The sequence below is a fragment of the Tyto alba genome, unplaced genomic scaffold (assembly GCF_018691265.1).
Source record: "Tyto alba isolate M040663 unplaced genomic scaffold, T.alba_DEE_v4.0 Super-Scaffold_20000042, whole genome shotgun sequence".
In the NCBI taxonomy this organism is placed as follows: domain Eukaryota; kingdom Metazoa; phylum Chordata; class Aves; order Strigiformes; family Tytonidae; genus Tyto; species Tyto alba.
Window position 1 is genome coordinate 493,290 of NW_024881293.1, and position 71,146 is coordinate 564,435.

Sequence of the window (71,146 nt, forward strand, 5' to 3'; positions counted from 1 at the left end):
CTGGCTGCACCCTGGTTCCTCAAAAGGCCCTTTGGGATGGTGACACCTCTCCACAGCACTTCCTCTCTCTCTGCATGGGCCACACGCATCTCTCCTGCCCCTGGCTGCATAAATGCTTGGCACCCAGTTCTTCTCCACCCAAAACCCCTGCATGCCACTGAGCTGTGCTGGCCCAGGGACGTGGCTCTCCCCTGGGCTGTGTGACCAGGGCCTGAAGGGCTATGCATGGCCATGGGGAGCCCACACAGCCCAGCAACCCTGCTGCTGCCCCGGCCCAGGGGCTCCTGTGGGCAAGATCCTCAAAGGGACTGAGGAAGAAAGGAAAGATCTCCTGCTGCCACCACATGTCCCGCCGGAGGAAAGGACCAAGGATATAGAGCCCACGGGGCTGTTAGCACACTCAAACAACCACTCATGAAGCAGAGGGGAGCCAGGGAAGGCAGCCAAGCCTGTCCTAAGGGTGCCCATCCCTGCTCAGGAACAGAGCACATCTGGGCCTCCTTGTTGTCCGCTGATGGGAGGGAGCATGATGGCCCCGTGGAAATGCCATTGCTAGTGCAGAACTTGCCAGGACACAATGCAGAGCTGCACAGTGGAACCTCATCGACACAGCGGTGCAGGGCCAAGATGACTAGTGTGGCCAGGACAGTAGTGGGAGCTTGCAAGGATGCTGTTTTCATCAGTGCAGTGCTCCCAGGACAAATGTTACAGCACAGAGGTAGAGCATTGGGAAGATGCTGTCTCCAAACAAGTGAAAGTCTCTTCCTCGATGGGAGAGATGGGGACAAGGTGGAGTGGAGGGTGAACCAAAGCAATGGGACCAACTCTGAAGACTGGAAGAAATAGCTGCAGATGCTAAATGTTGGAATGCATCTCTGAGTCCAAGCCAAATCCCAAACCAGTGCCAATACATAACAGAAAATACACTCCTGCCATTGCTGCTGCTGGGTGCAGGCAGGAAGCAGCAGCAACAGCACAAAGAGGTGCCCAGAGCAGGCCCTGCCAAGGAGCAACCTTCAAACTGAAAAGAAGCTGTAAATAATGCCCGAGTGCTCTTCTGTGGCTCTTAGCAATCATAAACTTGTTATTATTTAGCAAAGGTCCCCAGCTTTTCCATGTGCTGTGGGATGGCACAGGCCATCCCTGTGTTTAAGGGATCTGTTGTTGCAGCCTTGCTTCAGTGGAGAGGTATCAAGTGAAAATACTGTTAGATGGGACAGCTAAACTGCACCTACATGGCTCCCCCCAGCAGCCTTGAGCCATCAGAAGCAAAATGTGTTTGATTCTGGTGAAACTGCAGAAAATAGTCTAAAAGCAACAGAGGTCCCTTGCACAACCCAAGCCAATAGAGATTGTTTTGGACAGCAGGTTTCTAGGCCAACTTCTGCTAGAGAAGTAGAGGCATCTTCTAGAGCCAGAGCAGTTCTTGTCTCCAGGTGAAGAGCCCTGTCCTGTGATGCTGGACCTCAGCCCATCTGGGCGGGGAAGAGGGAGAGCAACATGTATCAAACCATCCAGCCGTATCATTTGACCCTCACTAGCTGGGTACCGTATGTCCCCCCATCATTTCAGAGATAAAGGAAGGAGACTGTCTCTTCCTCCTGAAAGATGAACGCCTCCAGATTGTAGCCACTCGACAGGTCCACTGAAATTCATCAGTTCTGACTTGAAATGAAAGCTGTAATAAATCTCCCTGTTGAATAGGAGATCAAAGGCAGATCATTAGAGCTCTTGGATTACCCAGTGAGAGTGCACTTCTGTCAGCTGCTGTGCTGCTGGTTCCCCCGTGTCCAGAACGACCCCTCCGATGGTGGAGCTTTGACTGTAAAGAAAAGGACAACATCCCTCAGAAGTCTGGGCTGTGTCCCCCTTCTCTGCCCACCTCTTCCCTGACTCCTCTCAGAGCTCTGCATGGCTCACGGCCATGTCCTTGGCAGCCACACTGGCACAAGCTGCTGCACAGCACAGCAGGGGACATTGCTCCACCACAGAAGAGTTCAGGGTTGGCCCAGCCCACGGGGGAAGCTTTTCCCCACATTACAAACCTCCTGCATCTTCCCAGGGAAGGAAAATCCTCCCCAAGCTCTGAAAACTGTCACAACTCTGTTGCCCTCCTTTAATTAAAGACAGACCTCAAGCTGCAAGGTAGAACCCTACAGTATTTCAGTGGGATCAAGTGTCCGTATCACCCCTGGCTCTGGAGACAACTCTAAGGACGTTGTGCTGATTTCCCACTCCAGTCCGTGATGAGTCTCAGTGAAGAGTTTACTGACCTGTGTCCACCAGGGATCAGGAGCAATCCCTATCGCACCCTCTCCAAACCCATTTGTTGGCAGCAGCCTACAATTTGGCCATGGTCTTCATGGGCTGCAGAGGGAAAGTTGTCTCCCTTTTCCTAAATCTGTGTGGGCTAACCCCCTTCTCTGTTTGGACAATGAGATTCCAAACTCAGCCAGTTCCCTGGGCTTCGTTCTTCCCTCATTTCAACCTCAGTAGCCATGCAAATTGGCATCCACTTGTGGGTGCAGGGGAAGGCTGTGTAGCAGGAGCAGAAGGTAAAGGAGGCTTCAGACTGCAGGTGGTGACATCCTCTCAGCCATACAGCTGCTTGTCCACCCTTCCTGGCTCCTTGGTCCTGCCAGGGATGATCTTCTCCCACTCTAATGCTGATCTGGTGAGACAGTTGCGCCTGAGCCAGCTGGAGGGATGCTGGAGAGCAGATACACCAGGGTCAACCCTGATGCTCTAAATGATTTTATTTCTCTAACAGCGTAGGGCAAATTGGTCTTTCCAAACGTCCTGGCCTGTGGACCAACAGATTTTCACCAGAACAAGATGGCAAACATCATCCGACATCCCTCACTCAGCACAAGTGGGACCCACCACTATGCTCCAGGTCTGGGCGCAGCAGAGCCGGGACCAGGCTCGCGGGCTGCCTGCCCAGCCCGCAGAGCTGAGGAGCACGTCTGAGGGACCGGTCCATGCAGAAGCCACACAGAGGAGTGAGGTTTATCGCCGTGCAAAACGTGTCACACTTGACAGAGTGAATTTAATTCCTGGAGAGATATTTTTTTTCCACTGAGACCAGGTTTGCTGAGCTTAGCTCTGAAATGAGGGACCATAATAAGTCCATTAGCTTCAAGGTGTCCTCCTGAGCACACAGTTCAACTTGCAATCCCTCATTTTACAAAGGGATAAAGGCAGAGAGGATGTAGCGGTGGAAGTGAGAGACCCTCTGCCATTTCACACCCAGGAGGACTTGGCTGTGATGTGAAAATCAGTACTGGGGGTGAAAACAGAGTTGTGTGGGACTTATTTTACTGTCTGAAATGCATGGTCCTGGCAACTGAGCTTCTCACGTTATAGCTGCCCTTCTGTACTGCAGGATGGGGCATGGGGTGTCTGAAACTAAAGGGTGTCCAGAGACACAGGGTGCATGTGTTGGGGGTGTCCCATGGTGTAGGGAGTCCTGCAGTTGGGTGCCCAGTGATATACCCAACAACATGAGGTTCCTCAGATACAGGGTACCCCACAGTGTGGGAAGTCCTGAGGATGTGGGTGTTGCTACACACCAGCCAGCACCCTGAAAAGAGGCACTCTGTCTTGATTTTTACTAGGTACAAGCCTGGCTGGCTGCAGGGAAAAGTCTGCAGCTGGGAAGAAAACAACAAAAAGGGTCCTAGTGCTGGGGCTCTGATAATGAAGAAACAACCCTGCAATTTGTAGCTGAGCTCACAGTTTTGGAAGCCCATCTCACGACTTTTGAAGTGCAAACCGGCACAACACCCCCCCATTGACCAGCTCAGTGCAGAGAAAAGCCCACAGGCTTTTGTGTCATCTCCATTGCAGGAGGTTTCCTGGACCCTGAGCAAAGCCCCCGCTGGACACTCGTGCAGATGAAACTGCTGAGCAAGATCAAACACGAACCATTCCCCAGGCTTCCCTCCCGCCTCCTCCAGCTGCCCGGATAATCCCCCATATTCAAAGGGAATCTGAACCCTGAGTGGTTTCATGCAACGAGAAACAGAGCTGAGCCCCCAAACCCTCTTTGTGCTGAGATAATGGTCATGGTGCCTTACATCCCTGGGCTGTCTTGCTCCCCACCAGCACCGGCCGGGAAGATGAGCTCTAGAGCTGTCACTGCTTGGAGCTTCAATCTGGCATAAACCAAACTTTTTGTTTAAGGTAGTAGTTTAAAAAAAAAAAAAAAAAAAAAAGGAAAAAAAAAAAAAGCAGTATATGTCTTTGATCTTGAATAAAGCTTTTATCATAGAACCTTCAGTCCTAGTGAGCAAAGGGGATTATCTTTCTCTCACACAAAAGTTCACCTCCTGGTGCAGGTCACAGGAGGAAGATTTCACTGGAGTGGGAGGCGTTTTTGCTGGGGCATTCACCCCAAGTCCAGCAGGCAGCCTCTCCCAGAGAAAGCTTTATATGAGCTAACCTACTGCCTCAAATCCTTTCAGATGCAAAGGGAAGAGGAAAAGAAAAAAAAAAAAAAGAAAGAAAGAAAGAAAGAAACGGGTGCAAAAGCCCTGACAATCGCTGCCAGCCTCATTTAGCAGGGGAGACCTCAGCCCAGCATCCTGCCATCCAGCCTAACTACCAGCAAACAGCCAGGACTCAAATAAGTCACTTGAGGCTGTGTCCTGACCCAAAGCCCAGCCTGCCTGCAGCCAGAGCACGGGCTGAATTTAGTCTTGTGCGGGGTATGGTCTGGATCTGGCTGCTGGCCGTCCCCGCGAAGCCACTCACTGTGCAGGGCAGGCTGGAGCCACGAGTGTCATCTCCTTCCCCACCAACGGTTTAATGAAAACGGTGCTCGCTGCCCACACCACAGGTAATTTTTCTCATTACTGATGCACTGGGCAGCCTCCCTGCCCTCACCTCCCCTGCCCACGCGTCAGGCAGTGCAGTATAACAGGATTTATCACCAGTGCCTGGAAGCTGCCACCTGCTCCCAGGACTCGGCAAGAGGCAGGGGCAGGAGGCAGCATCCCAAGTGTGTTGCAGCCCACCCCGGGAGGGTACGCACGCATGGCAGGGCTGCCCAAGGTGCAGCACCCACCTCTGCCCTCCTGCAACAGCCAGAGCCGCAGAGACCTGAGTGCTGCTGGCCGCCTCCACGGCCCCAGTGGGGAAGGAAGGTTGAAAGGGAGGGGAGTGACAAGTTCCCAACTCCCGGGACATTAATCGAAGTGACAAATATACCTTGACATCAATTATGCTGCTTTCTTGTTCAGCCAAGAAGTAATTAAGTGAAGCAATTAGGTAAACTTATCAAGTGAGGTTTGCTGTACCTTAAGCAAACAGCTAATTGGGCTGTGAAAGGAATGGGGATAAAAGGGGATGGGGGCAACACACCCAAATGAGGCCTGGGGGTCCCCAGGGGCTGAGGCTGCTGTAGACGTCAGTTCAAGGAGCAGATCCTGCGATGGGAATGTCTGGAGTGAAACATCCCTCCTCTCCTTTGTGCCTCCAAAACACCCTGCATCCAGTGCAGGTCGCACTCCCCCCTGCCACAGTCCCTCCTGCTCGTCTCAGGACGCAGGCACAGAGGAAAAGACGCAGCCCCAGGGGTCTCCTAAGAGCAGAGGTAAGAAATAAAACGATCGATGGGGAACCTCGCTGTGTACAGGAGATTCAGACAAACAGGTCTCAAAGTGTTTGCTGACAATAGCAGGTGAGGCAGAGGATGGAGACGGATGCTCAGTGATGCTGGATTCCCTGCAGGGACAGCAAAGACACAACTGCATCTCGCTCCCAGCCTCCTACACCAGAGGAGCAAGGGGAAGGGTTGGGATGGTCTGCTGGGACAGACGGTCACAGGGCAGCGTCCCACGGGGAGGTGGGACGGTGGGACAGAGAGGTGCTGAGCTAGGAGCCCTTGTCGGCCAGAAATGCTCCTGGAAGCCCCCTTGCTTCCAGGGCCCAGCACGCTATCAGAGACTTAAAACTCTGCCAAAGCTGCCTCGAGAAGAATGACAGGGGGTCAGAGCAGCAAAGCCACGCGCCAGCCTCCTGTCATGTGTGGAGATGGATGCCACCCCCCCAGGGCCCGCAGCGCCTCCTCGGGCACCGGGTGCATCCATGCGCCGGTCTGGGTTACGCTCACTTTTCAAAGACTTTAAGATTCTTTTCTCCATGGTGCAACTAGCCCATTTTCCTATCTTTCAAGTCAATGAACTACTAAATTTTCAGATTTCATTTCCAGATTTCAGCAGAATCCATGGCACCGGATGCTTTTAAGTTTGCTAAGGTGTTGAATCAAAATGCAATACTATAAATCATTAATGCACCCCTGTGTCGCAATGAAGCTGGAATATTTTAATCACTGAATAATGAACTCAATACTCACAAATCTCAGCTGTCATTAAGAGATCTGCATGCCTCTGTGTGCCTCGCGGGAGAGGAAATCTTGCAAGTGGACTGAATGTGCCCACTGGAGGTGCAGCCAGGAGCACTGCAGCAGTGGTGGGACGTGAGGGGCTGTTTTTTGCAGCCCTGTTTTGTGTTGGACAGTGAGTTAGCATCCTTAGTGGTACCCACTCTTTAAGCAGCGTGATTGCTAAAAGAAAAAACAGTCAAGCTAACGTGCTGCATGGTTCCTGAGTAGGAATAATGGTGACCTGAGCACATTACAGCTTGGACAAGCGAGAGGTTTTCAAAGTGAACACTACCAGGCTGTTTGCCTTGATACCATGAGAGCTTTCTCCAGCCCCACTGTGGACAGACAGGAGCTGGAATGCAGACAGAGCACGAATGTCCTGTCCGTGAGGTCAAATACCATCTTGGAGTTGGAGAGGCCCTGGAGACACTAGTGTGGAGAAAATTAGAAATGGCAGACCTGGAAGATGGTGAACAGAAGGCAGAAGGGCAAAGTTAAAACAACTCTGCAAATACTGGGACATGCCTGCAGGCAACAAGAGACACAGTGTCCCCAGCACAGATGGAGCATGTGGCTTGGAGCTGTAGCAGCTGCAAAAGGGGAGGATGGTTGGCCCTGCCAGGGGAAAAGGGGAACAGGCATCAAGCATTACCAAGTAAGACCAGCTTCCTTGAAGAAAGGAAACCACTGGAAGGACAGCATCGGGCTGGAAAACAGCCACAGCCAGCATAGAGGCTGGACACAAAGAAAGAGGTGCTGATATCTCTGCCTGCCCTCAGTTAGGGCGTTCACCATGATGCACTGCTCAGGTGTGTGGTCCCACAGCTTGTAGGACCTACCTTGTGGTGTCTTGCACTGTGACGACAAGCCCGAGTGTCCAAAACTGCAATACTGGCAGGGTGGGGCTGCCATGCAGCCAGATATCTGCATACTCATGGGAAATGCAAGGTCAGATTAATATCACAGGGACAAGAGAGCAGTGTGGTCCAGGATGGGGGGGACCCATCATTTTGGTACTGCCAGAGCTGGGTCAAAATCACATTCACAGTAAGAGACAGCTGATGGGACCCGTGGGAAGTAGAAGTCAAAGATTGCCCCTTCCTTTCTTCACAAAGATAGGAGCAGTTGTAACAGTGCTGCCACAGGGCTATTGCAGTGGGCACAGAGCTGCCAAACGGCCACCTGAACCACAGGAAACCTCCCTGGCTCTGGAAAGAGCAGGTCAAAGTACCATGCACCAGTCTTTCTGGGTCCACAGCGTAACTGGGGCTCAGATATTCTTCCCCCAGGAGGCAGGTGAGACAAATTTTCCGCTCTGAGTTGTCCCGCCCCATCCTATCTTGGCGGTAGGACCGCACTGAAGCCCACAACAAAGGTGTCTTGGGTTTGGTTCATTTTTTCTCTAGTAAGAAAATGGATGCAGCACTTTTGAGTTTTGGGTTTGCTTGATACTGCTCTGTACCACGGTAGGGCAGCCCAGATAAAGCAATGGACTCAATCCTTGGGGGAAAAATTCTAGACATCTGCAAAAAAATTGCAATCACAAAATTGTTTAGGTTGGACAGAACCTTTGGAGATCATCTAGTGCAACCCTTCCCTGCTCAAATCCTTGCTGTATCTTTTTCTTCCCAGCATCACAAAGCACTTGGAGATGCCATGCTGGTGTAGATGGTTCACACTGCAGGGTGTAACAGCACACAGAGGCACAGCAGGACGTTCAGCCAGCATCCTTCTGTGGGTGACCATCAACAGTGCCCATCAGATGTGACTTCTGCTTCACCATGTTTGAGACCATGACTTCACAGGTGGAACATCCTAGAGAATTATGTCCAGAGATGTTCCCCAGGACACGAGGGGCTTGGAGCAAGTCCTGCCAACTGACCCCTGAATTAATTTCAACCTGGACAACACTTGTAGACCTTGCAGCAGTGTAATAGTGTTTGGCACTCCAACAGGACTGACCAAAAAATTTACTTAAAAGTTGAGCGGGCTACAGTGCTCTGAAGGGCTTCCTTTCCCCATCAGGTCACTGTAGAAGTGCTTGTGGGGGTGGTAGATTTTCTCCTTTGGAGCACAAGACCGATCACTTCTGAAGAGAGGACCCTGAGCGACCTGGACCAGCGTTGCAAATCTCATTTCTTCATTGATTTTCTTGAAGGATGCTCTGGAGGAAGCTGGGTGTATATATTTGTGTGAGTGAGGGATATTAGAGACTTGTGCAGTGAGATTATAACCAACACTGAAGGTCGTTCTCTCCTAAACCCCTCTTTTCATGCGTTAACAACTTAAAAAAAAAAAAATAAAAATCTTTGTGCTGAAGATGTCTCAGGCTTCATCACAGACAAATGTTTTTTGGGGGGAAAACTGAGACAAAATCTCTGTGGATGTGTTCTGCATTATCTGAGCTTGGGAAGAAAAGAAAAAAAAAAAAAAAAGCCAGGGGGAAAGCACTCCCTGGTAATACTGTGATAATCCTCTTCTTCCAACATCCTGCCCAGCAACAGCCACTCTGCTCTGCCACTACTCCCCCTGCGAGACCCCCCTGCACTCCTCCTTTCCTGCTGGAGCCATTTAGAGCAGAGCAGGTGGGTGGACCAGGGCACCCGTGCACGCCTGGGAGATGCCCAGCTAGAGCACCCCTTGGGCAGGCAGCTAGAAGACCCTGCCCCCCTACCCACCCCGGTGCCTCCAGGGGAGAGTTTCGAGGCCAATTCCCCTGCAATTAGCACCAACGGGGCAGGAGACACTTGCTCTCAGCAGACAATGCTGCTGGCCAGTCTTGCACAGGGTTGGGAGGGGAAACCTGGTCCAGGTCTGCCCAGCCCACACAGCCCCTGTGTACAGAGCACGGAGGAACACCCGCAAAAGAGAGTCCACTTGAGGCAGGGAGAGACGTGGCCCAGCAGGCAGGGCCAGAAGAAATTGGAGCACCCCACCAATAAGCAGAGAACTGCCCCAAACAAACAAGACCAGAGAATGGGGATGGCTCCCCACAGTGCAGGGAGGGAGAACCCCCAACCTCAGCTCTCAGCACATGGACTCCAAACCAAACAGCTTCTGCTGGTTGAGCTGCTGGGCTCCAGCCCCCGAGGCTTGTTCGGGGTCTCCAGAGCACCAGCAGTGTGGTTTTCCCCCAAAACACCACCCAGCAGGCCCACAGCATGATGTGTTGGGCTCAGGGAGCGTGGAGGGGGTCTGGGGGATCAGGGAGCACTGGAGATGCCGATGTCCGATCCCTAAGAGCCCAGCCACTGTCCCCAAGGGTCAGGCAGATCTTACAGTCCCTGCTGGAGACCATCACCAGCTAAGGGCTGCATACATCCCCCCGACTTGCAGCTCCTGATCCCAGATGCTTTCAAACTCTTTCTGCTTCCCATCGTGGGAGACAGCACAGCTGCTTGCACATTTAAACCAACACCAATTAGTCCCCCCTAAAATTACAGGTCTGAGTAATTCCCCTTCCAGCCCAGGGGAAGCGATTGTTCCCAACAGACCTCACGCTGTGAGCACCTGGCATGACCACAGCTCCAGGAATGGGCTTGTGCCACAGAGAAAGGAAATTCTGTTTGATGGTTTTGGCAAGGTGAGCTGCCTGCTCCGTGGAGGGGAAAGAGGAGCTCGAGGTCCCCGGCCAGGGCTGCAGAGCTTTGGCAGGGGGCAAGCAGGCAGGCGGGCTGCAGAGGCAGGAAGGCAGCAGCGTGCCAGGCTGCCCCGGGGCTGCGTCCCACCTCTGCTGGGCTCAGGCCAGGTGGAGAGGTGGTTGACACAGGGAGGAGCCCAGGGACTCTGATCACCCCACTGCTTCACAGACCCGCCCCAAGATGCTCAAAATAATCGCTCAGGCCTTTGCAATTCTTCACCAAGTGCTGAATCATCCTTCTGCAATGTTTGCATTAGGCATGCAGGAGCAGTAGAGCCTTTTGCAGTGAGCAATGGGAAGGTGGGGACAGGTACTGGCACACAAACAATGAAAAGTATCAGCAGTAAAGCTCTGTGTCACCTGCTCTGCTGGCCCTCCTAAGACTAAGTGGAGGAGGCGACAGTGCCTACCAAAGCTTGGCAGTTACCGGTGCATAGCCCAGGAGACAGGCAAAGAGAGTTTAGACACATAGCAGGGCTGACAGTTTGGTTTCCTCAGCATGAAAGTAAGTCACTGTGAAGCCCCAAATCACTAGAGCTGTAAGCAGACCCAACCCCGACTGCAAAGCTCCTGGGATCCCACATCCAAACACCCACCGCAGGGTCCCATCAGCTGCACCAAGCCCTGGTCAGCTCTATCACCGATACGCTGCACTAGCCCATCAAGTGAACAGCAATGTCGCTCCTCTAAAAAAGAAAAGCCTGCTCAAACCACTGAGAAATGGATGAGTAAAAGTGGTTTGTTTATTTAGACTTTCAATAAAACTTTGACAGTATCCTCCACTGGGGGATTTAAAATCTTGCAACCTACCCTGGTTACACACAAGGACACCAGAACTATTGTGTGTTTAATAGATCTACTGAGATGTGGCAGATAGCAGAGGATTATCTGGGTTAGTCGATGAGAGAGGCTGTAGGGAGCTGCAGAGGGAATTCACTGCTAACAGAGACCAGTTTTGCTGCAAGGGAAACGTAGTGTTGATAAATGGAAGTTCACACACGCCACAGGGATCATCTGACTTACTCCTGCATATCACTAAATTCACTATCATCTATAACCACGCTGGAAAAAGCCCCGTGTGTCACTGGACAGCTCAGTAACAACAGCTATTAAATGCTCAGAGACAAAAGAAACAACTTACTGTTTGAAGTGCAATGGGCTAAACAAATGTAATATTATTATGGCATTAAGTATCAACTGACAGGGTGGTCCTGCACCGAATAGTGTCTCAGCTGTAGCCTCAGAGCTGGAAGAAATTAAAACAACACAAGTTGGATAAAGGGAATGACCCGTATGTCTGTAATTGTCAGTGGGTCCTTTCAGCCATCCCACCCATCTTCCACCCAGTGCAGAGCCCTCCTTGTGACTCCTGCAGAAGGTCAGAATGGGAGTTATTTACCAGCAACTGAAGACTTTCTGGCTGTGCATTCACATGTAGTCTCTACAGACAGCAAAGCCCTGCACGTGGCTCAGCTCATGGCAAGCGTACATCAAGATGCACCATGTCCATGGGATGAGGTTTGGGAAAGATGCTCTGGGTGATGAGAGACTGGATGAAAGTGGGTGGAGGGCTAGGATGAACCTCCGGGGAGATCTCGTCCAGGTGAAGCACAGCAGGGTGGAGAAATGAGGGTGGCTGGCAAGGACTGGAGCTCTTCCCTACCAAAGTGCTGGCCAAGAAGGCCAACACCATGGAGTAGGTGACATATGGCCTTGGCCTCCTTGGGCAGAGAAAGCTAGATTCACATGTCAGGGAAAGCCATCATCATGCCCGTTAGCAGGTTCAGCACAGCTGGAAGGGCATGGATTATCTCCACAGGCAGTTTGAAACCTGAGGCAGGGCTCCACTCACCTTATTACAGCCAGGAAGAGGAGAGCAAACTCTCTGGCAGGAAGTTTCTAGTGGCCAGAAGACCTGTGGGCTGAGGCAGTTTTGCACGGCACCAAGCTAGATCTAATCTACATGGGCAGACCCGTTTGCTGGCAGCTACTCTGTGCTCCAAGCGAGTATGTGTACAACTGATCCATCCTGGCCAGCCCTCCCCATCTGCAAGAGGCTCTCAGGCCAGCAGGAGAAGGTCTGGGAAGCACAGAAAAGAACACAAGGAGACAGCCTGCCCAGACCAGGCTTCCCATATGCTGCAGGGCTCTAAATATCCCCGATCCAGGGGATGGAGGGATTATTGGCCAACAAACTTGACCCTGAGTTCCCTTGGAACAAGACAGGGACTGACTGCCCCTATCAGAAGTGAAAGGCCACTGTCTGGACTGCCCTCAATGCTGGACATCTCAAGGGTGTCTAAGAGGGGAAGGGAAATAAGGCTAATCTGTACGGATGGAACCTTACTAGTGTTGATGCCCTTCAGCACTTTGCCTTTGCTAGAGTACAGAGACGGGAGCGAACACAGTCCCCCAGCACAGGGGGGTGAAAGCTGCCACCAGGTCACTCACTCCTTAGCCACACCGAGCAATCAGAGCTCCTTTGCAACCGTGCAATAAGGCAGATTTTCCAGCTCGACTTGTGCTGGTAGCTGTTTCCCCACACAGCCTTCAGTTTGTCATTTACTTACACACTGCTGTGGGTGAGCAGCTGTACGGGAATGACATCTAGTTGCAGCAACGCTCAGAGCAGGGCGAAGCAGTAAACACCTCCTGACTTCTGCCAAAAGCAGCTACTAAAGCCCCTAAACGTCGCTCATGGCTCCACACGCTTCTGGTTATGACCAGCAGACCTCAGGATGCTTTCAGACATCCTGACCTCAGTCCCCTCCTCTCTCTGCATGGCCAGCATCACCTCTTCCCAGATACACAGCCTGACATTTAGTGATACTAAGATGCACGCAGCTTGCCTGCGCCTGCATGCCAGGCAATTTGGATCCCCACGGCTCCTTATTGCTCCTTCAACCTCTGTCTCGCCAGCACACTTTGCTGGCAAGGACTTTGTGTTTCCTTGCAGGTCACAGGAACAAGTCTGACCCATAGGTGCTTCCCAGCCCCACTCCCATTTGTAGATGAGAGCTATATATAGCAACTTAACAGCAGGCACTACAAAGCATCCATGTGTCTTGTATTAAATGGACTGAGCTACACTTTATCAGGTTTTCTTAAATATGATTAGAAACCTGGGCAGACATCCTGCTTTGAGTGATGATAAATGGTGCTGGGAGAACAAAGTGAGAGCTTCTGTTTGCGTTCTTCATCGTGTGCAAAAGGCTGGCTGCAGACCCAATAAAAGAAAGCACTGTTTTAATGCAGAAAATTAGGAATCATGGCGACTTACTGCAACAAGGCATCGTACAGCTGACTGTGCTGGAAGATTAGACGCATTAACCGATGCTGGAGAGGCAGCCGAGCCCCCTCCATTAGCCAGCCTGCTCCTCCCCATTACAAAAGGTTTTTGAGCCCATCTCCCAGGGGAGCACACCTGAGCTCTCACTGCAGCAAACCACGATATTCGGGAGAGGGAATTCCCTCTGGCTGCCAAAGCATCTCATCTCTGCCCTGCAAAACGCCACTCAGTGTTTGATAAGCTGGAGGCTGTTGAAATCACTGCTCCCATTTTCCAGTGCTTGAATTCACCAGGGGCGTGCTAGCAGCCTGACAGACCAATAATGAAATCTGCCAAGACATCAGCATCAGCCAGGGCACAGGGGCTGCCAGGGCTGCCCAACTCACATGGAGGGGTTTCAGACCACTGGTACCTGCTCTCTTCCCCCTATCCCCCAGGAGAGGCTTCAAGCAACATCCAAGCTGCCTCTGTGCTCCCACCACCTCCAACCCTCACTCCTGGGCAAGGCAGCATCATCTTTACATCTAATCACAGACGGGTCAAATTTAAAAAAAACAAAACAAAACAAAAAAAACAACAAAAAACAAACACACAACCAAACCCAATCCAAAGCCCAGAGCACAGAATTTGCATAATAAGGTGTTAAAATAACACCTTGGGGCTGGCAAAACTACACTTTGCATTGGGAAGTGCCAAGTGAGGACTGCACCATGCCTTTTTCCAAAGGATCCCCCAGTGAACTGGACAGACACCAGGTCAGAATGAAAGTTGTGCAAAAACCAGACATTTCCTAACAGTTGCAAGCTTAGTCCTGCACCCTAAATGGCACCAATTAATGCATGGAGATATACAAATCATTAACTGATCTAACGTCCTCCATGGGATGTTACTCCCCAGGCTTCTGTTACAGGCACTCTGCCCTTTTTCCAAAAGCATCTGGCACCTGCAACAGGAGGACAAAGCAAAGGGCAGGACAGTCCCATGCTTCAGCCTGACCTGACAATAGCTTCTCTTCCTTACAGAGAACAGCATCAAGGACAAGAGTGGAACAGGACCCCACAAAACCCAGTGGGTCACCCAACACCTGGCTGAAGATCTATAAAAATCATGTTTCCAGAAACAAGGATTTTTCCTTCCAACCAATTGCTTTACATGACACTCTGTAGCTACATCCTTCCTTCTCCATGTTTTATTTTTACATAGAAAAAAAGAATAAGCAGCATAAAAAGAAAACACTAGTGATCAGCATCTTCAACATTGTGCACACCAGACTAGGATGTGCCCTGGGAAAAGCATCTTCCTTCCAGGTATGGGAATGCTAAAATTGCAATTTGCTCTGACATACATATTTCATCCAGCAGGAAAAAATTGAAATGGGAGGATCTGAGCTGTTATCTCCTTATATGGGTGATGCTTGATGGTCTCTCTACAGCTGCAGAGCTCTCACTGGGTGTATACTGCTGGCAGGACTCTGCTGAGGATACGTCCACACAGGCTCTTGCAGGGCACAAAGGCAGAAGAGACGGCCCTAAACAGGAGACATGAGCCTGAACTGCTCCTGACGTGTGATCCACACCATCCCCCTTCAACTGTGACAATACTTGGTCAACAGAGACCAAACAGATCAAAGCCAAAATACACTGTGTGCGTGCTCTTCCCTAGCTAAGTTCCCCTTGCCTTATGAGAGGGCTATAAATAAGGCAGCTTCTCCCCAAATCCTGTTAAACCTTTCTCTTCCTTCAATGTTTTTCAGGAACAAAGGGACATCAGTTTCACATAGTGCTCCCTGCAGGTACTGGCTCCCAAATGAAGCCTAGGACATCTGCAAAGCACTGCCTAGACAATTCACCCCCTGCTCCAGAGCACTCACGCAGCCTGTGCAGGACTTCCACAGCTCCCGGGACCCAGGGATCCAGGAAAGGGGGAACAGCTTCCACCTCCACCAGCCTGTGGTACAAAATTCACTGCTTACCTCTCCAACACATCTGCTCAGAGACTATCAAGACATACTTGCTTGTTCTGTCATTATGCCGATACTCATCCTAAGCGCCATGCACAGCTCTTCTGTGTCCAGGCAGGCATAAGATAGTCTCCAGCAGTTCCCCCTCTGCTCTCCTCCCGGCCAAGAGAAGTCCCAGGCTTTTTCACTGCTTCACCTCAGTAACAGATATATTTTACCCTCTCCATAGGTGGCCATGGCCCTGTTTCAGGCTCCTCTTTAAGCAGTGATATCCAGGGCTTGGAGCTGTGCTTCAGCTTTGCAGTGGCTCGCCGGCTGTCCATGCCTGCCAGCCCAGGAGCTGGGAGAGGCCTGGGAAGCCCAAGAGGAGCTTCAGCAAAGGTGCAGAAGCACCTGGCCATTAGTACCAATCCTCAAGACCTTGAGCACCATCTCCTGGTCATACCTGGATTCAGTGGCAGCTTAACCTCACGCTTCCTCCATTTCACCATCACTGCAAAGCTTGGAGGACAAACCCTGCATTCAACCGAGGAAGAGAAAGGTGGGAGCCCTTCAAGACATGTGCAACTCTTCAACAAGGTCATACCTTGCTGCCACACACACTCACAAAAAATGCCATGCAGAATATTAGCTTCACCCAGCCTCTCTCCTGGGAGCAACCCTTGCTGTTCACTTCTCTCCGAGTTGTAACAGGAGCAACAAACTCACCGGCACGACCACCTGGGCACGCTCCTGTGTGACCACCTCTGCCTGGTGGCTGTGAGCAGCCAGCACAAGATGCTGCTGGAAAACTCCAATCTGTTAATCTCCTGTGCTCCCATGGCTCTGGGCAGCATGATAAAACGGGCGCTGCTGGGTCTCAGGTTGTGAGATGCAGCGGGGATCACCGCTCAGTACGTAAATATCACAGTGGCAGAGTTCAACCTTTTGGCATGAGGGAAAGGAAGATAAATGCTACCAGTCCCCTCAGAGCCACAGGAACCCTGCATCTATCTAATTGCACTTCATAATGGATTCAGCAAACCATTAATTATCAGATTATATTTTAGGAAACTGCAGATAAAAAAGCTTTATGAAATTTAGCCTTAAAGGGGCCAGTGCACTGCAATGAAGCTGTTGCATTGTGCTGGCACCAGAGAAGCAAATTTTACAGTACTTATGATGTGTGAACACATTTTACAAAGCAATTCCCTGTGTGCCACAGGGAACATCTGTGTGCAGTCACAGCAGCTACTGCACACTCAGACAGAAATACCTTCATTAGTGCCAATCTACTGATACCAGTAACGAGGGGCCCTGGCATGCAGGCACAGCTCCTTCTCCTTTCTCAGATGTGGCAGCTTCAGCATGTTCTCAGTGAACTAGAGGAGGGGTGGGAGATCTCAGGGCTGTTTGCTCCCAAAGAGGATGTGGATGCCTAGACCTGCCTGTGACCCTTCTTTGTAATGGACAGCCGCAGCAAAAACATGGACGGGATCAGACCTGGACTACACAGGGTATTACCTAAACAGTTCTGAAGCCATTTAGCACAACAATTCCCAAGAAGTCTCTGCCTGAGCAGAGAGGCCCAAACATCAGCTCCATGCTGGAGGATTTTTCTAGCTGGCGCAACAGGCAGCACAATGGTACAGGAGAGAGCAACAAAAGAAATAAAGCAGCCCTTACTCACCCTGATGAGCATCAGATACCTGCAAGCATCTCACTGATTCAGCCATAAAAATCTCTACCTTTGGTTTCACATACCCATACCACCCCAACTTTGTCTTGCACTAGTCTCCTCCCCTCCACTCTGCTCACAGCAGTGGAGGAATACACCCAATTCCCATCTTTTCCTCTGCTTCTTTATTTCTCTTAAGCCAGGAGGAATGGGTGGTCCAGCTCACCTGAGCTGGCAATTGCTGATTGCAGGGAGACTTCCCAGGCCCTTGTGAATGTCTACAAACTTCTCTCCTTGGCCATGCTGTGCTTGCTGCATACCATTTATTTTGCAGCATTGCATACCTGGGGGGTTTCTTTCCCAAAGAAACCCCGAATCTCCCTGCTGGAGCAGCACACTGAGGTACAGCTCCCAAGAGAGTCTAGTGGATACCAGGTGTCATGCACGGGCACCCACCGCTCACTCTCACTTGGTTTCTTCACAAATCAGAGTGACTTTGTCATCAAACAAGTCCTCCATAGTCACTGCCATCAGCTCAGAGCCTGTTTGGCTCACTTGGGATTCAGGCAATGTCACAAAGACTTGGGAGCCAGCGAGTTGGGTGTCATCGAAAGAGATGATGTGTTCTGCTGCTCCTTGCTCTGACGTCTGTATCACCTGTGTGGAAGATGACCCGAGAGTCATACACTTACAACACTGCTTTCCCCATGAGCACTTTGCTACCCACATCTTCCCCAGCCCCAGCTCTGGTAATAACATTTAGCTTCACCCCAGAGGTCTGCAATTACAATAGGCGTGAGACTAATGGGAAACACCAAACCACACACACCGATGATGCAAAAGAGAAGACAGGAGAGTAATTTAAAAATTCCTCTCCACAAAACTGCTATAATTTAGCTCCATAAGCAGTCATAGACAATAAACACTCTGTGATTATCCACTGGAGGAATGCCAGCCCAGGGAATCTTGTACACTGAGCTCCCTCATCCAAGAAGTTGTTCTCCACTGATGGCTGAAATATTGAAGAGTCTGGGTTCAAGGCTAGTATCTGGCCTCTAACAAAACAGCTATATTCTCATAGGGTATGTCATCGGAGTTTTAATAGACTAAGTAACCAGACACTTCTGCACACACTCTCAGTCCCTCCCCTCCTCATCTCCTGAAAACCATGACTGAGCTGCTTCCCCTCCAAGTGAGTCTGCCTCACACTAGCACAGAAATCCCAGAGCACTGAGGGCTGGGGAGCTCGCATCCTGGCCCCCTCTAAGAGGGAATCAGGGAGCAGAAGGGGTGACAGGAGCCACAGGGTGGATTTGGGAAGAGTAAGAGAGCTGGAGGGGGAGGATGGATGAACAACTGCAGAGGCTGCGGCACAGAGCAGTCTTTACCTGCACAATCTGGGCCGTGGTGGCTTGGGAGAAGACCACCTTGGGATGCTCAGTGCTGTAGTGTCCCTCCAGCTCACCCTGGGAGGGGAAGAGCTCCCCACAGAGCTCACAGGTGAAGGTGCTCTCCGTCTGCTTGAAGTGCTCACTGGTGACGTGGCTCTGCAGGGCCCCTGGAAAGCGGAAGGATGCCGAGCAGTACAAGCAGCAAAATGGGTGGGAGTCTGTGGGGAGAAGCAGAGCCCTGAGCCTGGGCTGCAATGGCCAGGGCCAGCCCGAGGGCACAGGGAGCTGCAAATAGCCAGGACAAGCAGGGCTGAAACCTGCCAGGGACTGCATGTGCCAATGTCCCTTCTCCTGGCTACACCACTGTCTGTCAAACAGTCTGTGGCTGTTCAGATCTGTTTCAGCTCTAGCTCCCTGCAGCACCGGCATTCAGAAACCAGGTTGGTGTATCTGACTGTAGCTACAGCTGTCCCTTCTCACAGACATCTGTTCTTCCTGTTCCCTTACACCATCCAGCACTGCTCCTTGTTGGAGTTGCCTGCACCTGCCGATTCGGCTACTGCAAACCCATCATCCACCCCAGGGGCTCTCTCCTCTCAGAGTGCTATGCCTAGATGTTCTCCTTCCTTGCTCTCCAAGGTGCTGTTGGCTGTCCCCTCCAACATCTCCCGATCCATCTCCCCTCCTGCCAGCCCATGTACAGTCCTAGGCACCCACCTTTCGTAGCAGCCTGGCCTGCCAGTGCACTCTGCCCACACAGCATTGCTTCAGCTTGCCGACTTACCAGAGGGCCCCTGATGTGGTCTCCCCAAGACCAGGTCCCTCTCTGATCTTTCTGGAGCTAAACTCCCTTTTTCTCCAGTCTCCTACTAGCCCTACCCTCCACAAACCCCAATGCTTGGGATTCAGTTCCTCGTTTCTCTCTGCTGATATCACCTCACCTGCGCTTAGCTTTCTTCTCTGCTCTAACAAGCAAATCCAGATCCCTCCTTAACTACGGTGACTCCAGAAGCTTAACACACATGTTCCAGCCTCACCAAGACTAGTGCTTTTCCAGTTCACCCATATTTTCTGTTTCTTCACACCCTGCTTCCTTACCATGTCCATCTTCACTCTCCCACTTACAGCTTAGACATCACTCACTGAGAGGAGCAGTCATTGCCCACAAGGTAACATCAACAAAAGCAAATGTAACAAACCTGAGTGTCTGCACTTCATGTGGACCTGCAGCAGAGCCAGCGTAGGGAAGAGCTCCTTGCATGTCTCACACTCATGGAACTTCACATCTGCAAACAAGGCCAAGAACAGAGAATCATGTAACCAAGGTCTTCTCCAAGAGATCTTCTAGGCCAAAGCTATGTTGATACTTCAGCAACACCACACATGCATACAGACATGAGGAGCATCTTTGGAGCTAAGGCAGGAAAAGGAGAGGCCAAGAGCAAGTGAGCTGCAAGATACTGAGATGAGACCTGTCAGAAGACACTGCTACAGGATATAAAGAACCTAGTGTGATTTGCAGGTAACGAATGGGCTGTTACCTGTGTGCTCTGCCTTGACATGCTTTCGGTGAGCAGCAGTGCTGGAGAAGGTTTTGTCACAGGAGCTGCACTGCAGGGAAGAGAACTTGGAGGAGCGGTGGTTCTGAGCTGCAAAGACATCAGGGTGGTGGGTCCGGTTGTGATACCATAACCCTGACAACTGCTGCAATGATAGGATCAAATCATGGTTACAATTCAAAGCTGTTCCAGGGGCATCAGGACAGCAAGAAATTGTGGGGAAAGCAACAGGAACAGTAGGATTGTGCTCAGCAGGTACAAAATCTGCTCATCCTCCCACAGGACAAGAGCTAACACCTCACTTCTGTCTCTCTGTTGCCCACAAAGAGCTAAACACTGCTGACTCGCTTGATGCAAGTCCCCTTTTGGCATTGAATTTCTGTTCCCTTGTAGGGATGTGCTCCCACACACTCCCACAGAGGCATGCCATTTGCAACATGAGAATTTTTATTCCTACACTTCTTGGGAGCTAGAAGCTTAGGTGAAAGAGATTTGTAAGGGTCCAGATGGGCAGTAGGTAGCTCTCTGCAGACATGGCCCATCTCTCTCCATAGATCTGCCTTTTCACTATGGACTCTGACTCCTCTGTGCAATTTTCTCCCTCTGCTGACCACAAACTGCTACAATCATTGTGCATGGCCAGATGAGACAATACTGGTGCAGAAGTGGGCGATGCCAACCTCTGTCACGTGTGACCAAACCCTGCTGCACCAGCTCACCTGGTAAGCTTTGTCACAGATCTCACAGCTAAAGGGCTTTCCTCTGATGTGGGTCACCATGTGGCGCTCCAGGAGTGATGGGGCGCTGAAGACTTTAGCGCAGGTGGGGCAGGGGTGGAACTCCCGGGAGTGGGCTTCGTGGACATGCTTGCGGTGCTCCTGCAGGGTAGCAAAGCTCATCCGGCACTTCTTGCAGTCATAGGGATCTTCGATGTCTGCTACCCAGAAATGCAACAAAAACCACAGGGGGAAAAGGAATCAAGGGCAAAAAAAAAAAAAAAAATTAAGAGGGGAATTCACACAGGGAGGAAAGAAATGGTTGTTACTTCCCAGACAAAAACTATCACTGGAGTTTTGGCTCTGCATACAGATATGGTTGCTCCTGCTCACCTACAGCTTCCCGTAGTAGGTTCCCAGCAGCCTGCAGTTTGCTGGAAGCCACCCCTGCCATTTTCTTTGGGATAACCCTACTCATAGCATCAAACCACTAAAGAGTCTTGTTTTACCTGGGAGGGTGCAATCCCACCACAAGCCAGCCTGCAGGCACCAGTAACACCCGCACAAGCCTCCGCTGGCACAGATGGGTCTGCCATAACCCTGCAGAAGCTGTGCCTCACAGGCTGGGCTGCCCAAGACAGGGAGGCAGCTGCCCACACTCACTGTGGAAGGTCCGGAGGTGGATGGAGAGCCCGTTGGCCTGGCGAAAGCCTTTCCCACATTCCCGGCAGACGTATGGCTTGTCCCCCGTGTGGGTCCGGACGTGGCGCGACAGCTCGATGGACTGGGCAAACACGGCGTCGCAGTACTGGCAGGCATACATCTTCCCTGCAGTGACACCCAGGGTGAGAGCCTGCACCTAACAGGACAGGAGCTCTGTCTGGACTATGCCGAATTTCAAAGGGAGAGGGAAGAGACTGTAAAGTGAACAGGCTTTCCTGGGGTAGCCAGAGTGTCTCAGTACAGGGTCAAAAAGGTCCTAGAGGTGCTGGAGAAAACCACGCCTGCACAGGGAGTATTAAATTACTACAGTTCTCAAGTATCTAGAGGTACTACACCTTGATGTGTCTCGTGTTAAAAATTAACTGTCCAACTGTATCACGCTCGTGCAACGGTGGGAAATACACCTGAACGTATTTATTAAAAACACAGTGATGCATCCTCTGTACCCATGAGAGCTGGTGGAGGCATGTCTAAGCCCCAGTAGTACACAGGGCTGAGTGCAGGGGCAGGAGAAGCACTGGTAAGTAAAATGTGAAATTCAGCCACAGGGAGGGACAGGAGAAATCAGGTTAACCAGAGGGAGAAGGACGCATCGCGGGAGTCTAAACGTGAGGGGACAGAAAGGAGCTACTCAGGAGCAAAAGAAGGCAGGTGAAGAGGAAGATCCCCTTAGTGGAGAGCAAACTGCTAAATGAGTAGCTAATCAGAGGACATGGAGAAGGGGATAGTGGAAAGGCAGAGTGGGGAATGGCAGGCAAAACTATGTGTGTGAAGGAGGTCTGGGAGAAGCCTGCTGCCCAGGGCTCTCCCAAAGGATGGGGAAGCAGCCAGGAGGCAGATAAAGGAACAGGGCACAAAGGGGTGGATGGAGCAAGCTAAGCCCATGGCCAGGCTCCCGTGGGGAAGGCTCACCCTCAGCATGTTTCTTTTTGGTGTGGTAGGCGAGGGCCGAGGCCTGCATGAAGGTCATCAGGCAATGCTTGCACATGAAGGGCCGGTCCCCCGTGTGCAGCCGCACGTGGTTCTTCAGCGTGGAGTTGGCTGCGAACTTGGCCCCACACTCCTCGCAGGAGAAGGGCTTCTCATCGAAGTGCTCTGTCAGCTTGTGGTACTGCATCCCTGGGGAAGGCAGGCAGGACACCGAGGTGGCATTGGTGGGACTCAGAGCCAGCCCTGCCTGACCCTGATGAAGAGGCACCACTCCACCCAGTTTGGGAGTCCACCAGCCCACCTGTGACACTGGAGGTCCACCAGTGTTTTCCAGCCTGGAGGTCTACCACGATATCACGAGCTACCACAGGGCAGGCAAAGAGACTCAACTCCTCTTACTCACTCTGCTAAACCAGCCACAGAATTGGAACAGCTTGGTTATTTTTGGAGGCTTTTAAATTTGACAGTAGCCCCAATTTTCTTTGATGAGCCGTGTGGAAAACCAATTAGGGAAGAACTAATCAGAAAGTGGTTGTGCTTAGTGGGGCAGGAGAAATGAGCTGAGCTGCGTTTCTCACACATGGTGCTTGCAGAACTGCAGGGAGGAGGAGGAGTTTTCAGACTATTTTCCAGACTTCTGTCCAAACACCCCTTCTCCCACCCTGCTCCCACCAACCCTACCTGAGGCGTGAGCAAACTCTCGGCCACAGATGTCGCACGCCACAGGGAGCCGCTTCTTCTTCTTCTTGGCCACCCCTGCCACGCCATGGACCTCCAGCTGATGCTTCTCCAGCTCCTTCTTCGTTGACTTGACCTCGCTGCACTCCTTACACTGGATCTGCTTTTCTCTGGCCACCCGACAACGTTTCATGTGCACCTTCAGGCGGCAGTAGAAGTGGAAGTTCTTATCACAGGCTTTGCAGACAAAACTCTTCTTGGAAGCAGCTTTTTCTTGGGGTTCCTTCAGTTCCTTGGCACTGGAACCTCCTGCCTTGTCCTCATCTTTGTCCAGAGCTTCAACTTGGGATTCACTGTTCACCTTCCACTTCCTGATGCCAAGTTTCTCCCCACTTCCCTCAGTCAAGAGACCTAAGGAAAATGCAATTCCTGTTTCAGTGGTGACCAGTAAGACTGGGCACCCGCGCCTCAGTCTCCCATGCTCCTACAGAGTTTTCTCTGCACAGCGGTAACAGACACACATTGGACACACTATCCTATCACAACGGTGACACGTGGCCCTGCCCAAAAGTGGCTGTGGCCATATATGGTACAATGCATGAAAGAGTGGTCCCTGAATTTCTCCACCCACACATATCAGGGGCTGGATGAGTTGGCAAGAGCCAGGGCCAAATTTTTCAAAGAGCTTGCTCCTTAAACAGGAACAACTGTTGCTTCCAAGCATCTGTCGCCTGCTTAGACGCGTGAAGTTACGTCTGTGCTTACATGTTTGAAGATCTGAGCCTAAGGTATGATACTGTCTAAGTCTGCCATTGAGAGTGGATATCCAGCCACTAATTACAAGAAATCTCAGGAACACTTCCCAAATGAAAACTCTCTGAAAGGGAACAGATAATCTTGCTACGATCCTTTTGAGTCTTCTAGTTAAGGCCCTGAGGTATTTTAAATCGCTCATTACATTCATTTCTTACGAAGTCTAATGCTTTTCTGAGTCCCTGTAACACCACCATCCCAAAAAGCACAAGCTGGAAAATTCACCTAGGATCTCAATCTACAGGAAAGACCCACAGGGAATGTATATATGGAAGAAATCAAAATACAAACAGATATATTTGGCTTCTTTGCTATAATGAGAACCATGCAACTGTGTGGCCATGGAAACCAGTGCAGACTTCTCCTTTGTCAATGCACAGGAAATTCAGACTGTGCTTGCAAAACTTGTTTTCTGCCTTCCTCACTAGGGGAAGAGCTCAGCAAAGCGTCCTCCCTGCACAGCACTACTGCCCCAGATTTCCAGCCAACTAGAAACCAGATGACATATTCCAACAGACTTGGAAATCTTAAGATGTCAAGTAGTGACCCACAAGCCTGTGAACACTCTGTTTTCAGGGGAGAAAAAACAGACTGGAAGACTGGTTTCCAGTTTGTCATGCTCTGTCATAATAGCAATACACACCTTTCACCTCTTAAGGTCTCTTCTCACATCCCTACAACCAATACTGTCGGTTTTCCTGACCCCAGTGAAGAAGTATCTTTAAACCTTCCAGAAATGTTGAATGTCAGAAAGAGTCATCTTGCTGGGCAATATCAGTGTGGATGAAGATATAAGGACTAAGGAAGCCAGGATTGGAAATGTCTAGAAGAAGTGCCATGGCATCAGGGGTGTAACCTGAATCAGATGAAATGGAGTTTTGCCACGGAACCCAGTGCACCAAGAGCTGGGACATGGTCCTCCTGCCTGTGAAAATGTTGATCAGGATTACAAACCTTTAGTCTAAATAACAGCACAAGACTGTAATGATATAAAGGCAGGAGGAACTCTCAACTTCAGTCCACCTTCATGGAGAAATGCATAAAGGGATTCCAGGAACATCTCTCCACCTTCAGGGGGATGCTAGTACTCCCAGAGAACAGTTTTGAAAGAAAGCCGAAGCAGATCACATAAAATCAATGGCTAGGTACCTACACCCTGTAGTCCCATTTCAGTGTAATATATACAACCTGGATGGCAGCAGGAAGCTTGCCTGATGGTGGAATACACCCTCAAAAAGCTCTCAAAGTCTGGCTACCATGAGAGGGGAGGATGGGAGACATACTAAACTGCAGGATGCAAAGCTGATGTGACACATCAGGTGTCAGGTTGTTGAACTTGGAGGTTTCTTTAATGGCATCAAGTACCATAGGCTGGCTGCTGTCTATACAGAAGAGGGGACATGTGGCACTACATTGCCAGGGCAGCAATTCCTTTCCACTTGGCAGCCAAGATGCCTCCCAGAACATTAATCAACTTCTGTCCTTGCAGATGCAGGAAGCCTGGAGGTGAACCTGAGTGCTCTTAAGAGAAATAAGACCAGACCAAAGAAGTGATTGCACATCAAGTTTGAGGGGCAGTAACTTAGCATGTCTTGGTCATGCCCCTGGCTGAGCCTCCTGGTAGCAGACTGAGCCTGATGATAAACATACACCAGAAGGTTCCCAGGCAGGAATTCCTAACTGTGGGGTCCCACTGGAACTCTGAACTTTGTGTCACTTTCCACACTCTGGTCACAAAAACATTCAGCACTGGAGGAAAAACCCTGCTGTTAATTATGGCATATTTCACACCAAGTTCTCTTTCTAAGTGGTCTGCTGAGTCTGTAATCCTAGCGGCTGCTCTACCCTCCCTGCAGAACTCCAGAAGCAGAAGACCTCTTGGTGTGTGACCATTCCGTCTCTCGCTTCTTCAGTTTAGGCTGAAAGGAAATTCCACCTACCCCCTTTTCACCTTGAAGGTTATTCTGACATTTGCTGACACACACAGTGCCATCTAATGCAGAACTTTTACAGGGGAGAATAGCATTTTGCCTGTAGACCCTCCAATTAAACAATTCCAGGGGCTGAATCAGGCCTAAGTGAGCATCTGTCTTTTTTAAACACAGGAGTATGCAGAGGAAAAGCCTTTTTGCTGGAGTTCTTGACACATTGCTGAGATCTTAAAGTGAGGCATATCTTGACAAACATGATCTCCCAAGAAGTGACAGTACAAAGTCCTGGAAAGCAGCTGGTTAGAGAGGAGGTTATGGAGTCAGCTGGAAAAGCCAAACCTCTTCCTTGCAAGCACCAGCTGCCAACAGTGCAAGTGCTCTGACTACAGAAGGGACCCAAGGAGAAGCCAACAGATTATCATACCTCCACCAAAGAAACGAACCCATCACTCTGATGGGGACAAATGCAGACAGTTTCCACCACAGGAATGTCTAGTGCTTTCCAAGTGCTTCAGCTCATCTAAATTAAGCATCAGAATTTTTTTTTTTTTTTTTGTGTGTGTTAGAGATGTAAAACCCGATGCTTTCAAGTGGAAATGCAAACTGTACGCATCTCCATGCAGCACATATGTTCTTCAGAAATGTTAGATCTCCTCTATTTCAAGTGGAAGCTCACACCCCTCAAACATGAGGCCTGCAGTTATCATTCATATCTCATGCCAAGAGCCACATGGCTATTGATCCATAAAGCCACCTGCAACATTTAGGGCTCGTAAGCAGTGATATCAGAGCTGAGGAGACTGGCCTGGAAATTAAGATATGGAAGTTTGGTGTAAAGATCTGTAGAATGCCAAAAAGGGGCTGGTAACTGGCAATCCTCCTCAGGATACTTCATACAGAATTTGGCCAAGTAAATACCATATTTCCAGGGCTTTTGCTTTTGATGTTGCTTCTTGCTTGATTTCGTCTCAACCTTGGCTTGAAGCCCTGCAAAGACACTTAGTAACAGCAGTCTGCTCTCTTTGATACTGGTGCCAGAAAAACAGGGAACTGCCAGAGCAATCTAGCTGCCTCCCCAAGTCCCTCACTGGTAAGCACTGCAAGGTGTCCAGGCGCTAAGGTGGGCTGCACATTCACAGGCACATGCAATTGCTGTTGGCTTACCTCCTCTAGAGTCACCAGGGCATCAGCCCTGATACATCCCATGGTCAGATAGGGTCAAGGGGAATGAGACAAGTGACTGCAGCATCAGGAGACAGAGAAGGAATGGCAGATAAGAAGGAACTGCCTTTTTCTCTGGAAATCCTCATCAGAGCCATGACAAGGTGAAAAAGCCTACTGGATTGGTGGCAGCTCTTGGTGGCAGCTGGAGTGACTTCTTTAGGGCACAGGAAACAACAAACACCTACAAGCAAGCTTTGGTTCCAGTAATTGCAGCAGTGACATCCAGCATAAAACCCTAGCAGATCTCACTTCTCACTGCTTGTTCAACTTTGGGTGAGAAGATAAGTTTTCTTGCTGAACATGTCAGAGCCATGACAAGGTGAAAAAGCCTACTGGATTGGTGGCAGCTCTTGGTGGAGTTAGAAGAGAGGACCTAGATCTGAACTGGGCATGAAAACTGCATCTACAGTGTAGGACATCTTTTAGGGAGACCACTAAGGCCCCTGAGTCAAGGAAGAGGAGCAGAGCACGTGCTCTCACCCTGAGCCCTACAGCTAGAGCAGTAATCCAGATCCTTGGTTTCTTCTACATGTGCACTGCTCCCAGTCACCCAGTCCCATCTACCACCCCAACAACACTTCCCTAGTACTCAAGAATGCAGGCAAGCTAACAAGCCTAGGGTTGGAAGAGTAACCTAGGTGCAGATGACTCCCTGCCCCTTCCCAGCACACAGGGAATATTGGTTTCTCCTGTCACTGTCAAACACAAAACAATGGCAAGTGTCAAATCCACAAGGCTTGTGTTCATTCATAAAGACCGATCATGGCCCTGACTCAAATTTTCAGACAAAGCAATTAAACCTTCTACCCCTAAAAAAAGAGAAGAGACATTAATAACAGGCTGCTTACTCTAACCACCAAGCAATCTACTAGTATTTCCACACTCCACTGTAAGCTAAGCAGCTCTGGCACCACAAGTAAATAGGGATGGATCGAGCTGAACCAGCACCTGTGCTCGGATAAAAATCACACTGTGTACATCCCAGTGGACTCAGCAGCCCAAAGAATCTGGATGTGCTGGAAGACACGATGCCATAGAAATGTATGTGAGCAAACAGAACAAGCAAGTTGCATTTGCATCCTTTTCAAGAGAATGTAAACCTGCAGTTAGCTGCCTGGCCCTCTGTTATCTTTTTCATTAAAGCACCAAGTTCTGTTAAGTATTCTCTCTTCAAATGACAGATGCAGAGATACAATTCGGCTCAGTTGGAAAGCATCCCACAGCTCTGGGAAGGGTCTCACACAGTTATTGCTATGCATTTGTTTCCAGAGTTCACCAAATTGCTATCTGCATATGTTTTGTTCATACCTTTGCCAAACCAGTACAGTATGTAGCATTCCCCTACTGCTGTGGGACCCTCCCAGGGGATCATTTGCCATGTAAAGTGTATATATAGCAAGACCAAATTAAGGCAGTATAAGAAAATTAACTCAGAAAATAGTATGGGACTACAAACTGCACCGTCACGGTCATCTTTGCACAAGACAAGTGAACTATGATGTGACCTTTCTGCAATCAGCCTCTGAATTATCCACACATACACATATGAAGTCAAGGGACTGTAATACAAGTACAAATTCATACAGATCCAACAGTACAGGAAGAACCAAAGAAACCCCACAGTTTAAGGATAATAATTCTGAAAAATAAGCTGATACATACACAAATTACAGAACTAAGTCACTTAAATGCCTCCAGAGCAAGGGCCAAGGTGGAGAAATGCAAACGCAGTTAAGGAATACCAGTACAGGGTCAGCTACAGTCTCCACAATGCTCATAACATACAAAACTTTGATATGGTGTATTTTACCAGCAGGAGAAATGTGCACTGCACTGCTTGGATCCAGAGGTCACCCCTGTGAATCCTCTTGCAAGTACAACCCCAACATCTGGCCAGAAGTAGTTCTTGAAATGACCTCAGGCCACCAGAACACTGAGGTCCACTACCAGACTGCTCAAGCCTCCCATAACTATGTGTAAAAGATCAGAGAAGGATGAAAGCCTGTGCTTATCTTACCCACATGCCCCAGCTCCTGCATCACTGGCTGCAGGTCTGGGAAGGACTCATGGACATTGCACAGCAGCTCACAGATCTTGATGGCTGGGACAGACTTCTCCTGGGCTGTGCTCAGAGCTGCTTTCAGGGAGGCCTCTGAACTTACCTTCTGAGCAGAAATACTCAGTAGCTGGCGAAGTAAGAAGAAGAAAATATTACATGACAGAGATCTTGGGCTGTGAAAGGTCGGGATGGTATGGGAGTAAGGGCACATCTTTGTTTCATCTCTACCGCTAGGAACCTGCTTTGAGAAACCAAAAAATAAATCCCTTTCCATACAGGTCTTTGTCCCTCCACTGATGTATGTGCATGAGCTGAGAGAACTTCAGGATTAAAAAAAGTTACAACAAATTAAAATCTCAGAATTTCTGGTTTTGTATTAGCTCACTTAAAACCACCTTTCCATGGAGAGAGTGGTTCCTCAATGCCACACAGCATTACAAGCTTACCCAACTCATAGACCTGTGTTTCATACACAACTCTAAGCTCTTCTTTCCCTTCCAAATCCAAACCTGCTTCAGCCAGTCACTGCAAGGAAAACCAAGGCAAGGATCTATGTATGCCCAGATGTACCTCACCCTTCCAGATCTCCAGCAGCAGCTAACCAAAGCAGGAATGAGCAACTGAGACTGCTTACTAATACGGCCCATCTTCCTCATCAAAGGGAAAACAAGCAAGGCAGTCTGGGATGCTACACAATCATGGCATCTTCAGTGCATTTTCTAGGAGCATTTCATTTTCATGTGTCCTGGAACAGCCAATGCAAATGGAAACCCACTCCGCGGCAGCTCTGCTTTCTCTAGGACTTCAGCAGCCTTGCAGAGCTGAAACAGTTTTGCTGTGTTTAAATACCCACATTTTCACTGAGAATATCACTGGCAATTTCTTTTACCTAAAAACTCCTGCATTTATATAAAACACTCAACACACTCTCACTTCAGCAGAGGGGTACCTCCAACTTTGGATGGCTTCCCCAACTAAAGTAATATCCCTTGATTTCAGTGCACACTAGAGCCTGTCCACCCTTTGAGCCCTGAACCATGCCAGCTCCAAGAGCAGCCCCTCATACCTCTTTTACTGCTTCTGTGAGTCCTGCCTCCCCTGGAGCCAAGCCTTCCAGGTCTGCTCTCTGCTGGATAGCCTCTGAGATCAGCTTGCTGTGCCGCAGGATGATCTCAATGGCTGTGCTCTCACTGGTGGCCACTGAAGATGAAAATAAAAAGTAAAGGTATTTAAAAACACGAAGCCCAAGGAGGACCTGAAGGCCTTAGCTTTGCTTAGCTCTGTCTAGCCCATTCCTGAAGCAGAGCTGTTAACAGCTGGAGTGACTTGTTTAGGGCACAGGAAACAACAAACACCTACAAGCAAGCTTTGGTTCCAGTAATTGCAGCAGTGACATCCAGCATAAAACCCTAGCAGATCTCACTTCTCACTGCTTGTTCAACTTTGGGTGAGAAGATAAGTTTTCTTGCTGAAAGGGACACTGACAATTTCAAAAGGTAGGCGTGGTTCTCCAAAGACTCAGGATTTCTTCTGTCCCCCAATGATAGCCATCCCATTCTGTCTTTTGCAGAAACAGGTGTTTCTAGGAAAAATTTGCCTCATCTGGGGACAGCCATGTAACAAGCAGCCTGATGTCCCATGCACCACAAGTGCTGTTGTCTCCAGGCTGAGCACGGAAGGGATGCAGGAGAGGAGTTCAGATGGAGGCAGCTACACCACAGGCATCTGACTGGAGGCAGGCAAACCCCAGCTATGTGCCCACAGGGCCAGCACACACAGCCGGGCTCTGCACAACCTTCCTCTCCTGCCCCACAAGACCACCAGCCCAAGCGCTCCGCACATATGCATGAGATTTTGACAATTTTGGGCAAAAAGCAGAGTTTAGGTCTTGAAGTAGAAAAATTCAAAGCTGGAGGCTGAGACTCTGAGGAGGACAGGATGGTGGCTGCACACAGACCTCCAATTAAACCTGTGTTTTCAGTCTGATGGGCCTCCAGATGGTTATTAGTGCAGGACAGTGGCCAGCTCTCAAAAGGTTTGCTCATTACAAAACCTGAAGGCATGGAGTCACAAGCAAAGCAGACGTGTTTGTAGACTGAAGTGCTTTTCCAGCTGATCAACAGTTTCACCGAGGACATGGGTGTTGAGACCCACTGGAAGAAAAGAGGTTCCCAGCCTGGGAGAGGGTGAGGAGTGAGAAAGCAGCTCCTGCCAACAGTGGGAAAAGCTCGGGGAGAGTGTGGGAGGACACCAAGGCCATTACCTGCTTGGAAGAAAAAGTCTGCACCGGGTTGTTTCCGGATCTCCTCCATGAGCAGGTTCAGTGGTGCAGGTTCCCGCACAGCCAGCAGCAGCTGCCAAACAGCAGAAACCGACAAAGACTGCTCCTCCAGCGCTGCCGACACAAGGGAGGCGAAACCGCCGGCCTCACACTTTACAACCTGCTCCATCACCTTGGAAAGACCCACAGCAAGGCAGTAATAAGGGATCCCATCCATCTGCCCTGCATCATGCTTAGATATGACCATGGCTCACCCTAGACCCAGTTTTCTCTTGTTCCTACCCTGTTGAAGACCTGGCTCACAGTACAACTCAAGTGGTGACCTGGAAGCCCAAACCTTCACTCAAAGACATCAGCCACTTCCTCATCTCGCTCCAAAGCTGAGCATCTCTCCTCAGTGCCCAAATCAGCCACTCTTACTTGCCAACCTTCAGCTTCATATATGTTATCTGCTTCACTCCCACTATGGGATACTAAGGAATCATTAAACCAAGTCCTGCTGGAGGACTGCCCCACACCAAGCCATGACAGGTAGTAAATTAAGTCCTCGGGACCTCATAGGTATCCCAGATGAGGAATACAGCTCAGTATCTGCTTGCACACTTGCAGGAGACCACTTACCTCTCTCTCAGCAGGAGCCAGGCTCTGTGCAGCAGAGATGCCCTGCAGCAGCATCTGGTTGTCTGTGAGGAGCTCCACCAAGTTTTCTCGGTACTGTCTCAACAGTTTGGCTCCATAATCCTCTGGGCTCCATTTGGCTGAATGCAAGTGAATGAAAATAAGAAGAGTTCAGCTTGCAGCACCTTCCAAAAGTGTTTCAGAGGTAGGGAAGACCAAAAAAACCCAAAGCAGCCAGTCTCCCTGGGTCACTAATGCTCAGGGTCTTACATTCAGTACACCTGAATTCACCTTCAAGCAGAGGATGAACAAGACAAATCAAAACTTCGACAACTCAAAGATAACACAGAATGTTCTCTGCTCGTATATGTCTATAGAAATAGATCTCTGGCACCCAAATGCCTTTCAAGTCTCAGTCCTGGTCTGAGCCCAGAAGAAGAAGAAAGTCTCAGTTTTCAGCTACGTTCAGCAGGTAAACATGTGGCTTTGTCTGTGAAGACAACATCAGCCTCTTCTGATGTCCTGGAATCAGAGAGACCCTGTTACTGACTCTTAATTGTAGTTTCATTGAAAGAGGTAAGTGAGAGTCTGTAAGTGAGAGTCTTTGATCCACTCCACAGAGAAGGAGCTCTGCGACATGCTCCATCTTCAGCAATGTATGACTATCAAACATACTAGCAGTTTACAAACACCCAGATGGTCCAAGGTAATCAAGAACTTAACAGGCTGAGTTGTCCTTGGTGAAAGTGTTAGGGGAACACAAGCCAGACTTGCAATTGCAAAGCAGCAGTAACACCCTCTTCTCTCTCTAACACCAAAAAAATGCAACTTTAACCTTATTCCTTCCAGCTCCCACATCTAATTCCAAGCTGGGTCTGCTGAGGTTTGCCTTGATGAATCTGAGAAATTATGACTTCAGAGTAACACCACAATCCTTTAAAGAACACCCTAGTATCAGGACACAATGAACTAATTCAGTAAAGAGGAAGAGTATTTATTCAGGATAACAAAGAGACTTGGGCAAAGTATACTGTCTATCAAAAGTAATATATGATTGCACTTGTCACCAGATCAGTTGATAAATAAAACTGAAAATTGCCAAATAGATGAATCTGAAAATGAGCTACTAAATTGGAAAAGATGCATAGTTATACTTTCGTAGGAGAAACCAAAACAAAAAGCTGCAATTCATCCAAGACATCTGTGTGTGGTTTTTGTTTGTGTGCCTAGGTCTTTTAATCATTTTGGTTCAGTACCAAACAGAATCTATATTCATTATTTGCACAGAACTACTTGTGAGACAGGCAGCTAAATACACACAGCTTGGTGAAAAGCAAATACAGTTTCTGGGACCCAGAATACATACAGTGCCAGGTAGGAAGAGAAAGCTCTCCAGGATGGTGAAGATGCAATGGCAGGCTGTGGGAATAATCAACAGAAGATTTTGAGCTAATATAAAAAAACTCCCTGGACAAAGACTTCTTGGATACATGAGTCTACTCCCTGGCAAAGCTAAGGGAACCTCAGTAAGCACTTGAGCTCCACAGGGTTTAGGTATGACTTGGATGTGCCCCACATGGATCAGAGGATGATTTACAAATAAAAATATTTTCCTCCTTCTCCCATCAGAATGTTTCTGATTTTGTTACACAAATTTTAGTTGTTATGAATGCACTCTCCAAGCCATACCAAGGTGAGCTCCATAACAGAGCGTGCCCTGCACCACTGTACAAGACATCCTCCTTTCTGTCAGCAGGATAGCACAGGACATCAAAGGCTGCTGTCAGTGGCTCAAGTAATTCGCTCCCTCTTCACTTCCACGATAAGAAATATCTGTGCTTCTGTTTGTTCAATCTGCAATTTGAGGAGATTCAGCTCTCTGTAATTAAGGAATGCTCCTCCTTGGAATGGGTATTACCACTAGATAATTAACCATGTTGGGAGTCTGGTGTTTCAAGAAAGCAATCGTGCTTAACAAATGACAAAGCAAACTGCCTGTCGGGAATGTTTGCTACCCAGGAAATTATCAGCATTATGAGCACAGTTTTGCTTTCTATTAAACACTCATTTACATTTCACTGCATGTTAATTTAGTTTTTAATTTTTATGTGACTTCAGAGCTGGTGAAATTTGCCTCTCTATCAGAACTGCTCTGGGATGTGCCTAAACCCACCCAAATTTGGAAGGTTGTGCCACCAGTCAAAAGATGAGGACTCATGAGACCCTGAACCACCATAGGCAGGCAACAAACAATAAAACCCCACCAAAACAAAAGGGAGGAGGGGACTAGCCATCCAAGATAATGATGTCTAATGGGCACACTAAGTGTGGGACTCCCATCAGCGCAGTCTGCTCCACACAAGAGACCATGACTTAAGGGACCATGTTGTGCAGAAATGCTACCTGGATCAAGGACAGGAGCACAGCCCAACTAAATTTTCCCCAATCTCCCTCAATCACAAGGAATTCACAAAGACTGCAGCCAAGTAAGACATTGTCTGTATTTAATGTCAAGACATCTACGACTTTGGGGAAGTTTTAGGTATTTGCTTTCAAAGACAGCAAGTACCATAAGTTAAAGTCACCAATGGACCAGAGTTTGGTAAAGATGTCGTCACCTATGAAGCATTTATTATGTGAAAATTGTTCTATTTATTATGGAGACACATGCTGCTGCTGCTTTTAAGTGACTCAAATCCAAAAAGTAACTTGACACTGGAGGGAACAGTTCTCCTGTTTTCCACAGATGATATCCTGTTTTCTACCCTGTCAGTGTCAAACTCAAGGAAGGAACCCAACAGGCTTCTGACCAACACTACTCCTTTCAATGCAAAGCAGGGGCCTTCTTGCTGGCATAGTGCTCCTACCTCATTGCTCCAAGACCATTTTTGTTTGAATAAAATGGCCATTTCATTCCCTTACGTGAGAGTAAGATTATAAAAGCATGCTGCAGTGCAGACAAGCATCCAAACTTCCCTGCAATTCTCTGATCTGAGCCCCAGCCCCCAGGCTCTGAAGTTTAGTATACCCATACCTTTGGCATCTGAGACGTTTGCTGTTGTCACCAAGTTTTCTAGCAGAAGGTGGAGACCAGGGAATGATGCTTTCACAGCCCCCAGAAGCTTGACCAAACTTTCCGCTTTCAGGGTTTTCTCTTCATCCACCTTCCTGAGCAGGTTGTCCATGGCTTCCCTCTGAGATCTGTTTTCACAGCAATCCAAAACTACCTGCAACAAAGAAAGAGCCAAGAACCTGTTTGTGAGAGCTGCCTGCAAACTCTTGGATTTGAACAGAGATGAGAGAAATAGAAACAGTATCACAGTACACAGTACTGCAATAAATCCATATCCATTGCTTCCACTAATTTGATTAACTAGGAGGTGTTATGGTATGCTAGTGATGTGTCACTTTGAAAACCACCCTGATAGGTTCTTCCACCAAGTCTACCTCTTGGAAGTGGCTGACGAGCAAAAAACATTTAATCAAAGTAAACAAATATAGACTTACAGACAAGGTTCAAAACAATATTTCATTAAATGCTTTTAGAAAATGCTTTTTAAATTGGCAATCTCTTTTCCCTTGTCTCCCCAATTTTTCTGCTTGTCATCAAAAGACAGAGATGGACAGAAAAAATAAAAGGCTCTTATTATTTAAATAGGCATCCTATTAATGGAGTGATTATTTCTATGACAAGGCCATATGAAACATCTCTTATGTGAGATGCAATCCCTGTAGCTTGGAAAAGCTCTAGTATGCCAGTATAATACCTACAAGGCTCCTACAAGGGAAAGCCAGCTGACAAATACAGGTTAACCTCCCCTCTGCAAACACTGTGTTCCTAAGCTTTTGAAATATTGGGCTGGCAGAAACTCTGCAGGTCACCAGCCCAGCTTCCTGCTGTCATTAGCACTACACTACATGGTCCCATGAATAAAATTATTAAGATCTGTCCTAAAACTAGTTACATTTTTGCTCCCTTTCCCCTGGTTGGAAAGCTCTTCCACAGTCTCATTCCCCTGTTGATTCTTCTAATTTTCAACTTAAATTTATTCATGGCCAGTGTATACCCATTTGTTCATGTGCCAACATTATCTTTCAGCTTAAAAAGCCTTCTAAACTCTCTGAGGTGTTTACCCTACCCTTCCTCTCCAATTTCTTTGTAAAAGCACGATCACATTCCCTCTCAGTCTTCATTTCACTTGTCTAAATAAGGCAGCTCCTCTCGCAAAACAGCTTTTCCACTCTCATAATCATATGACTGCAGATCTGTCTCTGCTTCAATATGAATTCATCTTTTTTGAACAAGACTGGAGCTGCACACAGAAATTTCAGATGAGGCCTTAATTCTTAGTTCTTGTTACTGCATCTAAATGCACGCCCTTCACTTTATACTACCACGCCATTCAATTCTCATTGCTTAGCTCTGCAGCTATGTAATTCTTCTCACTCTTGGAGATCCTTCTCTGTGTGGACAAAAGATCCCAGTTTTGCTGAGCATGTTCGGATATTTTTGTGTCAATAACATTAGCATTAATATTAAGTAAGTGCCAAGAATCCCACTGGTAACATTGCTTCAAGCTGTCAGTCCCGCTTTCAGCACAATCTGTGGTTATCTCCCAATAAGATACATCCTTTTTTAATATTACCACTTCCTCTAGTTTAACAACTTCCTCACATGAAATTCAAACTTTTGCTTAAGTTTAGATCAAGGCAGAAAAACCCATTTTTATTTCATCAAATAGGGATTCCAGGTCAGGCAGACACAATTTACTTGAACACCCTTTCTGCATTTTATCCCATTTTTTTGTTTACATGCAGTGCTTCAGCTACATGTACCCTTCCAGCCTGCCCCAACACATATTCCTGTGTAAGAACAGAGCTGGCTGCCTAGGTCACTGCTTCCCTCCCCCACATCTGTCCTGGTCATCAATTGTAGGGACCACTCTCAACTGAGAAAATACAGTAATAAACCTTGCTGTTGCTCTCATAGCCATGTGTGTCAGCACCTCCAGCCTGCTTGGGGGATGCCCTTTGAGTTGTGGTTTCACTTCAGCTGCAGGAAATGTCTGTTTCTGTATCTCTCCTGGATTTGTCCCTAGGCTCAGTCATGAGTTTGACAGTGATTTCTTCTCATTATTCTTTTTATTTACTTCATCAAACATTTGTTGCTTGCCTCAATGTAGCCTGTGATGCCCAGCAGCGTGACGTACTGCAGGACTCTCTTCATACCTCTGAAGTACATTTCTTTGCCCATCGGACATTTCAGCCATTCCTTGCAGGTCCTAATATTCTTCCTCAAGTTATTGAGACTCAGGTCTGTAACCTATCATACAAATTCTTCTCTCCCATTGAGGATCCAAACTTCAGACAGTTTTCCCACCTTTAACATAAAAGAAACTAATTCAACAGCTCCTCCTGTGCTCTTACAAGCAGCTGATCTCATTAATTAGTTTCTCTCATTTCTAAAGATCTGTCCTTTTATAGCCAAAACTCTGTTGGCGAACCTGTTGACATATCCTCCCCTCTAATTCACACTGATCTGACTGGATCACTCAGTCTGAACTCCTCTTTCAAGAGGACACAAAAAGGGGTACAAGAGCACCATCCTTTTGGGGAGCTCATGCTACCACTGCTCCCAGGCAAGTGTCAACAGGCACAGAAGTGATGTCCCTGGCAGCAGGAGATGCAGCGCTGACATTTTGAGACTCATTTTGACAACACTGGGTGAGACAGTAAGAAAACATCGCCCCCTTTCTGCTTTCAGCAGGGCTTCTCCATCCTCTAGCACATCCAGTTAAGATTGCTCCTACAACAGCCAGTAACTTTGCTTGTGTTGTCACTGATACCTGTCCTAGCTCTGAAGCAGTTTGGTTTGAGCATCAAGCTATGTAGGCACTGAGTCAAAGGGGAGGGAAAGCACATAGCTCACAATACCCAAGTCCCCTCTAAAAGAGAGCCTAGACAGAAGGAGAGGAGAGATGTTTCTACCAGCTACTCTGATGCTCTGGGTTCAGGGCAATACTGTGCACTGGTTGCTCTGAACTCTGCAAAGACCTAAGCCATGGGACACCTTGCATGAGGGGTTACCTGCTCTTCCTTTGTATCCAAGTTTATTTCGTTTAAGTAATAATCTGCATCCAACCCACCCCCAAATCCTCCACCCTACCTCCCCACATTACAGAAACACTAATAAAACTACAAAGTTAAGTGCTCAAAAAAATAGAAATGGTAGGTAAAAAGTTCCCCAGAAAAACAGGGATTTACAAAGAGGCTTCACAACACATCATGTACTGGTTTTCCAGCAAAGAAAATCAGACTTGGTCCATGCACAGCTTGGACCAGGCACAAAAAGAACCCAGTTGCCTAGAAAAAAGGCTGTTACATGTAAAACTTGCACTTGCCTTGCTAAATAAATGTGTTGCTAATGAGGCAGTGACTGTGAGAAGAAAAAGGAAAACCTTGTCTTTATGAGCCCTTGGAGAACTAGATCCTATCTCTGCCATCCAAGAGCTCTAGTGCAATGCTGGATGAAGCAGGTGAAACGAAACCTTCAGAGGTGGCTACTAATTCCATGTTCATTTTCCCAGTATTGCACCTGAGACACCACAGATCTCAACTGCACATATGTCACGGGCCCACTGTTTTAAACTACTGAAATAACTAAGCACTTTTCCACTTGTCTGAGGGGCAGTGAGTGGAGGAAATAAGCAAATAAAGCAAGGCTGAAAAAAAGGGAAACCGCCCCCCCCCCCCCAAGTCAGCCTACACTTGGCAATTTCTGCCTTATTTTCGTGTGCCGCAGCAGGGAAAAAACTCTGCACCCAGCCTCACTGGAGTGCTCCCCAAGTACATTTTTTATTTGCTGGGAACCTGTAGGCTAAAACAAGAACATGAAGGGATGCCATAGAAAGGAGAAGGATTTTGTATTCGGAGCAGCGTTTGGAGGCTCCGCAGCAAATGGATCATACAGTGACTGAAGAGGATAAAAAGAAATACTGAATAACACTACCCCTCTCATCAAATGAGGCAGGAGTCCCATAATATATGATGATGCAATTAAAGACTATATCCTGTGCCCAAGGAGCAGAATTATGATAGCAGAATGAGTTTGGTTTGGGTTTTGTTTTGCTTTGTTTTTTCCAACGGGAAGGGAGAAAAAAAAATGGCTGCATTTTCACTATCTAATTTCATGAAGACAAAAAGAAGAGTGCAGTGAAAAGGTGCAGCCCTTAAAAGAAAGGCCGCGCTGCAACATGAGTAGGCATATATGAAAAATCCTAATCTCCCCACTGCTGATGCAGCTTTCACAGCTAGGAGCTCAGCTCCAGGCACCCTGCACAGGTCTCTGCTGACAGCTGCAAAATCCTCAGTAGATTCTGAGTCCTCTGCTGTATTCATGCCTTGCTCTCTCCTCTCACTTCCCCATTCTAGGCTCAGCCATGCTATTTTCAGAGGGGAAAATTCATTAGCTGCCAGTCACACCCTAGACCACAAGGACAAGGCGGATACCTCTGATGGCATCACCTTCTTTGGCCCTCCTGCACTGAGCTGAAGCCATACTCAGGGATGCTCTACACTGGACACTTGGCCAGGGACCTTGTGCATGTGAACAAGACGTTCATTGGGGGACTTATGAGATGAGCAGAGGTTCTCAGCCCACCTGTCATGGCTCTGGTCAGGCTCACTCAGACAGAAAGCAGACATCATTCATGCCACTGAGCACAACAGTGCTTTCCACTCACTCTAATCCTGCGTCAGGGGAACTAACTGATGTGACAAACTAGGACAGGAGGTCTGCAAGCTGTATACTGAACATAGCATGCGAGGGCACCCTGCGAGTTTCAGCTGCACAGGCAAGGTATAGCCAGCACCCCCAACACAAAGGGAAGCAGGTTAAACAAAATATTTTGTCCTTTACGGCTTCTGCAAATTAGCACACATAATGCAATTGCTTACAGGTAACCAACAGTCCTCCCCACCAACTGCTGCATTCAACACATAAAAAATACAAAAGAAAAAAAAAAAAAGTCAGTGGATGTGCTACACCTGCAGGCAACTGTGTGATAAGAGTTAAAGAAAGGACTTCAAGCTAGGAGAGTCAGCTGAAAGGTAAGCTGATGATCACATACACAGGGACATAACCAGCAAGCAGGCAGCACAGAGGTATTAGTGGTTCTGCTAACCAAACTCCACTACAGAGCCTTCTCTGGGCTCATAAAAAAGCATTTTCAGGGTCTACAAGAAGCACCAGGCCCCTCCTCTGCCCCAGGCTCTGCTTGCAGGAGCAGTCTGACACTGTGCCAGGCAGTGTTTATCCTGGTCTTGAGGCTGCCTCCACAGCTCAGATTCCACTATTCCCACAATCCAGCACAGAAGGACCTGAGAACACAAATGTGCAGTCCGTGCTGTGCAAAAGGGAGGTGAAATTGCCGGGCGAGGCTAGCACATCACTTGGCAAACCATGTGGTACCACGTTGCCTTGCAGACACACACCCATCCCCTCTCACCCACAGTTTTCCTTATTTCAGATTTTTTTTACCCGCTTCTCCGAGGCAGTCAGGAATCCCTCTTCTGCTGCCTCCAGGAACTCTACAATGGGGCTCAGCTGTGTCACGCTCTGGATCAGCTCCTCCCTGCATCCCAGCAAGCGAGCAGTCAGCGTCTCTCCCTCATCTGTGCTCTCTAGGGAGAAAAGGATTCAGAAACACAAGAGAAGAAACAAGTCAGTCTGAAGGAACTAACAGGCTCCTGAAGTGAGTAAGATTATGTGAAAGATCTAAGTGAATAGCAAAGCTCATCCCAAGCACAAGCAGCAGAGAAAAAACACTTTACTATTCTCTTTAAACTCTATGAAAGGAAAACGTCTCATTTATCTAACAGAGCACAAAGCCATAAAGCAAGCTGGAGGTTAACATCAGGTTTGCAAGGCCATTGCTTTGTGTCAGACTCAAGTAAGAAAGGAGCTTTCAATGCTGAGGCTCAGCTGTGCTCTGACTCATGCTGGCCGTGCAGCCATCGATCCAGCCCTCCAGGCAGCGATGGGAAGAGCCCTGCGTTGCCCTCACCCCACTGCTGCGGGACGGAAGCGCTCCAGGATCTTGGCCAGCACATGATAAACCTCCTGCATCCTAGGAAAGATACCTGGTTTCTGGAGACCTGCTTTGTCTGTAAGGTTGCCCACTCGCTTTGCCAGAGGCTGCACCCACTTCTGTACCTGTTTGCTTCAGGGTTTCTCCACTGCCCTCTTCCCTCTCCAGCAAAGCCGCTCTCACTTTAGGATTCGCATCTTGAAACAGCTTCAGTAAAGACACGAGGGCCTGAGGATCCAGGGTCTGAGCATCCTCCACTTTGCTCAGCAGTTTCTTGAACACCGACTGTTCCCCTGCCTCTATCAGACAGGCAACCAGAGACTACAACAGAACAGGCAAACACAGTCAAGGTTTTAATAACAGAGTCAACTGCCCTACACAAACAGATACAAAAAGCAGAATCCTGGGATTTTTGTTCAGGAGACAAAAAATTAACAAAACAAAAAACAACCACATAGATACACACCATTGAACTGAAGCTCCAGTCTGCAGCCACAAGCCTTGGCAAGGAGGGGAGCAAGCCCTGCCTGCCAGCCCTTCTCTATACAGTGAGTCCCACAAACTGGAGCTGGTTCCAGCATCAAACATCTCCTCATTTCCCCCGCTAAGAGCCAAATGCCAGTAAGTCTAAGAGTCCTAAAAACAGATGGTTTAAACACCGTTACTTCAGAAGCCCGAGGCTAGGACAGGGGATACTAGATTTCACTGCAGAACCGGGAGAGATCACTTGCACAGAAAGCAGAGAGCATTTTAAGTGGGACTTTCAGGAACCTCCATCCTCAAGTCACAATGGAGTTGAGTCTCTTAGAAAAAGCTTTGGAGAGGAGGCACGCAAACTCTGAGTGTTGTGGGCTCTCAGCACGCCTGGCAATCACACCCAGAGCTCCAAAACCCACTCCAGTGACCCAAAACAGCAACCAGAGGCAAACATGCCTGCGCAGTTATGGAAATAAAAGGAAAAAAAATAAGCTGTAACTCTTGCTCCCATTTCCCCGGAGCCCTTTAACGCTGTAAATATTGCCCCTAAAGACACACACTTCCCAGCTCTCCAGGAGAGATGCCAGCCTTTCAGAGCAGACGTCCTTTATTAGAGACTCCAGGGATGCTATAAAAGTACCTTTGAAGTGGAGAGCTTAGCCCAGCTCCAGAGAGAGCGGCCATTTTCTGCTGTCATTGTCATTTTTATTTCTATGATAAAAAGACTGAATGCAACTGCTTGGGGCTGCACCAGGGGGATGGTGGACTTGCTTCTCCTAGCAGGTGTAAATGCTCATATATTAGGGCAGCGTGACAGTGCAGTGACCTATTGCAAAGAGTATTCACAGAGGGGAAGCTGCAGGAGCCCCAGCTCTTACCCGCTAACGGCATTTTTCCTGCTGAACAGAGAGACGTGGACATGAAGGACTCTGTTATAAAGGAATAAAGGAGATGCTGCAGACGTGCTGAAGAACAAGCTTAAAGGTATTTTATTAATGCAAACATTAATTTGTAATGAGACTCGATAACCAGATCATATTTGTACTCAAGGTTTGCATGCCTGGCCCCTTTCAGATCAAAATGATCCTGTAAAACACAAAATACCTTGACTCTCACCATCCTAAAAGTACTCACCACCCTGCCAAATACATGTTTTTACTAATATGGATGAAAAGTAACTTGCACTGTAGCAATATTTTTTTCATTTTAATTTTTATTTTTTAAAATTAAAATCAGCACAGCATTGCTACCCAGAGCTTCAGATAACATCCCTTCCTCAGTGCATGGATTTGGTTAATGGAAATGAGTTTTCAGAAACTGAAAGGCTCTGCTATTTATTGTCTCTTTCTGGAAGACCTTTCCTCAGACACGTTGCTCAGTGGGAACAGCAACCTTTCAACACTGTTTTGAAAGAGCACACAGCACATTTTAGACTTACATTGAAGAACTAACTATTCCCAAAGATCCTGGAAAAAATTGAGAAATACTCGTATCAGCTGGAACCCCAGCTTCCACTTAGTCATCAGGTGCCCATGAATTACAGCCTGATCCATTATGTTTTCACTGCCTGGGACACTTGCAAAACCCTTCAAGGACAAATTGGCACAAATTAGCATACATCCAGCTTCCAGACTGGAGCAAGAGACAGGCTCTCTAAGCAGGGAAACCGAGTTACCAAGACCTGGATTAAACTTGAGCTGTGCCACCAAATAGGTTCAATGTCCTCTGAGAAGTCTGGTCCCAGTTGGGGGGTGTCAGTTCTGGTGGCCACAGCACTCCTCAGTTCCCCAGTGGTCACAAAGCATGAAACAGCCCTCCCAGTTCATCTCAAACCTCCCTGTTTCCAAGGCAGCTCCAAGGCAAGCTCTGAACAGGAATCCCTGCAGGAAATGCCACAGGAGGCAGGTCTCCTATCTCTCCATGTCATCTCCAGATTTTCCATTTTTCCAGACTTCTTTCCTAATACATTCAATTCCCACACTGCTGTCTCCCTTTGGCCCCCCACAGGATTCCTTGCTCTGTCCATTGCTCCTTATTATCTTCTGCTCCTTCCAACATCCCCTGTCACTTTGGATAGGAAGATGCACAATGCTGCTCACGCAGAGATACAACCTGCTTTTGAAATGGGCAAGTGCTGCGTTAGCACTGTGTCCTCCCAGCCAGACACTAATCTCTCTCACACCAATCCACAACACTCCTAGGAAGACAGTGCCTCTGGGACCTCCACCTTCCTCTCCAACATGATCGACCATGAGATTAAGTTTTTCTGGGCGGGGACAGGGATGCTCAAAGAACAGCTGGTGGCTGGCCCTGCACGAAGTAACCCTGAGCCTGGGCTGGGCTGAACAAAACTGGTGTGCCATGTTGGGGCACATCCTGGGACCCAGAGAGGACCTCAACCAGATGGGCAAGTAATGCACATTCTACCAGGGAGTGCAATGGCCCAAAATCAAGACTGTGCAGGGTACCCTGAGGACTTTACCCAGGGATGTGTGGAGAGAAGGAGGGCAGACCAGTGCAGATATTAGCCCAGCTGGCCACTAGCCTCTTCCCTACAGGTGGGCAAGCAGGGTTATAGATTTTCATGTCCTATCCATGCTCCTGCTCCCACTGTGAGAGCACATCTCAGCAAAAAGCCGCTTTAGTGACTATTACTGAGTGATCTCCCTCAAGCATCAGCTTTAGAATGAATGCAAGCACCCAAAGGGTGGTGGGGAAGGATCTACAAGAGACAAGCCGGAGAGTCACAGGGTTTCAGGTGACAGAAGCTAGCTCCCTTCAGACCTCCCTCACAAGCCAAGGCACATTCAGTTAGAACACTCACTCCTGAATGTGGTAACTCCTGTGCCAGCACCTCAATGCCACCTCCATTCCCCAAGGAGAGCTGCACTGGCCATTCAGCAAGCTGCAAGTTCCCTGCGGCTGGACACTGCAGGGAAACTTCCAGAGACATAATCATTAGTCCCCTGTGAATGCAAGATGCTTTGGGTTTTTCTACTGATTCATTTTTGACGTGCGTAAGATGAAGCAAATATAAAAAAAGCCATTGAAAACCTGCACGGACAGAGCCACTGCCCATAGGGTCAGCACAGGGACTGGCTCTACACCTCTGGACCACAGAGAAATTTGTAGGCCATGACCGCATCATGAAGTCTATCAGCTATCACTGTGCATACAATAATTAGAGAAAACTACGTCCCCATTTCTGGTTCTGATATCTGAAGTGTTTGGTTTTTTTTTTTTTCATGCCTGCATTTGTATGTGACTGAGAGAGACTCCAGTACCAGAAAGGCTCTGTGGAGAATGCTAACCCCTGCTTGCTCTCCACACAACAGGAACAAAAGTTTAGCCCAAACTTCCACACAAGTACACCAGAACAGAGGGCAAAAAAGTTCTCCATCTCTGCCACCATGAAATAAAACCCTCACAACCTATCATTCCTAATTAGGATGCAGAAGATAATGGGAAACTTCTTTATTCTGCTGCATCCAGAAATCCCTGCAGCTGCAAACGAAGGACAACAATAATTGGACAGGCCCATAGGCAATGGAAATGATCCACAAGCACAGTGACATTTATTTTACATGGGAGAATCTACGCACCCCCACTTCATCTGAACCCACTAGTAGAAGGAACAAATGAGCTGTGCAATAACTTGAATTGAGTTTCTCTAAGAGAGCACAGGAAGATAAGACTTGACACCAGCAAAGCTCTTCTATGCTTCCCCAAATTACTGCAATTTCAGTCTTGTTCTCATTTCCAACCAGGTTTCATCCAAGCCAGAAACAAATTAGATAGGAACAGTTTATGTGACATACACAGAGAGACTCTAAAACAAAAACAAGAATCACATCTCCCTAAACAGAAAAGCAACCCATCCACATTTTTCAGCCCAGGGAGCAGAACGTAACATCAGACTTAGAGAGAAGCAATAATTCTCACAAAAGCAAGCCCTGCACCACAAACTTCCTTGGGGAAAAACCCCACGGCCTAACAAATTTCCACTGGAGGTGGCAGGAAATAAGGCAGCAACACCAGAGGGAAGCACACAGGAGCACTGAGGGGAACAAGGCACCCATGCAGGGACAAACTCATGAGCAAAGGAATAGAAATACAGAGGCTATATCCAAAGCAAAATCCCACTGAAACCAGAGGAGCCTGAGCACCAGGACAGCCTCAGTGTCAACAGGCAGGCTTGCAAAACCCCCACAAACACCTGCAAGCCCCCACACTGCCTGGGCTTTGCTGTCCAGAACACACCACTGCTTGCCTATAGAGATAAGCCACTCACAAAAGGCTCCTTGAGTAGGAGGAGGACATGCATGAGGAATGGAAGTTCTCCCCTGTAGCAGAGCAAGCACGCTCACCAAGAATGCTCAGTGTGAAGAAACGGCATCTCATTGGCTTCCAGACCAACACTTACGCGTGCCCAAAGCCCCTAAGAGACTTCAAGCAAATGACTAGCAAAATAATACAAAAAAAGGGAGGAAAAAAATAAAATCCATTGACATCTACCAGTGGCACAATCTCCGCTTTAATTACACATCCCAAGCTGGGTTCTTTGGAGCTGAACTTGCACTTTAAGCATGACTTTAAAAACACACCACTGCACTTCCTCTGAAGAAAACACTGGGCCCTTGTGGGAAAAAGCTAATCCGTCTGCTGGAAACAGAGTCCAGGCTTGGAGCCGGTGCCCACAGGTTCTGTTTGTCTCGGAGGGGAGCACAGAGAGAGATCTGGCTGAGCCTTTGCTTACAACATGCTGCAGTCTGTACCCCCCACTGATCTGGGGCTGACACTTTTCATGCTTGTCACAGCTGAGAAGTGATTTTTCAGGAAGGCTCAAAGAAAATCCATTTCTCATTTATTCAGCATTTATTTATAGCTGCAGAAAAATTGTCCAGCTGCCATTTTGCGGTCAGACACCCGAACTGTCTCTGAGCTCCACTGCCTCTCATTTGCCTTCTGCTGCAACAGCTCATGGGGGAGCATAAAGGGCTGGGCATGGGTCTGTGAACCTCACCTGCTGGGTCTTGGACGTGCTGAAGAAACGTGAGACAACAGTGACTGCAAAGCAATAGAAAATGGGGCTGTGATGCAGAGCAGAAGTAAGGCAGCATGCCTGCCTGAGCACTCTGCAGGTGAGGTTCTGCCCTGTGACCGTGCAGGCAGCACAAGCAGGCAAGGGAAGGCATGCCAGCACAGGTGATGCCTGCTGGCACGGGTGCATGGAGCTGCCAAATCCTTTCTGGCAGCACCCATCCACATTGCACAGCACCCTCCGCAGCTCTGCTCCAATTGCCAAGGTGCAGAATAGGTAAAACCTTAGACCTGACAGATCTTTCTGATCAGGGTGATGAACAAACGTACAAAAACCTAATCCTTCTCATCGCACACAGACATGCTGAGAGCAATGCACTCACACGTGCTTGTCAGCCCAGCCACTCTTGCTGCTACAAACACAAATTAGAGCACACATCTCCCTCCTAATGCCCCATAGATTCAACACCATCAGGAGGGTCAGCAGCTAAAAGAACACAAGTTTCCCTCTGTGAACGTTTAAAGGCTCATCAGAAAAGAAACCTGCACTCCCCAACTCGAGGGAATACTCCTCCCTGCTGTCATGCAGGGTTTTTTTCCTAATAAACATGTTGCCTTGGGTTTTTTAAAAGCAGAACGACACCACAGCCAAAATGTCCCACGTCCCATGATGATACTGGTACTGGAGGGACCAAGTGACTTGAATCCAGACAGCTTCCCAGCCAGCAAGCACATGGGAACCTACGGAGCATCATAATCCTCCAACCCAGGGAATAGCACTTCTCGGCTTCAAAAGGCCAGCTAAATGTGGAACCACTGAAGAGCCAGCAATAGAACTGTTGCATTCTATTTTTTTCCACACACAGAAAAGGTACACAGGGCAGTTCATGCAACCTGGTATGAAAAACACTCTATCAGAAACATCTGGGGTGAGGAGAACAAGTTCAGTCCCATCCGCACTCCGCAGTGGCCACAGCTTTTTTTGCAGAGCCTGCGATCACGCAGCCACATGCAACCAGCATGAGTGCCCACACGGACCCACTTCAATCATTTCCAAGCTCCGTGTCCTCCCACACCGCTGCTACACCAATACGGACATAACTTGCTGTTTCTGTGGTGGCCTTGAGACAGTATCACAGCTGGTTCAGAGCCCAGAGTATCCTTCAGCACTAACCACGCACCAGACTCAGCTATCCCCTCCAACAGTAACTAGAGCATCGTTCACCAGCGACAGCTGCTTTTAAAGCGGCACAACACCAGGGGAAGCGCCACAGAGCAGCACCCACTGCCCTCCCGTAACACTTCCCCACGAGCAGCCTGCCGTACGCAGAGCGGAGCAGATGCTCCCCAGCAAGCCCTCACTGAGGGCTCAGGAAGTCTATTTTGGGATCTCATATGTCAGTCGTTTACAAGTCGATACAGTTCCCGAAGCAAATGCCATAAACAGGAGAAGAGAAATCAGCGCTGGAGCTCTCCTACAACGCAACAAAGATGTCTTCAGGGTAGAACATACACTTTACCTACATGCATGAGCAGCTTGCTCTTACAGATGCTTCTCTCCAGGGCGTTGTTCAGGTGAGCACATGTTGCCCTTCAAACAACCAGGCACCAGAGCCCCAGTTGCCCATGAAACAATTTCCTAAACAGGGCACAAACTATTCTAGCCCTCAGCAGGGTGAAAAAAAAACTTGTATCATCTACCCCAGTAAACACACCTACCTCCTTTTGAAAGGCATCAATTTCTCTGCATTCTTCTAGTCTTTTCAGCACAGCCTGGGCATCAGAAAGGGCCTCAGAGAAAACACTTTCATATCGAAGAAAGAAATGCAGTTTACAGCTTTTACTCTCTGCTGCTGTGTGAGAGAAACAAGATGAGTTATTTGCTAATTGAAGGGATTCACAGAAAGCATGATGTGATTGAAAGGCATCAGTCTGTAGCCAGCACATTGGCTATAATAGGGAAGCTGTGACTCACAAATCCCTTCTAAAGATATCATGCAGCCTGGAGGGAAAACCAACAGTTTATTTAACACCAGTTATAAATGGAACATTTATTTTAAACCCAGTACAGACTCTGCTTTCCTCCCATGCTGAAGGATAATGTTTAAAGGATAAGGTAGAATTAGCAAGCAACTCTGTCCACTTACTGTTATAAAGAATGCCTTATCAACCTCATGTCCTCCACTAATGCAGATCCCACTGTATGTCAGACACAATCACATGCATGGGTAAGAAAAATTTTGCTCAATATGGCTCTGGTAAAGCGGTGAGCATGAAGCAACTGCAAAGGCCAAAGCAGAATATTGCACTGTGCCAAAGAAAGGAAGCCCCTGCAGAAAAAGGATACATGTTGGTGCTGCTCCCAACCCATGCCAAACTATAAAGAACAAACACAGATCCTCCATAACAGGAAAACATGAGTCAATGGGTTTGCAAGTAAGAGGTAATGCTGTGCCCAGACATGTGAAGTCTCACCTAAATCCCCCACTCCTTTCTCCTCTGGAGGCTCAGCAAGCTTCTCTTCCACACAACCACCCTGCTCAGCATGGGAAGGCTGATCAGGACTAGAGCCTGAATCCTCCTGGAGGGATGTAGAGTCACTCGACATCATGTCTTGGTGAACCCAGGTGTGATTCATGGTAAGTTCCTGGCCAGGAGGATAAACATCTGCTTCCATTTCTGCTTCTACAGGGCCAGGAAAAGGGGAAACTCTCCGAGGAAGGATAATATCTGTTTCCCCTTCATCAGGTTTTTCAGACTGGGGCAGGTTATTAGCTTCAGCATGGTTTCCAGATGAGTCTGCTGCCTGGCTGGAGACTTCACTCACTACCTGGCCCTGAGTAGAACAGCTGATGAGGTCCCTGAGGAGGTTTTTGCAACTAACAGCCACATCAAACATCTGCAGACTATCTGCCACGGAGATAGCTTTGGTGAAATTGTGTTTCCCCAGTGGGAGTTTGCCACTGTATATCATCTCCAGCAAGAGTGCAAACTCCTCAGGGGTCACCACAGAAGCATCGATGGAGATGGTGTCTGTGCTGTCCAACAAGGATTTAAAAAGCAGGCTGGCAGCAGCCAAAACCACCTTGTGTGCTCTAAAATGAACATTCCCAATGAAGATGGTGCAGTCGCAGAACTGCTGCTCTTTGCAGAGAGCATACAGCTGCTGCAGCAGCTGCTTGCTGTAACTGGGAAGCTCCATGGCACCAGGGTCTACTGGCCTCCTCTGGACATGGTCTCCACACCGCTTTCAGAAAGCCCAGCTAGTGAAAAAAAATAAAGGATCCAGTTAGCACTTTGCTCAGATAGTAGCCAGACAGAAAGAAAGAGTAAGCAAAAATTACTTTTCAGTTTACGCCTCCTAGTAGTTCACTATGCTGCAGTTCAATGGTTACAGCAAGAGACCCCATTCTGAACTCACACTCCCCAAATTCAGCAGCTTACCCAACTGGAGCTGAAGAGTCTAAATACTGTTCAAATATAAATACATCAGAAAGAGTTTGGGAATGAGTACTGAGTCCCAGGAGTTATAAAAAGGGAGAGGAGACTCTCTGATGTGCCTCCTACCATACAGCTCAAGGAGGTGCAAGTGCTCTTCAGATCAGGCATTGCAATGCCAGGCTTTCCCTGCATCCAGAAGCTGGAGCTGATGCTGACTTCAGAAGCTGATTTCTGGAAGGGTAGGTGGGGAAGCAGTGCAGGAAGACCTGTTCAGATCACTTACCAAACACATAAGAGAATCTCAGCTGTTGGTTTTGACCTGAAAAGCACTGAGTGGTTTGGGACCAGTTCATTTTCTCCCCACACCGCTGCTAAGATCAGCAGGGGCACACGAGCATTAGAGATAAAGGTCTGCTTGCAGCCCAGGGCCTTCAGCACCTCCTTTCTCAACACAGCACAGTCCTAACTCACTGATTTACAAGTCTTTTACCCCAAGGTGTAATTTCTTGCAGAAGTCCACAGCCCTAATGCCAGCTACCAGAGCCTCCCTTTTACTTTTCCCCCCCACCTGGCTGCAGGAGGGAGAATAGATAGGACATCTGCCAACAGAATTTTTATCAGTGGGATATCTGGAGTTTTTATCTAAGCTAGACAAGATAAAGATGTTCCTGCCTTGTCTACACACTAGGACGCCTAACACTGGTGCTGGCAATGATGCTGAAACAAAACAGCATGAGCACTAGAGGAAGAGCACCTGGATGGACACAATTTACATGACCTTCATCTGCTTAACATCTTTGCACTCAGCTTCCTACTCACTGGTAGAGAACAGGAGTAATATTGCCTATCACCAGGGCACAAGCTTTAATAAGCCAATGCACATACACCAAGGTGAAGCACTGCCTTGCACGAAAGCAGGCTCGGAGGGACTCCCAGCTTACACCAAACTGCTAGTTGCAAGCAGATGCTGGGTGCAGGTTGAGCTAGCATCTTACATCCACAAGGTGCCAACCCCTCTGGAGTTCAGCCTGTGTGGAAAGTGGGACCTCCTGCCCATAGGCAGGCAGGACTCCAGCTGTCCTGCATGGCACTGCCTGCAGTGGCTGCAGGAAGACAGGAGGGAGCCAAGAGACATCACTTCATACCAAAGCTACAGACAGCTGAGCAACTGGTTGGTGGACACCACCGATGCATGATAGCTCTCCTGCTCAGCCAAGAGCTCCCCCATGCTTTAAAGACGAAGTACTATGTAACCTGCTTTTCAGTCATCAGGATAAGATCACAGATGGTTTTGACACCACCTCAAAGCAGAGGTGTCATGCTCTCCATCTGAATACCTTTGAAGCAAGTGCACATGGTAGGTGGGTCCTTTTCTGGAAGGTAGGGAAAGCTAAGTAGTTGCTGATACTCCACCCTCCTGCTTCCCAGGAACCAGAGCTTCTCCAGGCACATCGCTACCAAAGGCTGTCTGGTCTGCACCTCATCTCTGCTATTTCATAAGTACCAGATCCACCCCCTCACCCATGCACAGGGCCAGCCACCTGCACTTCCAGCCCATTGAACATGTGGGTTCTGCTATCCTCCCACGCCATTGTAAATCACAAGTAACCAATCTGCCATCAGTGGAGTTGCTGCTGGTCGTGGGAGAAGAGACCTGTTTCTTTTGCCAGGTTCAACGTAATGGCAGCTTTAGTCCACCCACTCCTTCCTTGGAGCTGAAGGAATTCCAATATCTAAGATGAAACTGGATCTGCTGGTTAAATAATAATAGCTGCGGCTCTTCCTTCAAAAGGGCAGGAAGTAAGCATTGATGTACTGAAAGAGATGTCTGCTCACTTTGCCATGACTAGTCTTCTGCATAAAACCTATCGCTTCCACAGTGGCAAGCTGGAAGAAGCAGCAGCACCGTCTGCTCCCTGTATTCCTGGCAAGAATGTAGGAGACATATTTGCTCATGACAGCTCAAAACAGTAAAGCTCTAAGCAGCCTAGCAGCATGTCTCCTTTATTACAGCAACTCAGAGTACTGGAAAATGTGTCCTGACCAGTTAGGTCAGACATATTTGTTTCAATACATTTTACTTCTTTAATTATAGGAACCCAAAGATCCAGTCCTGCCAAAGAGAACAGACATTTTTTAATGAGGGGTGATGGCCAAGACCATGCTCAAGGCAACTGCCCCCTACTTAAAACCCTGAAGTGTGTTCTACTCAAAGCTTACAGCCAGAAAGGATCACCACCAGCAATCTGATTTCTTATCCCTCCCTGCCTCTAGATTTCCAGACCCAGTAACTTGGGTTTGGCCAAAGCTTCTCTTCCAGCAAGGTTTCCAGTCACCAGAACAACTGCTTTTTAGGGGGACGACCCCCCACCACTATAGTTATTCTAACTGCTAAATTATAGGCCCCGAATTTGTCTGGCTTCATCTTCTAGACGGCTTTTGGGAGATTTGGCTGGGGAACTGGGCTGAACTGGGAATCTCTCTGAGAGCAAGTAACTAATACTTCAGCAGCAATGAGTGCTTACAGAGCACAAGCGATCTGCCTCTGCCAGCACTACTGGTAAGAAAAAGTCAGTTACTTTTTCAGCCTAAAGCTACTTCTCTGCAACCTCTTTGGAGTGTCCTGGGTTGAGTGAGTGGTGGAGTTTTTTGGTGGCAGGGGAGGGGGCTATCGGGGCGGCCCCCTGTGAGAAGCTTCTCGAAGCTCCCCCAGCTCCACGTCAGCTCCACTTCTGTTTGGGAAATTGAGCCAATCGGCTGCGCCTCTGCGATAACGTATTTAAGAAGGGACGTGGTGACGGGCAGTGGGACTTGTGAGGAGGAGTTGCTGCAGCTGCATGAACACCAAGGTCAGTGGAGGAACGGAGGAAGAAAGGAGGGGGGAGGTGTGCCGGAGCAGAGACCCCCCTGTATCCTGTGGGGAGACGGCAGGGCGGCCCCCCCCGCCACCCATGGAAGATCTACGGTGGAGCAGACATTGATTTATGGCCTGTTGCTCCTGCTCAGTTGATCAAGGTTCTGTGCCCGAAGAAGGCTGGGGTCTCATGGGAAAAGGCAGCCCCACTGCTGTAATTCAAGCCTGGGAGGATTGCAGCATGCGGGGGAGTCCCACGCCGGAGCAGCTTGGGAAGGGCTGCAGCCGTGGGAGGGAATCCAGTCGGAGAAGGTTAGTGACCCATGACGGAGCAGTGTGGGGAACGCTGCGGCCCGTGGGAGGGACTCATGTCGGAGAAAGTTTGTGGAGGACTGTCTCCTGTGAGAGGGGGACCACGATGGAGCAGGAGGAACAAGTTTCGGACACTCCCCTCACCGAAGATAAGGGAAGTGGCAGCGCTGCCTGCACCCCCCATTCCCTGCCCCTGCGCCCCTGGGGGAGGAGGTAGAGATATCGGGAGCAGAGCTGAGCCCGGGAAGAAGGGAGGGGTGGGGGGAAGGTGTTCTCAAGATGTGGCAATGCTTCTCACTGACCTACTCTGTTATGTGTTGTTAGTGTCTGTAATAAATGTATGTTCTTTTTTTCTTCCCCTAACGAGTCTGCCTTTTGCTCGTGATCATAAAAGGGGGATTTTTCCCCATCCCAGTCCTATCTTGAACCCCAAGCCTGGCTCTCTGTCCCTTCTCATTGCCGGAGGGGAAGGGAGAGAGAGCTGCTGCATTGTGGTTGGCTGCCAATCAGGCCTAAACCGCAACAGGAGCCAGGCTTACCAGGGTTTTTTATTAATTTCACACTTGAGGTAAGTGGGCTGCTTCTGGGGTCTCTGACACCTGAGCGACAAGAGCACTGCCCTATTCCAAAATATTGTCTCACTTGAGTCGGAAGACTCTGACTCTCCTCTCTGCAGAGGAGAGAGATATTTGCTCAGCTTTGCTACCCTCCAGACAGGTTTTGCAAAGTGAACAGATTAATCTTTTGAGGAACCTCAAAGGACATCTTAAGCTTCATCCTGCTAACTTTCCAGGGAGAACACCAAGGTAGTTTAGGAGTTTTAATTCCACTGACTTCCAGTGAGACTGCAAAGTCAATCAATTTGAGTCGCATTTTCAAAAGTGCCTAATATTCCTAAGGCTTTACTCGACCACGTTGATAAATGTCCTCCTGTTCATCCTTAAGCAGCAGTTATCATCTGGTAGTGCTCTCAAGACACCCAATTCAGAGAGAAGCCCCTTCTTTTGAACCTCCCAAGTACAGGAGGTCCAGAACAGGTCTGCACAAAACATAACCCCCCAGCATCCAGTTCTAGCTCTTTTTGATTTTCTCCCTGGTATTTCTGTCCTCATACACCTCCACAGTTTGAGCGGGTCATGTATTTTTATTTAAGCTACATTAGAACAGGAAAGGATATGTTGACAGCAACAACACTTCTTCACAGAGAAGGAAGAAACAGGAACACCTAATTCTACCTACATAACTGAAAAGGAGTTTCCAAATTAAATTACTTCTCTTCATTACTCAAATAATTACTTCAATACAGAATCAAAAGATCCAGAAGCCATGGACATCACTAGGTTCATCAAAAGATAACTGAAATTTAGGAAAGAGCACTTTAACAATTAGAGACTGCAGAGATAGGTGCTACAAAGATGCACAGATGATACAATCCCTCCTTTGCAGTTACGAGGCTGCTGCAGTACCTCACATCATCAGAAAGTCCATCACAGGGCACAGAAAGAATTTTAATGCCACCATGGCCTTCACAAAAGGATTCTGTATAGCTCTCACTGCCATAATTAAGGGCTTTTACAAGGTGCTGGTCAACACACCTGCTGGAATTAATAACACCAAAAGGTACTTTCTGCATTGATTAGTAGCATCTCAGTGGCCAGCTTGAATATGGGTTCCATGCCTGAAATTCCTCCTTGGGATGCACATGGAGCAGGCTTTTTTTAGCTTAAAAAAAAAAAATTCTAAAAAACCCCCAACAACTATTGCTGCACTGCCAAGAAATTAAGCAACACCGTCGCAGTGGTTTTTAAAAGCACAAACCCACAGCCTTCTGCTCCCTCTGGTGACAGCACAGCGTAGTGCAATGGAATGCACAGACGGATATTAAAGCTTCCTAAAAGCACCGTGCATACCCGGTGCAAAAGAAGAAAGCAATTTCTATGCAAGCTCTAAAAAGCTAAATCAAAGCAAGCAGAAAGAACTGGATTGGACAGAACGAGATAAGCAAAATGGAAGAATCCAATTTCTCTGTCTTAAGTAAATGCCACTTCTGTTAGAGCTGACCAGACAGCCTCACATGAGCAGCCTAGCAACTCTCCTGTTCCCAGCACTCTTAGCTTTCTCCTCAAGGGAGCTACAATCTAAAGTGGCCATTGAAGTAAGCGCAGGTCCCAGCCCAGGAAGGCTCCCTGCTGCTGTGAGCAGAGCTCACCCCATCACTGCTCATTTTGCACTTACTCAGAGGCTCATTTCACAAGACTCATGTAAATCAGTAAATGCAGCTGGACAGAAAGCTGAGATTTTCTCTCTCATGTTCCTTGGACCTGTAATCCCTTGGGTACAACAGCAGCCTCCAAGTGATGGGCAACTTTCTGTTGTTAGCTCCGAGGAGTTAAGGACAGTGACAGCCTTAAATCAGAATCTAAACACTTTTTGTGTGTGTTTACTAGTTTCCTGTTTTCTTGTTACTAAAATGATGAGCATACAAAGAAAATCATGTACTGCAATTCAATTTTCCTACCTCTCCCACCAAAAGTAATTCAATCTTTGAAGTGTTGAAAGAGGCTGAGGGGTCATTACCTTTCTCCAGGGTGCTGCAAAGGGCCAGAGCAGGCAGCTCTCCCTGAAGATAATGTAAAATCCAGTACAAGGAGTCAGGGCATACCAATTTGTTTTTCAATCTATTTTATTTCAGTTCATAGCATCAGTGCAGACAGATAACAGAGGAAAATATGCAATACTTTGACTAAATGTAGGATTCCACAGTCTCCAAAGGCAGCAGACTATACCGCTCAAAAGACATGCAACACTTTGACTATCTCTCTCCACTGATGCTCTGAATGGAAATATAATGGATCGAAAAACTAATAGGTATGCTCCAACTCTTAACAACAAGATTTCCATTGTTCTTCAAAGCGAGGGCTGCTGTCTATCCCTCCTGGAATAGGGCTGCCCCAAAAAGAGAATGAAATCACACAGTGGAAAACCAGCACAAACCCAAAGCAACAGCCAACGTTTGCTCCAGTCACTGCTCATCCATGTCTGACTTTGCCCAAGAACAGTGAAAGTGCTATTTTACAGGTTCCCATAATATCCTCAAAAAACAAAAGTTGGACACTAGAACTCCTTTTTGTCAGGTAGGTTTACATCAGAGAAGATTGAGTGCTGCAAATTATTAGTGGCTTAAAAAAAAAAACAAGCCCAAAGAAACAAACCCAAACAACAACAACAAAAAAAAAAAAAAAAAACCCACCCCACTACTTTGACCAGCTTTTGCAATCCATTTTGCTGTCAGCAAAAGTGCAGAAGACATTTGTTCGTACACCCAAGACCAGACAAGGCACAATGTACCCGTAAGGTGCCTTGATCCAAAGGATTCTTGAAGAACATGGGGAAAAAAAAAAAAAAAAAGCTTTAAAATTACACTTCTCAAGAATGGTCAACCCAAAACAGGGACTGATTCCCTCAGACTTGTTAGTAAAGTACATAGAATTACCCTGAATCTATCGAGACTGAAAGCCAGGAGGCACCTAGACTTCCACCACTGTCACCTCTTGCTTCAGGCCAGCAGAGAAGCACCACCATAGCTCTGAAACTCCAAAAGGACCTACAATAACTCTTCAAATGTGAGTGCAGCTGCTTTAAAACAGAGAAGGATGCAGCAATGTAAAAGCTTACCATTTACCCCAGGAAGCCAACTCACTTCCTCCATCTCCTGGAAGACTTCTATAACTGCTGAGCTGCAGTCTGGGCAACAATGGGCACATTTTTCAGCACCTTCTTTAAGCGGTATGTTGTGGCAGGTAATTCAAAATATACTGGAAGGAGAGATGAAACAAGAGCAAATGAGCAGGGCACAGAGGCTGGGGTGGCCAGCTGAGAGAGAACCTCCATTCTGGTCCATACTCCAACAGGCTGTTCCTGTATCACCCAGTCCTTGTACCAGGGTGTGAAACCCAAATTCCTCCTCAAACACAGGACACTTAGTACATCTTAACCAAAAACCTGCAGAATCATTCTGCCTTATGTCATATCTGGGCCAATAAACCAGTTGTGCCAGCCTTCCTTCCCACCATAGGAGCAGAAATTATCCCTGAGACTCACCTACAAGCCTGTCCCTCTCTGGAGGAGGTGGGTTTTACTGACCAGGACCCATCACAGCACATTTCTGTAACACATCTAACCCAACCTGGGAACAGGCTGCTACAGAGAGGGGCAGCTCTGCTCCTCCCTTCTCCCTGCTCCTCTGCAGCAGCTTTATCAAGCTGGTGATTACAAGAAACTGGATCAGACCGCTGATTTCTCTGCTTAATGCAAACCTGTTAATTTGTACCTTGATGGGTCAGTCTTCTAACTGATCATCTCAATGAAGAGAGATGAATAGTGGTCCAAAGCAAATGAGAGGAATCTATAACAAAAGGCACGGAAGAGCAAGGTAACTCCCTTCCTTGTGTATCTAACATACTTTCTAGGAGGTTCACAGCTTCTGCCCAAGCCAGGGACACTGCTCGAAGAGCCTCTAAAAGGCACCTAATGAAAAATATCTCTGAGGGGTTAGCAGTGCCCAGCTGACAGGCTCTAGCTCACCAGTAGAGCCAAAATTCTGGTGGAAGCATCTTTGCTTTTAAGGGTAGGTTACAAAAGGAAAGACCCCTGTCCTATTTTCCACAGCAGGGATGTAATCAACCAGCTCCCTTCAGCAGCAGGGCCACGTGTAGTGTTTTAAAGGAGAGCGACAGCAGTCCTTCCATTTTTTGGCCACCCGTGGAGCATCTTATCAAACACACCTTGCTTTAACACAGCACTCCCGTGGGGGATCCACGGCCCGGCCAGACGGTAGGCAAGGGCAGCCCGCGGACTCCCTTCAGCCTCCCTGCCCAGCTGCAAGGGCTCTGCGTCCCCCTCCCCGGGCCGAGGCCCCGGCGCGGCGGGGGAGGCAGGAGATGGGGGGGCTGCCAGCTGAGACCCTCCGAGACACCCATACCGGGGGGGGGGGGTGGGGTGGGCCCGGCCGCCCCCGGGCCCGGCCCGGCCGGCGCCACCGTCGCCATGTTTACCTTTATTGGGAGCGGCGCGGCGGACACGAGGCGCGGCGGCAGCGGCCGCCACCGCGGGAACAATAAAGCTTCAACAACGACAACACCCCCCCCCGCGGCACTGGGCTGCGCGCCGCCATGTTGAAGCGGCAGCGGGCCGGGTCCCGCGGCACGTGATGGAGGGGCGGCCGGGCATGCGCAGTTGTGCTTGTCGCGGGGCCCGTCCCCCCCACCCCCCGGCGGGCCGCGCTGAGGGAGCGGAGGGCCCCGCCGGGCCTCCCCCCTGCCCCGCCGCTCCCTGCGCCCCCAGAGCCCCCCCGGTTAATCAGAAATCCTCCTCCTGGGGTGCAGCCGCCGCCCGTTTCCGGAGGAGTGCGGCTGCGGCGGTGGCGGGCAGTTGGCGAGCAGCCCAGCGGTGGTGGTGCAAGGGGCCCGCCGGGCTGAGGCGGGGGGGTGGTCCCAGGCAGGAGCGAAGTCTGCTTCTGGATCTGAGCTGGGCAAGGGGGAGGAGAGGTCTGGGCCCTGCTGGGCCTTCCAGAGACACCGTTATGGGCGTACTTTGGAGGCACTGGGTGTGTGAGCAGGGCAGAGGGACGTGGTCCTGGCAGTGGGCACTGCTCCGGCTTTGGCTCCGGTTGCCAGCCCTCTGCCTCACAGCACACTGCTGGCACAACTGCCTGCGCCTGGCAGCCGTTTTACCATTGTGGTCCCCTACACGTTCCCTGGACTCACGGGGGGCTGTGCGTCACAGGCTGGGGACACACCTGGGTGACCAGGCCTGGAAGGTGAATCGGGGAGGTGGGAGCTGCAGGCAACCCTGGCAGGGCCCCCCAGGGCGTATGGCTGTCCCCAAGAAATAGGAGAGGCAATAGAGCCACCAGATGCTGAAAGCCACCATGCTTTTGAAGGTTCTGCGTGTGTTCGCTGTGCATTGGTCTGCATGTGGCAGGACATGGGGTGGGAACGGGCTGTTCTCACTGAGCCTGTGTGCAGGCAACCATCTCTCAGAGCAGAGGCTGTAAGACCCCAATTTGTATTTCTGTACAGACGCACACTGGCATAGCAGGGGTGCTCCTTGTTCCTCTCAAAGACCTTGGTATGTTTATGTTCCCTGTCTCTCTGTCAGTAATCTGACCCAGCCCATAGCTCAGAGAGGGCCTCTGGGTGCATTTCGTTTCAGCAGGCTCTGAGAGCTTCCAGATGGCACCAGAAAGTGGGACTGCCCCCTGCCATCAGGCAGCCAGGGCAGAGAACAGTCAGAGGCCACCGGCTGTCCCTGCCGGCCTTGCTAAATCACAGCTGTGTGCAGACCATGCCCTGGCCGGAGGAGGTGTGATTGCTCTCCTGTGTGTGTTAACATTAAGGGGGCGGTTTCGGCTTTCTGTAGGGTTGCACAGCACCCACACACACCCCCGAAAGCTGCCGGTCCCTCTGTGCACATGTGACAGTGCTTGGGGGAAATTTTGTCTGACTCGTGTCATTGTGGAAGCAGAAAGATTTTGGCTGTATTTTGCACGGGGAAAAAAAAAAAAAAATCGCCAGGCGGTGCAGGGAGTAGCAGGTCATTGTCATTTGTATTCCCAGGCCTGGAAGGGAGCAATGTGCTGCCATCTATTGATGGATTGATGGGGGGACCTAGTGAGCCGACTCATTTGCATAAACAAGTGCTAATTTCGGGATAAGTGCATGGGGGTGGTGAGAGTAATATCCTTGGCTATGTAGCTTTGAGACCAGGCTGTGTGTGACCTGGTAGAGAGCAGCAAGACCGGCAGAAAGGGCCTGGGACTGTGGGTCCCAGCCACTGTCAAGCCCTCTCCTCAGGGATGCAGATGAAATTCAGGGACTGGCATGTGATCAGGCAAATCAGCTTGCAAACAAATCCATATTAATTAGAAACCCACAACATCATCATGAGATGTGCTCTGCTTTGGGGCCTCTGTGCTCTGCCAGGGAGATGCCTTTTGGCTGGGTTTGTCAGCCATGAGTGGCACAGCCAACTATTCTGGGCAGTAGAATAGAAATGGCATTGAAGCAGCAGGTTTGAAGGTCACTTCTGGTGAATGCAAGAAAAGCAGGACAGGCCATTTTCCTGTGGAGGTGTGGAGAGAGGTTCCCAGGTGCCTGCTCAGACTATGGTCCTTTGCTGGTCTTCTGCAACTAGTTGTCTCTGTTACAGCTGTCAATTGCCACTCCACCAGTTTTCTCAAAAGGGCTCCTATTTATGTGCTGAAGAGTTCTCCTTGAAAAAGCTCTGGATCTAGATCTGGTTATTTTTCATCATACAATGATGATCACTATATGATCATCGCTCAGGCCAGTGATGATCAAAGCAAGTTGATGCTGAAGCCCTGAGAAGTCACTAGTGTCTGTTGCTCTGTGGGTGCTGGCAGCAGCTGACCTGAAGGTGATTACCAGGCTGTATCCCATGAGGAACCTGCTCCCCATCTGCCGCAGGGAGAGGCTGACACTTGCTGAGGAGCATCAGTGATGAAGGGCAGCGAGCGCTGTCCCTGCCCACTACACTAGAAAGACTGTCCTCATCACTGTCGGATTCGTACTTGCTGGCAGGGTCATCTCATGCTGTCTGAGGCAGCGATGAACCACAGCAGAGTAGATGATGTGCATTCCAGGAGGAGCCTTCTCCAGAGCAGCAAAACCTTTCCTGCAAAGTCTAGGACAGCAGAGAAGAGCTTTGATGTCTCTCGTACCTGGAGGAGGTCCTTGGGGAAGAAACTTGCAGTGCAGGCACTAAAAGGGGTCTACTGGGGCATGAGGTTTTGGCTCTGTGTTTGTGAGTCTGTCTGTATAGCATCTGCTCTGGCTTAGTGTTGTACTTCCAGTAAACACCTGGAGCAGGCACCTGTGATAGCAGCTTTTCACTGGAATTAGAGAGGAAGAAGCTGAATGGCCATCACTGCCCAGATTAAGGCAGCACAGTAGAAGGTGATAAAGGGGTGGCATTTTGCTGAAACCAGTTTTGGAGCCAAAATAGCTGTTTTTTTAGCAGTGTCTGTGATTCAAGGTAGATGATGGAATGATGACAGCCTGCTGAGAGAGCGCCTGTGGTCTCCTGCCTTGGAAGTGATGGACAGTGGTATATGGAGGTGACAGGACAGTAGGATGATGAGAAGTGACAGAAGAGAACAACAAACATGCCTTCAGAAAAGCCAGGCAGGCTTTCCTCCAAGGGCTGAACAAATGGTGCTCAGAGGGGATGGTCCCACAATACTGTGGCTACAGGGACAAAAAGAGATTCAGAAGTTCCCTTCCCCATCTGCCTGTTTCTGTCCCCTCTGCTGCTTAACTCAACGGGTTTTGGGGCCACACGGTGTAAATCAAACTAGTGCCTTGATCCAGACTAAGAGTAGCCCCGCCAAATAAGGAGGACAGTGAGGAAACGGGGGAACAGTGTCCCAGTATACCTTTGCTGATTCCTATCACAGTAACACCCTGTTGTCCCTTAGAAACGTCTTAATTCTTGTACAGCAAGTACTGGTGAGTGGAGGTGTACTATCTGAGTGTTTTCTTTCGCCAAAGTACAGGACTGTAGGATAAAGCTCCACCAGGTGACTCTCCAGGGAACCCACAGGGGAAGACCTGAGCGAGGTGAGCTGGTTTTGAGTTCACCATCCTGCCAGGGATCACTTGTGTCACACAAAGGAGCCCAGAGGAGCATATATTCAGTGTCTCCAGCTCCCACTGTCTCACTGGGAGCGGGCAGAAGTTCCATGGGTCCAAACAGGCTTTATCTCCTGTTCCCCAAAAGAGCCCCTCTTGCTGAGACACAGCCCACTGAAGGAGCGAGGACTGCCCTGCCTTGCTGTGCCAAAACTGCCTCCACACATCTTGGAGAGCTCACAGCAGGGAGTCAGATGGGGTGAAACACAGCCTCCCCTCCGAAGCTGGGACAGTCTTCTCTCCAGAGGAGGTCACATCATCTGGAGGGCTGGGTCTAGGAGGTCTGGCTGGGTGGGATCGCTCCACCGATCAAATCCAAACCACACTCTTTTCACAAGCTTTTAACTTGTGCATTTTTTCCAGGCAACACAGATCTGCTTTGGATGCTCTTGGAGCATCTCCTGATGACAGGTGGGCTGTTACATGGTGCAGATCTACCCACACAGGGGAAGGGAAGTAAGGCTGGGGGGATGCAGCCATCTCGGTTTAGCACAGACAGGGGCAGCAGTGAGCCAAACTCAAGGACACGCAACTACATCTTTCCTCTCCTAGTTCATAACCTCCTCTGCACCGCAGCCTGCGTGGTAGCAAACTCCATCCCTGGCTTGCGGCTTCTCCTTCAAGCACTTGAGGGCACTGTTGGAGTTTGGAAAGCGGCAGATTTCTGGGGTGAAAGATCTGTTTGGTGTCATACCATGCAGAGGCACATCGCTTTGCAAGGACTCTGGCTTCCACTGGAAACCTTGCTGTTCACAGGGGTTTATAACTTTGGCATGAATGCCTTGTCTCAGGCAAAACCTTCCACAGAAAATATCAAGTGATGGAGACATCTTTTATCTTCCTTTTTCTGTAAGCATTTCTCCCTTCCATCTTTCTAACCCCAAACCTTCTCTCTTGAGGGTCTGATTTCAGGGAAAGGGGTGGGCTTGCACAGAAGCAGTAAGTTTTATCATATGGAAATACACTTCACCTGCAACAGTTACTTTAAGTTTCCAAAGTGCTATTGATGCAAGGACTTTCAGCCTGTCCATGTGCAAACACAAATCTCATCACTCCTGATGTTGGCCTCCAAGGGAGCCAGCAGAGCAGGCTGTGCTCTGGGGTCAATGCTACAACGGCTCAGAAGGACTGCACACAGCACTCTGCTGGGAAGCTGTGCCAGAATAATTATTTACATGTGCTGGCATAAAGTAATTACTAATGGAGCGGAACACCATGCACAACCCCTCCAACCTGTCCCAGAGGAGACACTGGGAGTTACCAAGCAAAGTGCACTCTCCGTGTACCAAACTCCAGATTTCCTCCCACCCCAGTCCTTCCCCCTCCTCCCAGGGGAACAGCTGTTTCATGGCAGAGGAGTCTCTGTCCCCGCTTTTGCCTCATCCTCTTGCCTTTGCCAGCACATTCCAGGGTTGTAGTCAGAGACTGTAATTGCCCTCTTTATTCCAGCTAAATTGCCCTCAAAATGGAGTCTGATGAGGTCTTTTGGGGAAGGGGACATTCACATTAAGAAGCAGGGACTGTAAATTGGTTTGGAGTATTTCACTGTTGTGTTTCTCCAAGCAAACTGCATTTTCACTTAAGAGGTGGACTACTGGCACCCAGACTGACTTCCTAATGCCCTCTTGTAGTTTCTGGTTCACCAGCTTCCCTGGCTTTTGACTTCATTGCTTTTTATTGCAGTGATTCCCAAGGGGACTGTCTCCTTGGCATTTGCCATTCCTGCTCACTTCTGTGCGGTATGTGGGGAAAACTAACTTGGGTCCAGGTTCCCACAAGGTGCCAGACTGTGTCTGCTGTTGCTGAGTGTGGTGGCCCAGTGTCTGAGCAGAACATTTTGAGAACATCAGGCTTTCCAAAGTTCATCTTCAGTGCATCTTCACCTCCTCTATCAGATTCTGACTTCAGTGGCCTCTAGAAAGTCCAATTCCCAGGCTCTGTGGTTGCTATTGTAGCCATTGCGTATCTGTGATCCATTACTAAATGTGATCGTGTTTCTTCCAGTCTTTCCACAGACATGATGGAGTTTCAGGAGGCTGTAGAGATTCCTTTCAGGATGGGGCATAGCACTTGTCTTCAGCTGAGCATCAATATCCAGCCCTGGCACCACTCCAGGCATGCCTTCATGCTCGACTCAGCATGCCTAGGCATCTGTCCATGATGTCAGCTCTTGAGTCCCCTGGTATTAGTGCCTGGCCTCTTTTAAGCAAAATCCCACCCAAAATGTGGCCCAGAACTCACCCCTCACCTGCTGGTAGGAGCTGCTGGTATCTGTCACATTGATTTTCTGTGATCTCACCAACCTTGCTGTACAAATTACTGTTTTGTCTCAGTACTTGCTTCTGTGGGTATCTTTGTAACATCCCTTGAGCCTCTCATTCCAGCCACGCTAGTGCTGTAACAAGCTAAAAGACTGCAGATCCATCTGCATGTGTGGTGCAAGGTAAGCCCGGCTCAACTTACTTGAACCCTTTTTTCTCAGAGCTAATCTCCAAAGCTCCTCAGTAGGGGCTTCTTCATGGTGACTGGGAATAGCTCAGTAGCACTGCTGTGAGCAGGAGCGTTCATCCCCCTTCCAGAGGTCACAGTTAGCATCTCTTTTTCTGTCTGAGCACAACCTCCTTCCTGTCTGTAGATGGTCTGTTAGCAAAACAGCAAGCTTCTGGCTTGACAGGGTCTCTGCTCCTAGATCTGCAAGCTGCAAAGTGCACTGGGCACTGAGCACAGAGCAGTTCCTCCACTGCTGCCCAGGGCCACACATTTTACTGTCCACTTCATTCCCGTGTCCACTGTACATCACTCTCAACCAGCATGTCTCAAACACTAGCAGCTGCCAGTCATTATTGATCATTTCTCATAACTGTTAGTCTTGTGACATTTCTTCTGTGTTAGATCTGCTTCTCTCGGCATCTCCCCTATATATTCTGCTTTACCACTTCCACAGGCCCATGTTGATGCAAAGTTCCCCACTCCAGAATCAAGTATCTATTTCTTCTCCCGTGTCTTGGCTTTAGGAAAAAAACACTACCTCTGTACTCTCATTTTTTCTGGTGACAGCACCCATCAACAACTCTCAGCTGTTCTAGTGCTTCAAACACCATTCCTGGGCTGAAGAGTTCTTCCAGAAATTATATCCCCATTTAGATAATAAAAGGTTTTCCTTTAGTTTTCCTGGCTTTACTTCTGGTGGCCAGCTCTGCTCACAGCCTGTTTTTCCTCCCATGCATGTGCATGGGTTTGTCTGTGATCCAGCATCCCCGGTGGTCTGGGTCCCTCCGTGTTGTCCGTTTACTCCGTTTCTAGGTGCTGATTTGTTTTCCTATTAATCTTGCTCCCTCCCTTGCTGCAACTCTCCCTAGACTGACTGCTGCCAACATGTTTCACGTATCATGTGCTGCGTAATAACACAAGGGAAGGGGACTCCATGCCTGTAACCCAGTTCTCTGTAAGAGCTATTTCCAGAGGTGGCAGGTGCTGGCAGGGCTCCAGTCATGCACTTGCCTGCTGATTTAGCTGCTCTCCCTCCAAACTGCCCTCTGTGGCACATGTTCCTCTGTACTTCCCAACCCAGTTGCTGCACGGACCATGTTTCTGCTGGGGCCAGTCCCCTTTTTGGCCCTCAGCACACACCAGTAGCTGCATTCCAGTGCCTGCTGCTGGCTGGGAGCAGAAAGCATGCTTGGCTTTCCCACCACCATGCTTTGCTTTTTCTGCTGGAGGAGCAGGGGACGGAGACTCCTGCAAGCCCTTCATGGTGCCAAGGTAGTGCCATGGTTTGGTTCACGAGCTCCTTTTCAGGCAACAGGGTTGAGCTGCAGAACAGAGAAGGGATTGATGTTCCCCATCACTCAGCCATGCAGGTAAATCTGTGCCCTGTGCACCTGCCTGAGAAGCATCCTGCTTCCAGGCCTCCCATCGCAGAGGACTAGTGCCCCAAACACTTCAAAGGGGTCCTTTGTCACGGACTGGGACCTGACCTGTGGTGGGATCAATGAAGGGTGAGTAGGAGAGGTCCTGATGGCAGGCATCTAGCAAGGTGGGACGTATCCCTAGCTGATGCAGGCAGAGCAACCTGCAGCCCATGTGCCTTCCCTCAGGTATCCCAGTTCAGATGCCGGGCAGGACATTTTGAGAAGCAGTGTTGCAGAGGATGCTTTTTATCAGAGAAAATCAGTTTATGGAGTTGCTGGTAATCATCTCTCCATCCTCATGCCACAGCTTGTTGTCCCTGCCATCTGCTGACACATTTGTGCTAAAGATCGAACTGTGGAGATGACTTGGGGGTTAAATATAACCCCCCATCTGCTTTCTTCAGCAGTCCACAGTCAGCAAGATAGAAACAGTGGAGGAGATGGCAAGGCATGAGAGAAAGGACATAAATTATTAAAATCATCTTTGTCACCCAAGAAAACATGCGGTGTTATTACGGCTGTGGTGGGAGGGGGCAGGGGGACTGCTGGCCAGGCTGGTAGGAAAAGACAGACATCCTGATCAGGCTTGGGCGTGTACTGTGACTGTGTTTGCTGACTGATTTGTGGCCTAAAAAATTGCAATCCAGAATAACCCAAAATGGTTATTTCTTTGCAGTTTTCTTTATTGGCTCGAACTTCGGTCATGTCCATGAAAGTTGAGGCACTGACCTCCAGACTCTTCTCTATGTGGGCAGGACAGGCTCCTGGGAAGAGGAAAGCTGATCTGAATCCTGGGCATGGGAGGATAGAAAGAGTCTCCTGTGTCTAGGAGCTGTCCCATACTCCCTCTGCTATCACAGAGGATCCCCCAGCCCCTCCTTATGTGGGAAAGCAGCTTACCACTGGCCAACGTAACTTGTCAACTTCAACCCGACTGAGTAAGCACTGGCACCAAATTTCCTCAAAAATTCATTATGTTTTCACATGGGAGGAAAATTCAGCCTCCATGTGAGCTACTCCTGCTCAGCAGCCGCCCCGCACAGCCCAGAGCTCCTCCGGCTGCCCCAGCCTGTCCTGCTCCCCCGGGGAACAGCAAAATCCACTGGCACTGTTAACGCACCGACCCGGCTGGGGTTGCAGCAACCCTGACCAACCCCGTTCCCATATAAATCACCAGGTCATGGAAGTCACAGCATTTATAAATATTGATCTGTCTTCGGGGAAGCTCACCATTTTGGAGAGGGAGGTTTTTCTAAATAGCATTAAATAGGGATGCTGGAGTTATTTCTGGCTCTGTCAACAGCATGGATCTGTGTGTCTGCCCTGTGCGTGGGGCTGAGTGCACCAACCTGGTCTTGCTCCTGTTCCTCTCTCCCCTGGGGCTCAGTGCCTCAGGGATATTTATTTTGGGGTCTCTCTGGGCAGGGCAGACCTGGAAAAGGTCTGTCTGTCACAGAGCTCTTTGCAAGGGAAGTGTTTTAGTCCTCTGACTGTTTTAGCCCTCTCCCTGCACACTGGGGACAGGTTGTGCACGGCCACCCACCCACCCATCCACCCTTCCAGAGCTGGCTCAGGGCAACACTAACACTGAAGCAGCTGCACAGGATGCTCTGTTCTAATGCATGGTACCCAGCAACAGCTACCCTCTGGGAAAAACACCGCTGGCACCTCCTCTGTACCTCCCAGGCACCTGCACCACCTGGAAGATGGAGGAGAGACTCAGAAATAGAACAGCAAAAGGTTTACAGGGCCTTGCAAAGCTCCAGAAAAAACATTGACTGGTTGTGTGACTGAGATAGCATTTCTAATTGAGCCTGTGAATCAACTTTGGGAGGTCTTTTACTCCAGCTGCAAATGATGAGGAATGGCATGTGTTCTGGTGGGTTGGGACACTGCTCTTGTATGTGGAGGGTCACTGGGTGGATTCATCTGGGTGGAAACCAGAGACCTTGATCTAGCATGATCTCCTGGGATGTGGAACCTCCAGAGAAAGAAAATGGTTCAACCTTGATAAATGATTTCAGATTCAGCCATACCATCCAAACTACCCATCCCTGAAGATGAGGGCTCTCATGTGGAGCTAGAGGCATATCCTAGCATGGTCCTGCTAGGGTGCTGGACCCTAAGGGCCATGTAACCCCTCAGGAGGCAGTGCTGCACATCTCTGTAGCAACAATTGCTTAAAAGTTTGTGTGGATAAGACTGCCCTGGATGGGACATAGTATAGATAAGACAGAGGTAACTATAGTGGGTTAGCAGAAGCAACTGAAACCTGTGCTTGTTGATCTGGGTTGCTTGGGGAGGAAACTGTGAACCAGGAGTCTTCCTCTCTGCAGGAGTTTAGAGACCTTTTGCTGTTTGCACTGACCTGGTAGTTGTGACTGACCTTCTACAGGGGAGGGCAGGCATGGGCACAACAGATGGGTGGTGAGCATTTGGTCATCCTTCCAGGAGAGCCTCCAGGCTGTTCAGGCCCCAGTGACAGCACAGAGCTTCTCCATTTTAGTGGGATCTGGTGGGGATTATGACCAATAAACTGCAAGGAAGCATGGGCAGACAGTGCCAGAGCAGGCACAGGAGGCCCTGGGGACAGCAAGCGTCCCGGAGATCCCCACCACTTACCTCAAACTAGCTAGGTATGAGCCAGCCTGCCTTTCCTTCCCAAAACAATGTGTTTGCTGCTCCAGCGATGCTGTAGAATGGGCTGGGAGCAAAGCTGGGCTGAGGAGACCCCCTGCCCAGGACCAATAGAAACAAATGAAGGACCAGTCCTGCTCTGCCCGACCTGGGGCAGATCCTCTTCTTGCACCCAAAGTCAAGAGCTGATTCTCACACCTCGCAGCCAGCACAAGGACCTGTCAGAGGGACACCTTCCTGGAGGATTGTGCATCTCTATGTGGGTGAGAGATCTCTGGTGAGATGGGCTTTGAAGCATAGAGTACACTGGAAATCATATGGCAAGATCAGCCACTCTTACCAAGCTCTGAGCTGGCACACACTCGTTCTGGTCTCCCATTTCCTCCTGAGTTCTGCATCTCACGGCCCCTTTTACCGCCTAGGCAAGTCTCTGTGTCTCTTCTCAAGGAGGGAGGCAAATTGCTCCATGTGTCCCCACATGCCCCATTCTGGAGGGGAAAGCAGAACGGCTGGTCTGCAGCACTGGGCAGCACCAGGCACGTGGTCCACTAGTGACACATGGCCAGCTAGGAGCAGAACAGGCATTGGGCAGGTCCATGGGTGCCTCTAGGGCTGGAGCCCTGGGCTGAGGCCATGGAGCTGCAGATTGGTACAGTCAGACAGCTCTTGTTCCAAGCAGCCTCCTTCTGGAGGCTGACTGGGACTGGGGTTGGCCTCCTGGGCTTCCCCACGAGCAGGTAGCAAGTACTGGCAATAGGTATGTGCAAGGGCTCTGTTCTGCACACGCTGCAGCCAAGCCGTGTCATTTCATGTCATTTGTCATTTCTCAGACACTTTGCTGACTCAGTAAAGCTGCTGCTCTCCTGCCACAGAGCTGAGAGCCTCCCTGCTACAGGGGGAGAATCCCCATGGGTGGGGGGGACTTGCTGGTTAACAAAACGGAGTAACTTGGGGAAATGGAAATTCAGCCTTGGAGTGAGTCAGACATGTGAGTCATCAGGTCCCAAAGCACAGAGCATAGCATCCAGCCTTTTGCAGGGAGAGGTCAGCATCCTGCTCGCACTGCGCAGGATCTGCATGGGGACAGCCGAGGGCAGGCCTGCAGCTACCCACGTGGGACACAGAGGTCTCGGAGCAGTGGAGCAGGGCAGATGGGTATCTCCTCGCCCACCACCCTCTGCTCCCTGAGATCTGTGGCCATGGCAAAGGGACTCGGCATGAGTCATGATGCTGGTCAGAAGGACACCTCCTTCGCCGAGAGGAGAGAACCCCCATGTCCATGCTGGCCTGCAGGAGAGCTGCTGCTCAGCGTGCAGGAGAGAGCAGCACCAGATCAGCTGAGCCCCTGTGCCATGGTCTCTGCACTCTGGAGTGGTTCCTCGTTGTTGCTTGCGTACCTGGTTCTCTGCAGGCAGCTGAATGCTGGTGGAGTCCCATCCTGCCCCATGGCTTCCTGCACACACTGAGCTGATTGCAGTGGACACGAGCACGATGACCAGATGTGTCCTGCCACCAGGATCCTCACTGGAGAGCTGGCACTGTGGGCTCTAGGCTCAGGAGCCGAGTGCAAGCTCTACCCGGCCTTTCTGAAGATGGGGACATGCAAGCGTGAGGCCAGGAAGGAGCAGGAGATGAGGGTTGAACATGAAGTTGGGGTGATGCTTAGGTTGATGCTGCGCTCAAGATCAACTTACCCTATTCAGTTGTGCATGATATGTATGATTTTGCAGAGGCTGAGGCAGATGAAACACGGCAGAGAGTTAGTTTTTATTCATTCACTCATCAGTGAGCATTTCAAGAGACCAGATAATTTGCAAATAAATGTCTGCTTTCTCTGTCCCAAAGCCCTTCTGATGGCCTGATGGACCGTCGCAACCACACAAACTGCATGCTGGTGTACCAGAGCTCTGCCCTTCAACCCTGACTCTGGAAAAACAACTTCCTTTGACGCAGCTTAACCTTCGCAGTGAGCCTTGAGAAGAGGCTCAAGCACAGCTGTGCTTCTTCAGAACAAGGACTTGGGATCTCCAGACAGCTCTGGATCAGGGTGAGACACATCAACCATTCTCCTGCAAAGGCTCCAGGATGACATGCAGCCCAGTGTTAAATAAATGCATGTTTATGGTAAGCCATCAGGGACATCAGCCTGTGAGATTTTTTCACCTCAGTCTGAGGTTGTCTTTACAATTTGCTGTTTCTCAGCCTGAGGTTAAACCACAACAGCCTTTTCTTTCTGCAGAGCTGTGACTGTTCCTGAGATTTTCTTTAGCAGTAGGTCACCTATGTCTTCAGCTACAAATACAGGTTGCTGGAGCAAGAACAATACCATATAAAGAAGCTATAAATCCAGAAGGACTATAGCACGAACAAGGCATTTGCATTTTTAGGATATATTTCCAAGCAGCTGAACGTTCACTCACCACAATTACAACCCCTAGAGAAGATCCTTCAGATCCTGTCCAGAGCTAAACAGAGGATAGAAACAAACCTGGAGGCTTTAACTTTCATATAGGAAGGACAATTCAATTAAAAATTAAAATGAGCAGGGGGCTGGAGCAGTTGTCTTGTGAAAAGGCACTAAAAAGATTGGGATCCATCACTTTGGAGAGGAGAAGACTGGGAGGAATATGAGTGATGTTTACAAAATCCCCAAGGTGGTGAATCGGGTGAACATGAAATCAAATCCCAAGGACAAGAACTAGAGGCAGTCAGTGGAACTGGTAGGATATCACTCTGAAACAGAGAAAAGGAAAGGTTTCTTCATGCAGTGAGTAAAATATCAGGAATTTGCTGCCATAAGAGGCTGTGAAGTGAGAT

The 71,146-nt window shown here is 49.0% G+C and overlaps 1 protein-coding gene across 6 annotated transcripts; it reads right to left on the bottom strand.

The window, feature by feature from the left end:
* Nucleotides 1-10,749: 10,749 nt before the first annotated feature.
* Nucleotides 10,750-58,259, bottom strand: ZBTB40 (zinc finger and BTB domain containing 40). 6 transcript variants are annotated; one of them, XM_042794300.1, is made up of 19 exons: nucleotides 58,125-58,259; nucleotides 56,746-56,885; nucleotides 48,939-49,726; nucleotides 48,183-48,313; nucleotides 41,072-41,267; nucleotides 40,397-40,539; nucleotides 34,892-35,084; nucleotides 31,861-31,997; nucleotides 31,222-31,411; nucleotides 30,025-30,158; nucleotides 28,917-29,085; nucleotides 22,935-23,342; nucleotides 22,236-22,442; nucleotides 21,264-21,428; nucleotides 20,604-20,821; nucleotides 19,867-20,029; nucleotides 19,525-19,611; nucleotides 18,323-18,543; nucleotides 10,750-17,591 (listed from the first exon to the last, which is right to left on the bottom strand). In XM_042794300.1, the coding sequence occupies exons 3-19, from the start codon at nucleotides 49,663-49,665 to the stop codon at nucleotides 17,400-17,402; spliced, it is 3,681 nt and encodes a 1,226-aa protein (XP_042650234.1). In that variant the 5' UTR covers nucleotides 49,666-49,726; nucleotides 56,746-56,885; nucleotides 58,125-58,259; the 3' UTR covers nucleotides 10,750-17,399. The 6 variants fall into 6 exon arrangements, 5 of the variants coding, with proteins under 5 accessions (XP_042650234.1, XP_042650236.1, XP_042650233.1 ...); XM_042794302.1 differs by having other exon boundaries at nucleotides 18,323-18,492; nucleotides 20,604-20,818; nucleotides 48,183-48,316; XM_042794299.1 differs by having other exon boundaries at nucleotides 20,604-20,818; nucleotides 48,183-48,316.
* Between the last annotated feature and the right edge of the window lie 12,887 nt (nucleotides 58,260-71,146).

Bases quoted from the DNA above. Each gene is read 5' to 3' on its own strand.
- ZBTB40 (XM_042794298.1), bottom strand. From the start codon at position 49,665: ATGGAGCTTCCCAGTTACAGCAAGCAGCTGCTGCAGCAGCTGTATGCT. The intron at 35,085-40,396 runs GTAAAAAAAATC...TCTTTGTTGCAG, and splicing joins TGACTGCCTCGGAGAAGCGG to GTAGTTTTGGATTGCTGTGA. The intron at 18,544-19,524 runs GTTTGTTACATT...TTCTCCCCACAG, and splicing joins CATGAAGTGCAGACACTCAG to ACTCCCACCCATTTTGCTGC.